Here is a 72,089-nt window from a genome sequence, read left to right as displayed (position 1 = left end):
ATCTTGGCCAAAAAGCAAAAGACTTCATTCCATAATTGTTAGCACTGGGGCACAGTTCATAGATAGAGTCTAGAAACCAAATGGGCACCCGTGTCAGAGGTAATAACGAGTGAGAGTCGGGCGCAGTCTGTCGCCTCTGCAATGGATGTTCACAGTGCGACTATTACTGAAGTGCGTGCTCTGAGTATCATAAATCTGCCCATGTAGGACACATTCCAGTCTTCTGCGAGATCCTGAACAGATCGCGTCTGAGCGTTTAGGAAAAGCTCTCCGAGCCTGAGAAGCCCACATCAAGTCAACGTTCTTTTAGTCAGGGTCTCCATAGTTGGAGTAAGCCATGGGTTGTCATGCAGTGGTATGTGGGGGAGTATAGAAGGTTAAACCTAAGGTAGCGGCATAGTTGTGTCCAGGCCCAGAATGTTGATTGAAGAGTATGTATTTCAGAGGGTGTTCTTGGCACTCCGCGCAGTATAAGTGCAGAGAGTGAATGTGGTCGGGTCTGAGTCCATTCGGGCTTCAAATATTGCAGTCGAGCATTTGGGTGGTACCAGTAGTAGGCATAGTGTGCCTGCTTAACTAGGAAGTACAGATAGAAGTCTGGGGCTCCAATGATGCTGTGTTGATATATACAAAAAAAACAATTGCCACTGGATTTAAGCTAGCTTGACTGATATGGGGTGATGCCCCGAAACCGGTCCCAGGATGCTTGTTTCTGGTCCATGGAGGACCTGGCTTTGCAGTTCGGTCTGGTCTGTTCCCATGAGGCACAGGGTCAAGACTGACTTGCATATGGCTGGGTCTAAACTGTCATACTGAGCAAAAGAACAATGGATTTAACCCAGATCTATTGAGTGGGGGAAACTGTTTGATTTTCTCTACATTCTGTCCATCATCTGTGTGTCTTTTGCTTTCTTGCCCTAAGTGTGCCAGGTATGCCCAGACGTGGGTCCCAGGCTCACGTGCCACTGGATTCAAGCTAGTCTGGCTGATGAGGGGTGATGCCCCGAAACGTGTTCCAGGATTCTTCTTTCTGGTCCAGGGAGGCCCTGGCTTGGCAGTTCAGTCTGGACTTTTCCCATGAGGCACAGGGTCAAGACTGATTTGAATATGGCTGGGTCTAAACTGGGGTAGCATGGTGAGCAAAAGAATGATGGATTTAACCCAGATCTATTGACTTGGGAAGAATGTTTGATTTGCTTTGCATTCCGTCCATCATCTGTGTGTCTTTTGCTTTCTTGCCCTAAGTGCCCCAGGTATGCCCAGCCGTAGGTCCTGGGTTCACTGTACCACTGGATTCAAGCTAGCCTGGCTGATGATGGGTGATGAGGGGTGATGCTGGGTGATGCCTATAACCCGTCCCAGGATGCTTGTTTCTGGTCCAGGGAAGACATGATTTGGCAGTTCAGTCTGGACTGTTCCCATGAGGCACAGGATCAAGACTGATTTGAATATGGCTGGGTTTAAACTGGGGTGGCATGGTGAGCAAAAGAATGATGGATTTAACTCAGATCTATTGACGAGGAGAGAATGTTTGATTTGCCCTGCATTCCATCCATCATCTGTGTGTCTTTTGCTTTCTCGCCCTAAGTGTGCCAGGTATTCCCAGACCTGGGTCCTGGGTTCATGTGCCACTGGATTCATGTTAGCCTGGCTGATGAGGGTGATGCCCCAAAACCAGTCCCAGGATTCTTCTTTCTGGTCCAGGGAGGACCTAGCTGGGCAGTTTAGTTTGGACTGTTCCCATGAGGCACAGGGTCAAGACTGATTTGAATATGGCTGGGTCTAAACTGGGGATGCATGGTGAGCAAAAGTATGACAGATTTAACCCAGATCTATGGAATAGGGGCGAATTGTTGATTTGCTCTGCATTTCGTCCATCATCTGTGTGTCTTTTGCCGTGTTGATATGGCATTGTTAAAGTCTGTTAGCTGGCGTGCAGGTGCCCACCCACCCATATCAGTCTAGTGAGCATGCTCCTCAGTGTATCAAAGACTTTAGAAGTTAGAGGGATGGGAATATTAAAAAAACAATACAGAAACTATGGGAGGACCATAGTCTTGATAATTCCAACTCTCCCAGCCATAGATAGGGAAAGTTTGATCTATCTATCCATCTATCAATTTGCGTTGCTAATCGTTCAACTACAGGTCCATAATTGAGTCGGTTCACTTCTGCCCTGTTGCGATGTATGTATATTTCCATATATTTAGGTGGGTCATCACACCATCGAAGGGGAAACTTGAGAGTAAACAGGGTTGTGGCCTCCGTCAATTGAAATATTTCAGACTCAATTAATAACATGGCCCAATTAATAACATGCCCTGAAAAAATCCCTGAATCGCACAACCTCTCATAGAAGGGAAGGGAGGTTAGTATTAGGGTGGCAAACAAATAGTATGACATCATTAGCATATAGTGACGCTAAAAGAGGGCCTCGATGGAAGCGGAGTCCACGCTGCAGGTGCCGCTCCTGTAGGTGGTGAGCCAGGGGATCCATTGCGATGATGAACAGCAGCCGCGACAATGAGCAGCCCTGTCTGGTCCCCCAAGACAATGTAAATGCATCAGAGAAGCCACCATTTATACGAAGTCAGGCAACAGGGTTTGTTTATAATAGACAAACAATGTTCAGAAAGTTTTGGGGCATGCCTAATTCCAGAACGTCGCATAAAGAAAGTACCACTCCAAGGAGGTGAATACTTTTTCGGCATCTAGTAATATTGCTGCAGCTGATAGTTTGGGCATAACCTGGTTAATTACTGTGAAGAGCATACTCAAATTAACAGAAGTGGAGCGATTCAGGATGAATCACGTTTGCTAAGGCAATATAATTTGATCCACTAACAGGGAGGTACGAGTCGCAAGACCCTTAGCTACGATCTTATCATCTTGATTCAGCAGAGAAAGGGGTCTATAAGAGTCACAGCATGTAGGAGGTCTCTCTGGTTTCAAGGAGATCGTCAATGGCCTGGGATATTTCGTCCACCGTGATAGGGGGGGCTAGAAATTGCTGTTGCCCATTTTCGAGCTAGACCATGGATATCTCGTCCATATAGTCAGTAAGTGCATTATCCACAGGAGGGGAGCAGGTAGAATACAAGTAAGAATAATAGGAGTAGTAGGCTGCAGTGACGGCATCACCGTGATCACTTAACGTTCCATCAGGCATGTGAACCTCTGTTATATAATAGGATTGATATTGAGGGTGTTGCAGCCTAGCCAGTGTCTGCCCAGGTCTCTCCCCTTTCCCATATATCCTGACCCGGGCGTATTTGCCCAAATAATTTGCCTCACGACCAGCGAGGTCTTGAAATTCTGTTATCAATTCTGCCCATTGGTGTAGCGGAGCTGGTTTTCACCCCTGGGTGAGGTTTGCATCGATGTCACTTAAGAGTTTCTCTACCCTCTCTAAGTCACGGCAAATGGTGCCTAGGACCCCAATTTGTTTAGTGATACAAATTTCTCAAAATGTAAACTTTAAGCACCTCCCAGAGTGTGACATGGCAGGGAAGTGAACCAGTGTTCAGCTGAAAATAATCCACTATGGTGTCACTAACCTCAGCACGAAATACGCTATCTTGAACTGCCTCTGCTGGGAAGCACTAGGGTGCACATGTGCGTATTGGGTCAGGCACAGAGAGGGTCAGTAGTACTGACGAGTGATCTGACACTGTGCGAGATAATCTCGGGAAAGTGCATTTAATGTGAGGCTTGGTGTCAGGTACCAATGATCAATGTGGGGCCAGGTCCAGTGATGGGTGAGTAAAAGGAAAATTCTTTGCATAGGGGTTTGCGTTGTGCCATGCATTCTTTAATAAAAAGGATTGTAATAGACTGTTCAGTGCCAGAATGGACTGGGGTTTGACGATTAGTCCAAATCCTGTTGTATTTAAAGCGGTTTTAGAGTGATGTTGAAGTCACTAACCATGAGTATAGTATCGGTGCCTAGCTGAAATATATGTGTAGCGATGTTCGGGAAGAAATTTGGTGAGTCTATATTGCGGGCATATGTATTTACGATTAATATACTTTGGGAACCCAGGGAACCGGTCACGAGCAAATATTGTACCTCGGGGTCTGCAATTATTTTGTGTGCTATAAACGGTACCACTCTGTGAATGAAGAGGTATACCACTCTTGAATATGAACTGTAATTCGCAAAGAAATGAATGTCTGCCAGGTTGGAGGTAAAACAGTTAGTAGCATTAGGGGCATAGTGCGTCTATTTTTAATAGTTCCGCCTGTATGTCCTGTCTGGTTAGGTAAGCCAGTATCTGCTGTCCTTTATCCAGATCATGCACCTCAGCCCCAATTCCCCAGGGCTCCTACCAAGGAGTGGCATGTGTACATTGTGGTTGTATATATACTGAGAACAGTGCTTGAAATGGCCTGGGGGAGGCCAGAGTACTCACCTATTCCCTGAAAAAACTGTCATCTAACATATAACAAATAGCATCCCATACCCCACACCCTCCCACCCACCTTGGATAACAACCCAACCTATATTTGGTGAATCCCAACATTTTTCCATCACAAACAGTAGGAGATCTCCACAGGGGAGGCAACACTCAGGGGAGAACGTTGACATACTCCACAAATTAACATCAGCGAACATTGCCGAAGTCTATGAGCATTATTTAATATATAGCAAAAAGGAAAGAATGTGAGGAAGAGGGTGCAAATTGCATAAGTCAGTTGTAAGGTGTTCAAGAGGGACAACAATCAGTTCAAACTTTTCATGTGTGCATAAAGGAAAGTTCATGAGTGCGGCAGACGGGCTAGGAGGGGGACAGCGGCCACAATCACAGGTTTCATAGGCTCAGTCTACCTAGCCGGTGGAGGTTTGACTTGCGGATTTGCTCCAGCTGTCTACCCTTGGAGAGGTGGTATCTGTCTGGTGTTGTTTCCAGAAGTCAGCAGCGGTGGCAGGAGAGTCGAATATGTTCCCTTTGCTGTTCCATTGGATCCTCAATCTTGCCGGATATAGCATTGCATAGAGTATTCCTGCTTTTTGTAAGGATTTTCTGATGTCTGCGTATTTTCGACTGGCTGCCTGCACGAAGGGAGTAAAGTCAGGGTAGAAAGCAAGTTTCATGCCATACCTTCCCTTTTCCCGAGCCAATCGATGGACAACATCTTGGTCATGATAGTTGAGGAGCCGGGCCATGATTAAGCGTGGGGGCACTAGGAGCTGCCCTAGGGGCCAGTGATCAGTGAGCCCGCTCCACTGCAAATGTGGATGAGAATGCATCATTCCCAAACAATTCTTTTAGTAGGTGTTAGACATTCATAGGGCCTGTGTTGGTAGACTCCGCCACCCCTGCTATGCGGATATTGTTCCGCCGCGATCGCGCCTCTTAATCTTCAGCTTTTGCAGTGACCGTCTTGAGTAGGCATTCTGTGTGTTCCAGGCGTTTAGCTATGGCTGGTTGTGCATTCTCCATGTCTGAACCGTATTGTTCCGCTACTTCAATGAGAGTGTCATGCAGGTCTATGTAGCCTTTCATGTCATTTGGTCGTGTGACTAGCTTGTCTAGAAGCATATCAATGACCTTGAACCTGGCCCGCAACTCGGCCAAAATTGCTGTAGCACACTCCAACGGCGGAGGTCCCTTGTTAGCCTGTTCCAGGTGGTCCCTGTCTGGAGGGCCCCCATCTTCCTTGCACCGAGGGATCCTGGCGATGGTAAAGGAGAGTTGGTGCTGTTTTGGGTCCCCTCTCCCCATGGTGGGTGCTGGACAGACACCGCATTTAGGCACAGTAGTCTTTGTTCTGTGTGCCCAGAAGGGGATGAGGTATTTGTTGGTCCCCAGGCAGGTGCACTGGTGGCTTGGGGGCGAAAAGTCTCAGATGTTTGCAACAGTACTTCTAGGGTAGAGGATTCCCTATGCACACATATATGGTAGACTCCATGCCCCTGTCTTGTGTATCTGGCATAATGCCCCAAACATCAGTGTCAGGAGTCCACTAATGGTATTCCATCTGGGTACTACAGCGCATCTATATGAGGGGGCCTCCGCTGCAGGGGTCAATGGATATGGGGGCAATCAAGGGGGGACAGATCACTCCATGAAGCAGGCCCAGCCTCATGGGAGCCAGCCGCACTGTATGCTTGACGTGAGGGAGAAAGTAAGGAGCTGTAAGGATCCAGGTCATGCGCCTACAATGCTGTGAGAACCAGTTCATATCACGTGCTGTGAAGGTGATACATGTCCGATAGACTACAACTCCCAGACTCCCCAGCAGTAGGGGAAGTTATAACTGTAAACCAGACACGCTTCCTGTTGCGTGTAATTCAGAGCATTCCTGTTCCTTGCCGGCTGGCAGAGGGGCACCCTTTCACGTCGCTCTCCTGATTTTCAGGCTTCAGAAATTGGAGGAGCTGTTTGTTTCGTTTCGCGTCCCGAGGTAGGAGCGGGAACTTGTTTGATTGATCTATCGTCTTCACGGAGCACGTTGCCTTCAGCCGCGCTGCCGTACGGAAAGGAACATTTCCCTAGTGAGTCTTTAGAAGCGGAGCGCAGTAGCTATCGGCTACGCGTTACCGTTTCAGTTCTCTGCTTTCAGAAGAGAACTCGTTCTTTTGGGTGTTTGGTGTTTTTGCTTTGCGGGACAAAATATGTACTGGCGGATTACCAGCGGAGCGCGGTAGTGGTCACAACTACGCGCTACCATGTGGTCTTTCTTTTAGTTACAAACCTGGAGACTTATAAGTACTAGTCGCCTGAGGTTCCTGTGTGCAATGGTTCCTCCGCTGGATTTCAATTACTGTGTTCCTCACGGGTACCCTTGCTTATACTCCTCAACAGAGCGGAGTGTTGTGGTTCTTGCTCCCTACTCACTACCGTATCTGTAAGACCTGGGCGTCATTTCAGTTACCTTTTTCTTTCCTTGCCTCACATAAGGAATATCTGGCTTGTGTGTTCGCTATTTGATTTCCATCATCAGAACCCATTATCCTCATGCTAATGTCATGGTAGGCGGAATGGTTGTTTAGGATATTACATATGTAAAGGCCACATGTTTTTTTCTGTGTGATATATGAGTATTGTTTATATTCCATTTAGACGCAACTCAGTCAAGGCTGGTGGTGAATGAGGAGGATTGCAACCGAAGTTTGTTTCTTTTATTGTGCAGGTACTATTGATCCTTTAGTGAGACCATTCGAGAGTAGCCTATTGAAGTTGGCCTGTTTCTAAGTGTATGTTTTTTGTCATTACAGGTTACTCCCTTTTCCTGCTGTCCTTTCCCTTTCCCTCCCTGTTCTTTTTTCCCTCGCCTAATGGCTCAAAAACTCTGTGGTTTACATCTAGAGTGTTTGTGACATTGGGAGGTGGGCCATTATATACTACAACCAGATCCTGTGGAGCAAAACCTGACAGGAGCAACTCACTGCCATGGGAGGGCCTGGGTCAGGGTATGTTTCACAGGCCGCACCAGCCCTAGACACGACCACCACCAGCAGGGCTCACCGACACGGCTCCAGGCCAGGAGCTGACAAGATGATATTTCTGTAGTGCGGCAGCGGGGAACCCACTGCATCCCAATGTGTCACAGCCAGTAATGCCTGCACCGGCAACCCCGCCCTCAGGCTCACCAGTGGCCCCTATCACCGCGGGGCTTCTGAGAGCTGCGGCAGGTTGCTGGCCCTCAATTCAATGCTGCAGGGGCCTGCATTCAGCCCATCTGTGGCTGTCCCGGGGCTCTAGGGGTCGGTGATCATCTTACTCCCCCTGGGGCATTCTGCAAGGCCAGGGCTTGGATGACATGCTCTTGGATGGAGCGGCATCTCTGGAGTTTCAAGGACGTATGGCCGTCTTGGTCACCATCCAGGCCACACACCCCTACTGATCCGCTCTTTAATAAAGAAAGTTACTTAGAAGAGAATGAATTAGTGTCTGCAGTTGAAACAACTGGCCGATGTTATGAAGTAAAAGCCAGTAATCCCATTGCAAAAGAGGAGCTAGTTCCTAGAAATGTAGAGGAGGAGATAGGTGAAGAGGTAGAAGGAAGGCATACACATGCTAGGAGTGCAAGTGTTATTTGTAGTATTTGCCAGGAATCAATTGATACAGTAAGAGCCCTCTCAAGTCCCCACCTATGTTCTTGCAGTACTACTTTCTATGTACTTTACCTCCGCAAATTTGGGATGAATGAGTCCTGGTTTTGTTGTCATGTTGAGATTAGGTGCATGTTGCAAAATTTAGGAACACCAACTTGTTTTCTAACCCTGAGTTATGTAGAATATCCATGGGATCACTTACATTTCTTTCTAAGAGAAGCAAACTCTGACATTAAAGGTGTCATCCACTGAGCTTCGGAAAGTGCTTATAGGTACAGTCCTGTATTTACCTTTAGATGTTAAATCCAATACTGAAACTGTGGGCGTAGAGAGAGATTTGGAAGACCAATTGCTATGCTAGTTAATGGTGTGTCCACAAAAAACTCTTAAAGACAACAATGTGTACTAGAAAGATGTAGGTGTAGAAATATTACCTTCAGGTGAACTATTTGGAAAAGTGGATGGATGTGGAACTGAAGAAATATTTGAGCATTACAGTATCCATCCCTTACATTCAAAAGAGCTTATGGGGGATGCCATTGAACTGTATTTGATGAAACAAACTAAAATAACTCCAGTGTGTTTCTGAAGAAATGATTAGAGGCTCAATGTTTTCCTCAACTAATTTGACTGGAGTTGGCAGACGGTATACTGACCGCGCCGTGCAAATACCTGCAGCAAGGTGAACAAGCTTATATTCTGAAGACCCTAGATTTCATATTCCATATGTATTCTATCTGTTGTTTGAAATAATTTGCTTCTTCTCAGTTCTCTTTTAAAACAAAGAAAAAGCATAAACCTGTTAGAAACTCCTTCTAAAAAGCAACAGTACTTTTAACAAATATTTCAAAAGTAACCCACAAAATCCGCCCAGCTGTGACATAGTTTGACTAACCCTCAATTTCAACCTGCATTCCTCTGGGGTTAATTCATACTTACTGACAAGGGCCTCCCTTATATTGGGATACCTCAAACTCTTCCCCTTTGCTAGAGCCAGTATGTTGCCCTTCACATCAACACGCATTTGACTCCTAAAGGCACCTGTGCAATCCTTCTCAGAGATCCTCTGTACCTCTATGGCTACTTCTTATGCCAGAAATAACCTGTCTCTGTCAACCCTCTCCTTAAAGTCAGGCACCAAGTCTCTGAATAAAGGAACTCTTTCTTCTGACAGGACACAGTAGTGGTGCTCTCACCATTTTTGCTAGAATTATGTGGCCTTCAACTGTATCTCCTTGAATTTCCAGCCAGCAAGACTCTTTTCTCCCCTAAGGGTCTCTTATCTGTGTTTTTTCTCTCCTCTCCGGGAACGCCACCTGCAGCCTTTAGTTACCCTCAGCCTGTCTGTCCTTGAGGTTCTCAGGGGACTGCATCATATCCAATACAGAAGCCTCTCTCTGAGTGATCACCTCTCTCCTCTTGAGACTTTACCCACTCATTTATCCACTCCTCCCCCTCCTTATGAAACCCACTACCCTTTGGGGCTCTAATTCTGAGGTCAATTACAATCAGGGTTTCTCTTTTTTAACACTGCTGAAGTAGTCCTCTTTAAACTCTTCTTGTGGTACATGTTGCAGTCTACGGGTGTCCCCCCTGGTCTAAGGGTGAACTAGTACTCAAACCTGGATGTACACATGAGTAATTGAGTATGTCAATGGTCTTATGGGTGAGTGAGTGAGTGACAGTCACTGTCTTGCTATATGAGTGATGGGTACATAACTGCTTTTGTGAGAGTGTAATTGGGTCTATAGGTGCCTCCCAGACAGTGAGCCTGTGCAAATTATATACTATTAAATTACATACTATAAGCACACACCCACCTCTAATTTCAAATACATTCATTCATTCTAGCATAATAAAATGTATGTATATTCGCATAGAAATTCCTCTTTCTCCTTTCCTGTCCACTGTATTTTTTGTTAATGTTCTCATTTAAGCACCCTTCGATGTTATCTTCCAGTTTAGTGTTTAAATTTGCACATCTTCATTCAGCTTGAATATGCTCACTATTTGTTTTATAAATATGCTTTTATATACTACGACCTAATTAACAAATCTGTAAAAGCTCTTTGCTGTTCTCTCAGTTTTAGTTCTATATCTGGTAACATCTGTTTTAATTCAAAATTTCAGGTCAGAACTCCTGCAAAACACCTCCTCTCTCAGTAGAAAAGCAGGTAAAATGGCAACCACTCACCATATGCTCTTACTTATGCTGCTATAGTTAGCAAATCACAGGCGTCCTTTCATGTTTCTTTTTTGTTATACCACTTCTAAATAGTCAGTATTTCTTTAACCAGTTCACGTTTCCTGCAAAGAAGCCCAATTTGTTTGGGTTTTTTCATGAATCTGTGGACCACAATGCTCAGCACAGTCCTCTGTGTAACTTTGCAACGAGATTTGCGCATTTACATGGGAACCACACTGGAGACTGTGACAGCTATGCAGATCTTGGAAGTGACCCCCCCCCCAAAATTCTGCCATTTTACTGCCCATTAAACATGCTTTCACCTCTTTAGTAAACACCCACAAGGGGTCAGAAAAGCTCTTACCTGCCCTCTTCAATTAGTATCCTGGCAACTTTTCAGCCCAGGACCGTTTTCTGAGGTATATAATGGCAGCTGCAACTTTTCTGTGAAGTTGCAGCCATCCAATCAGAACCCTGCTTTGGCGCGTGGAGTCACGGATTCCCCGGGGGTGGATCCGCTGAGAATCGCGCCCCTAGATTTACAAATTTGGTTTGCAGTAAATATCTCTAAAACTACTGAACAGATTTACACTAAATTATAAAAAAGCACCCTTTCTGGACCAAGAGCAAGCTTTCTGCCTAAATTGGTGTAATACGGTTCGGCAGCTCGGACTGTAGTTGTGTTCAAAACCCCTATGGAAAATAATATGGGACACATGCGTTTTGGGACCCCCCTTTTTTCTTAACCCTCCACTTGACTAAAACACAGCAGCTGAAATGAATGTCAAACTAGTTTTGAACATTATGTGAGGACTTGTCAAACGACATCAAAGTTATTGCCAAAACAAAAATGCCTAGGAAAACTAGGTCTTAACTATAACAACCTACAGCCTACTGGTGATCGTTATATATATATATATGTTGTAATCACTGATGTCATCAGTGATGTCATTTGAGATGTCATCAGTGATGTCATCAGTGATGTCACTAACCATGTCATGAATGATGTAATATGTGACATCATCAGCAGTGGATTGCGGGTGCGCGATATATAGTTAGCGCTTATAACTATATATGGAATTTCAATGGTTTTATGCGAGTAAAATAAGGTTTTGTAAATGCAAATCCCTAACTATATATGGCCTAAAACCAATGGTTTTTTCATTGAATTTTCAAGGTTTTGTAAATGCAAATTCCTAACTATATATCCACTATAACCTATGGTTTTTTTCTGTGAATTTCATTGGTTTTTTAATAGCAAATATTAAAAGCTTTAAAATGTCAAGTACGTGATAGATCAAAACATTTTCGTATTTATGCACGCTGATGTGCTTTGAACGCTGCACCCCCCCTCCCCTCTTTTCTCTTAGTAGTACTCTCTCTTTGCAGATAGTGAACGGTAGTTAACGCAGGCCTTTGCCCCCGTTGTAATCCGTCGTGCCTGCTTGTCTCTCCATTTGATTGATTGTTATCCAAGCATTTACTGTTTTAGAATTGGTTCTCTTTGGATCATTCTCTATTTACAAACAAGCACAAAGTCGCAATACTCTGTTTAGTCTTTGCAGATAGTGAAAAATCGTGTAAAAAAATAAAAGTAATCGAGCAAAATCAGTAGGCCACTAATTGGATCTCTTTTTGACCTCGCTAAAATAGAAATATTAGGAACAACCCTTCATGAGAAATACGAAAATAGTGAGATGAACTGAGCTCCACACCATGAGGGCTGCAAGACAGCTCGACTCCGTCACCCACCCCGCCCAAAATAACGACAAACCCTATGCAAATATTAAAAATATAGACAACACACCAGCAAAGAAACAGGGTAAAACATTTTATTAAATAACTATTTACATAACTATTTTATACTTTTTATTGCCCGATCCGGCTAGCTCAATCGATCGAGCATGAAACTCATGCACTCTGATAGCAAGCGTTGCTACTGATGCTATGCAGACCAAAACTGGTTTTCAGTTTGTACATTTTTCTAGATTTTTCAATCCAAGGTTGGTTGACTTTGTAGAACGATGGCTTCAGATTTTCAACATACGGTGTGGTGGCGCGGACTGGGAGGGGGCGCTTCGCTCCTGCCCCCTCCCCAAGTAAGATTTTCATACGTGAAAGTACGTTAATGGTTTTGGTCCCTGAGTTGCTTCAATGTCACTGCCATTCTCAAATGGCATAAGTTCTGGATGTTGGGTGCCATAGTTAAGAGTTCTGAGCAGTGCTTGTAACACTGTCTGAAGCTTATTTCCACCTACTGCAGCTTCACTATTCTCAAAGTAAGTGAGTGTCGTTTGTGGACCTGACTGCATTAGAAAACAATGTGATATGTTACCTTCCTAAACAGCTTGACGGAGGCCCCTGAGGGGCGGTGTGATGGCCATGGACTCGGAGAAGATGCTTGGCTCCGACACCCTCCCCAAGTCTTATAGCACTGGTGTAGCCTGAGATCGCCCCCGACATAGGCGGCCGGCTCCCGGGGTCCGGCGGAACTTTTTGCCTTTTGATGACTCTTCAATTCTGGACCTTGTCCCACAATCCGTTTGACCTGAAGACACGCTGTAGTGGGGCGCCCCTTTACCGTTTCAGTTGCCATTCCGCCCCCTTTTGCTACACTGTGCCTCTTCCGCCATTCAGCTGTTTACCGCCTGCTCTTGCGACTACAGCGTCTCGCTCATCATGTAGTTGAGTTGCTCCCGCTCTTGCGGTGCAGCGATAGGCGGCTGCCACAGGACTCTCAAAATGGCGGCCGGCTCTTCGGTTTTGGGCCTGGTCCACTAAAATGGCCCTGGGACACCTTTGAACTCGGACGCTTCCCTGATAGGGCTTGGGTCCCATTCTCGAAAGCGTCCCCTCAGCCGTGAAGATTCTACAAAAGTCTTGGGGGCCCCCGACTCCCGCAGGCTTCTGGTGGGGAGCGGCTGCCATGATTGCTCGTGGAATGGCCACGACGGAGCTACGAGATGGTAGTGCTCTCATGCTGACGCCAGCTTTAGTCTGAAACATCCAGAAACACTGTAGACTACCAATTTGATCAGTTCCGGTAGCGCCCCAACATGACCCGGAAGAGAAGAACTTGCCCTCCCCTCTTTGACTGATGGTTCTTGTTGCCTGTCCCCTCTGTTGTCATTTAACAGAACTTTTTGGACTGCTGAAAGGGGTTGTGTTCCGAACGCTGGTTGGTGGAGACATTTTGACTATATTCTTGACCTACGTTGTCGCGTAATGCGTTATATGACACGCCGCGTTAGCGCACCCGGAAGTGATCCGAGGCGCGGCGCGCAGCGCGTAACGTAAGCATAACAGGTCATGTGACTTGTTAATAAAACTTTTCATTGGTTCATTTTACTTTTGTTATTTTAATGATGAAAAGCTTGGTCATATGACCTAAAAATTACGCTTTTTATTGTTTTCGAACATTATTTTTTTTTAAACATATGTTATAATATTCCAGGCTAATGTACTTTCCCGGAAAATTTACAACTGTCCTGCAAGTAAAATATATTCCTTTTTCGAGAAAAAGGGCGTTTCTTCCTTCCATGACGGAGCCGTTGAGTAAAAGAGATTCGGCCTGCTGTCTTAGTCGCCGATACGCCTGATTATCAGATTCTTATCGATCACTTTATGTTGCAGGAATGAAAAACACAACTGCCCTTGACCATTTATCTTTACTGCGTTCCTACATATTATACCTTTTATCCGTCATGTAATTGGACTGCTTTATTTCACTTGCCTTTTACTGATTCGAAAACAGTGACTAAAAGTAAAAACTTTACCAATGTAAATACTACTACCGTGTTTTGTTTTAAAAACCTTTATTGTGAAAATGTCAGTATACAAATACGGGCCTATAACCACGTGGGCCGGCCACGGAGCAAACTGAAATCGTATATGATGAGGAGACATTTACACTGTAGAGGAACGTAACGAGCGGGCCATTAGGTTGCAAGAACAAAGGTGTCTAACAGTTGCGGAATCGGTGAACGTACATTTTGTAATTAAAATACGACAGGGCCACTTACAATAACATTTTCTAGATATACATTTGCGGGCAAAGAGTTACGAGTCCCATTTATACAGGCGCCATTTTGGGCGAGGCCGGGCAGGTCCAAGATATAGTCAAAATGTCTCCACCAACCATCGGCCAGACCAGAACCCCTTTCGGCCCTTTATGCTACAAGATGGTGTCTTCCATTCAGAAAATATTGTTGGCAGCATTTTGAAAGGAAACAGAAACAGCCGTTCTCCTAGTGAGTTTCACATTGTTACATTTAGGAAGAATGTTAAAGAGTAGTATGTGGAAAATCTGAAGCCATTTTTCTACAAACTCTCAATCAGACTTGGATGGAAAAAAAAATCCTGAAGAATGTACAAACTGAAAACCAATTTTTGTCTGTATAGCATCAACAGCAACGCTTGAGTCAGCTTTGTGTCAAGCCGCCATTTTCATTCAATCAATAGCGTCCCCCTGCACACATTCAGGGACCTGGTCGTGTCTTCAGATGAAACGGATTGTAGGAAAAGAAGCAGAAAGGAAAAGGAAAAAAGTTCCGCCGGACCTCGGGAGCCGGCCGCCTATGTCATGTGCGACCTTTGGCCACACCAGGGCAATAGTGAAGCTGCAGCAGGTGCAAATAAGCTTCAGACAGTCTTACAAGCACTGCTCAGAACTCTCAACTGAGGCACTCAACATCCAGGACTTGCCATTCAGATCTTGGCGCCTTGTGCTGGTTCCGACCTATTCACACATCGGTCCACTACTGACATCACCTCATAAGCCAACGGGGCACCCCACGCCGACTTTCGGCGCAGCATTGTAGGATGGCCACACCAGTGCGGCAACTTGCTGGACACAACCTCGGTGCCATCCGGATCTCGGCGCGTTCGAGTCACTGTACCGCAAGAGCGGGAGAAACTCAGCTGGACACGCCGTCTTTCGGCGCAGCATTGTAGGATGGCCACACCAGTGCGGCAATTTGCTGGACACCACCTCGGTGCCATCCGGATCTCGGCGCGTTCGAGTCACTGTACCGCAAGAGTGACCGCAACTCAGCTGGACACGCCGTCCTTCGGCGCAGCATTGTAGGATGGCCACACCAGTGCGGCAATTTGCTGGACACCACCTCGGTGCCATCCGGATCTCGGCGCGTTCGAGTCACTGTACCGCAAGAGTGACCGCAACTCAGCTGGACACGCCGTCTTTCGGCGCAGCATTGTAGGATGGCCACACCAGTGCGGCAATTTGCTGGACACCACCTCGGTGCCATCCGGATCTCGACGCGTTGTGCTGCCTTCGGCCTATTCGCACATCGGTCCGCTACTGACGCCGCCTCACGTGCCAACGGATTTTCTACGCTTTTTGTAGCCCTATGCCGCATAACAGGTCATGTGACTTGTTTATAAAACTTTTCATTGGATCATTTTACTTTTGGTTTCCTAAAGATGGAAGGCTTGGTCATATGACCTAAAAATAACACTTTTCATTGGTTTAGAACATTTTATTTTCCCAAACGATGAAAGCCCCACCTTGTTTCTGGATCATTCAGACTGAAGCTGGCGTCAGCATGAGAGCACCACCATCTCGTGGCTCCGTCGTGGTCATTCCGCGAGCAATCATGGCAGCCGCTCCCCACCGGAAGCCTGCGGGAGTCGGGGGCCCCCAAGACTTTTGTAGAATCTTCACGGCTGAGGAGACGCTTTTCGAGAATGGAGCCCAAGCCCTAGCAGGCAAGAGTCCGAGTTCCAAGGTGTCCCAGGGCCATTTCAGTGGACCAGGCCCAAAACCGAAGAGCCGTCCGCCATTTTAAGAGTCATGTGGCAGGCGCCTAACGCTGCACTGCAAGAGTGGGAGCAACTCAACAACATGGTGAGCGAGACGCTGTAGCCGCAAGAGCGGGCGCAACTCAGCTGGATGGCCGCCACCTGGGGAGGCCCCTTCACGCCGCCTCCCCCACGCCCCCCCTCCCCGGGCCGCCGCACGCAAATTTTCGGAGCAGCATTGTAGGATACCAAAACCAGTGCGGCAGTTTACTGGACATCACCTGGGTGCCATCAACATCTCAGCGCGTTCTGCTGCCTTGGGACTATTCGCACAACAGACCGCTACTGACGAGGCCTCCCCCCGCCCCACCCGGGACGCCCCACGCCAATTTTCGGAGCAGCATTGTAGGATCCCAAAACCAGTGCGGCACCCAGGCGACATCACCTGGGTGCCGTCCAGAACTCTGCACGTTGTGCTGCCTTGGGACTATTCGCACAAAAAACAGCTTCTGACCATTGTTGCTTTTTTGGGTGAAAAATGTTTAAATGTTTTTACAGTTTTTGTTCCGTTCATTATAGTTAAAAGTTAATAAAGTTTTAAAATCTAACTTTGTTGGAGTGCTATATATGTTTAAAAAATCGGGTGAATGGGGCCTTGAATCGGGTTATTGTCATGTGTGGGCTTTGCAAGTGTACTGCTACAAGATCGGACATTTCAAACTCAAATGCACGTTCTTTTTCTTACCTTTCCGAAGCATGGACCGCAATAGCAGGCAGAGAAAGGGTGATGCACGTGTTGAACACTGCCTGGCGTGGCAAGTTGCTGGCAGTGCCCCCCCCCGCCCGCTCCTGAAAGAGGGCACACACACACCGCCGCCCCGAGTACTTCACAGATCTTTAAAAGACCATGCGCTTGTTCATGAGGCTTAAATGGTTTATCACCCCTTCTAGAACCCCTGCATCGACCCTCTGACGTTTCCTGGAAGAATTAGCACGTAACACAATACCAAGCCCTGTCAGCTGAAACCCCCGAGAAATCATGGGGCATATTATCAAGGGGGTTTATTTCCGCTTTTTTGGCTTTAAAAGCCAAAAAAAAAAGAGATAACATTATCTCCCTATTACCAAGCTGTCGCTAACACCAGTTAGTGACAGCTAAAAGGAGATAGCGACCATCTTGGGCCCCGCTTTGCATATCAGTGATATTTATCACTAATGACATGCAAAGTGGGCGTGCCAAGATTTTAACGACTGGAAACAGTCCCTAACCATCGCTATCTCCTATTACCAACTTTTGGAGATATTCGCGCTAAGCGCGAATATCTCCAAAACCTAACACCTGCCCTGAGCAGTTTTAGCCATGTTATCCAATGGGAAGTGGATAACATGGCTAAGAGCATTTGCTGGATAATGCATGAATATCGCTGACTTTTCAACGATATTCATGCATTGCGGCCGTTTTTTATCGCATTTGCGATAAACCTTGCTAATAGCAAGGTTTATGTGCGATAAAATTCGCCGATGTGCGGCGATAATTTTTGTCTCTAAACAAGTTAGAGACAAAAATTATCACTAGTTGTTGGTAATATGCCCCCGGGTTTTTGCTTGCAGGAATCGGGAGGCGGGAGACTAGCACTGAAATCAGTAGTCTCACGCCTGAATCGGGAGGGTTGGCATGTCTGGATACTCTACAGCTGGGGCCATAAACTACATCCGCAGGGCTAGGTGATAGCCTAGGTCCGGCCTGGACAATCGGACACAGAGGAAGAGGAGTGTCAGAGGGTGCGGTAGTGAATAGGGTGAAAGGGAGGTGTCGGGCGGGCACAGGGTGTGATTCTCAGAGAAGAGCAGCGCAGATGGGGGGAAGTATATGGCCCATGCATGAGAGAAAGAGCGGGGGTGACCAGTGCGTGGGGGAGATGCTTGCGAGGGTGGGGAGCCATGCTGAGGATCGGCGGCGTGCAGAGAGTGGCCCTGGTCAAGGCATCTAAAATGGCTGCCGTGCACGACAAAATTGTGGCATTGGACAAAAACGCAAGATGGCGCAGACAATGTTTATCAATAAGGATTCATTTATAACAAAATATTTACTCGCAGTGACAAAATGGTGGTCAACACTTCCTGATTTCCATCGAATCGAACGTTAACAAACGTCACGCAGCAAAAAAAAAAAAAAAAAGCTCACGCACAGAACAGTTTTTAGCCATGTTATCCAATGGAAGGTGGATAACATGGCTAAGAGCATTTGCTGGATAATGCATGAATATCGCTGACTTTTCAGCGATATTCATGCATTGTGGCCGATGTGCGGCGATAATTTTTGTCTCTAAACAATTAAAACGAAGCACAAAATGGCGAATTCCCGTTTCGCTACCAGTTTGCGGCCCAGTTCGCGGCCCGTGAAGCGCTTCTACCGTGAAAAATCATTTTTTTTTTATTTTCCCCACGGGACCCTTTAATAACCCCAACAACATTCCTAGGGGGTCAAGAGGGGTATACCTTGCCCCCTTTCAATAAATTCCCCCTTCGTTTTTCACCTCTTCTTCTCTCTCGATCCTACCGAGAGATAAGATGGCGGCCGCTCCGGACTGTTTAGAATGTTGACAGACACCGGAGAGCCAATCAGCTTTCTGCGCGCAAAGTTCCGTTTCGCGAAAAGTAAGCGGACCGGATCGCTGCCCGGAGCGCTGTTACAGATATATATCTTGTTTTAAACGTTAATTTCTCAAAAACTACTGGAGCACATATATTGAGACCTAGCAAAGGCACATCGGGCTAACAGTCCCTACAATTTTGCCAAGTTTCGTGCAAATCCATTCAGCCGTTCGAGCTAAAAGTGAGTCCAACCGCCCTATGGAAATTAACATGGGGAAAACGCGTTTTGGGACCCCCCTTTTTTCTCGGCCCCCCCTTGATGAAACCCCCCCAAATTTTCAAGGTCTGCTCAGAAACAAAATGTGCCATTTTCCTGAAAATTTCAGCCGATTCCGTCCACAAACGCTCAAGTTATTAGACATAGAATTTTCAAAAATCCCATAGGGAAAAAATCCTAACTATATATACCTACTGGCGACCGCCAGTAGGTAATATATATATATATATATATATATATATATATATATATATATATATATATACCCAGTATTTTATGTAAGGCAAAAACAGACGCGTTTTGAGCTATCCAGCTCTTGGTCAAATGACCATAGTTCAAAGTTCAGAGTTTTTATACACTTCAATAAACATAAAGAAAAGACTCAGGATTCCAGTCATCCCAAACGAAAACGTGAGTAAACAAAAGCATTTCATACCGCATGAATATTGCAATGTATTTAGTCTAGCATACACAAACAAATAAGTGACAAATTATGTGATAGTGGTGAGCTTGCATGTTGTGTATGATTTCAAGAAAACGGTGACATAATTATAAGATAACACATGATTAGATTATTCCTAAATTTTATCGCTGGGTTACACAATAATGTATCAGATATAGGGTTAAAGGAGTTTTTATTTTTCTTACAAACTGGGTTATATGGGTAAAGTACCCTCTATTAGTAACGGGCAACCTTTTCTTTGTTGTGATTAATTGGGTATAGTACCCTAGATTTTATCAAATAGCCTGTAAATTTTCGTCAGCAGAATTCTGTATAGTGGTTAGTTAATGATCAAAAACTATTAACATATGTGGTCATTAAGCGTATAGTACCCATAGTGGAATAGAAACAAAACTTACAAGACAAGATTCTCCTAGAACGACCATATAGACTATCCTGTTGCCCCAAGTGTGTCTAGAAATAGAGAGCGTGCTCGTAGCTCGTAACGGTAGTAAAGGTGACCCACACAATCCATGTGTCAAATCTGTCTAGGAAAAACAAAGATATGTTAATCGTATGTTTGGTCAACTAGTTTGTTGAAACAGTCATAACTGATAACAGTACTGCCCTCACTTTATAGATATTTTACTCCGTAATATGATACGAATGTAAGGAAACTTCATGTACATAAAAAGGGATTCATGATTTAGTCAAAAAACACTTATAAACGAGATTCAGTATCCAGCACAATCATGCTATACAATTGTGAAAGGGTACAGAAAGAAAAATACACCAGGGATGGGGTAAGTGACAAAACAATTGCTATGTACATGTTTAATATGAATACAGAACTCTGGTTCTGCAAAGGTAAAGCGGGAGGCTCTATATTGTTCAAGTTATAGATGCAAATGCATCTCTTCATCATTATTCATCCCAAATGGAACAACACTACCAGCCTGTAAGATGAATGAATGAATAGAGCTTGAATTCTGTTTCCACCTCTAGGATTTTTGGGCATGGTGTCTAGAGCAAAGTATTTGGCTTTTGTTCAATCACTGTCATGTTCTTGGTTGGAGTGTCTTGCCATGCCATAGCTTAAATCTTTATTAGTGATGGCACACCAATGCTCCAGTATCCTTTTCTTGACTGGGAAGTTGGTTGAGCCTATGTACCACTTGCCACAAGGGCAGGCGATCACGTAATCTACAAAATCTGTACTACACTGTATGCTCTTCCGGATATACCACTTCCTGTATGTTCTCTGCAGTGTGACCTCCTTCACATTTTCACTGTGACTACAAGCATTACATTTTCCACACTTGTTGAATCCCCCAGTTTTGTCCAGCCATGTAAATTTTCGATGTTCCATGTGGCTCCTGACTATCTTATCTTTGATTGAGGGACCTTTCCTGAATGTTATCGCTGGGTATGGGCCCAGTTTCTCTTTGCGTAATCTGTCTTGTGTGAGGATGTCCCATCTCTTTCTGATTATCCGGCTGAACTGATTGGACTGAGAGTTCTTAGTCGTAATAAGTCTTATGGGGGACTCTGTCTCTGTTTGTTTGGTCTTAGGTGCTTTGTATAAGGCTTCACTTCTCTTGATTGCATCTGCTCTCTTTTCGCCCATCTTGAGCATTTTGAGGGGGTACCCTCTAGCTCGGAATCTTTGTGACATTTCCTTATTGTTTTTCCTGTAAGCTTCCTTAGAACTACAATTTGTCTTTGCCCAGAGGAACTCTCCAAATGGTATGCTCCACCTAAAGTTAGGAGGATGGCAACTTGCTGAGTGTAATACTGAGTTCCCTGTGGTGACTTTTCTGAATAGATCTGTCTCTAGTCTATTTCCCGTCACAGTGAGTCTAATGTCTAGAAAGTCTACCGTGTATTGACTGTGTTGCATAGTAAATTTCAGGTTCATGGAATTATCATTCACCTCTTTCACAAAATCAATGAGTTCTTCCTCTCTGCCTTCCCATACGAAGAAGACGTCATCAATAAATCTGAGCCAGATATTGACCTTGTTGGTCCAATGTTCCAGAGATTCACTCCAGAGCACCTGCTTCTCCCACCAGTCCACCAAGAGATTGGAATAGCTGGAAGCGAAGCAGGTGCTCATCGAAGTCCCATGTATTTGTTTGTATAGAACCCCATTGAATGTAAACACATTTTCCAAAAGACAGATTTCAATCATCTGGAGTAGCACCCTAGTGTGTGCTAGCAGGTGTATACTCCTGGTTCTCAGAAAATGTTTGCATGCCCTAAGTCCATCTCTATGTCTAATACTCGTATAAAGACTTTCTACATCAAAACCCACAAGCCAGTAGTTTTTTTCCAAGTGTATGTTTTCAATTTTTTGCAGAAAATCATTAGTGTATCTGATGTATGATGTTAAGCCTTTGACATAGTCTGCTAGAAAATGGTCCACATACATAGAAACATTCTCGAGCAGACTATTTTTTGATGACACTATAGGTCCACCAGGTGGCTGCAGTGGGTCTTTGTGTACCTTTGGGAGGGGGTAGGAAATAGTTATATTGGGTGTGACATTTCTAAGGAATTTCTGTTTGTCTCAATTCAGTAGGTTGTCGTCTGCCCATCCCTTTAGGAGGTCAAAGAATCTAGACTGTAATTTTGCAAGATAGGATTTTTCAAGCTTAGTGTAGCATGTCGTGTTGTTGAGCTGTCTCATGGCTTCCTGGATGTAACTGTTCTTGTCCCAAAGGGCGATGTTACCGCCTTTATCGGACAGTTTTATGATGGCACTTTCATCGTTCTGTAGACCCTTTATAGCCTCTCTTTGTGCTCTTGTTAAATTGGAACTAGTCATAGGTTTTTTGAGAAGCTGTAAGATGTCATGGTTGACCACCTCATGAAAGACATCAATATTGTCTGTCGGGATCTGTGGCATGTATTTAGATTTTGCTCTGAAAGGAGTGGCGACAGTTCTGGCTGTATCTAGTCCAAGATTTTCTACCATTGTAATTATGTTAGGATCAGACAAAACAGTTGTCTGTGTGCCATGTGCCTCTCATTCATATCCTAGACTCTCAAGTGTTCTGAGAATATTAATGTCATCAATGGAAAGGGATGTGGGGGGTACGTTTTTCTAATGGTATTATCTGATTCTGTTGTCTGAGCTTATGAACCTCAAAAAGTTTCAGTTTACTTACAAATAAATACATGCCAATGCATGTCTGGGTGTAATCAATAGGTAAATCTGGGCAGGAGGTTAAACCAAGTTTTAGGAGCTGTTCTTCAATAGGGGTTAAAACTCTATTAGATAGGTTCATTACCGTGAGTTCTTGTCCATCCATTACTTTCCTCTCTGGTTCTGGCCTTTGGTTTCCACACCAGTGTTGTTGTTCTTTGCTCCGCCGATCTCATCTTCTTTTGCTCTTATTTTTCCTCCTCTTCCTTTGTACCTCGTTCTTCCTCTTGTTGATTGTTTGCCTCTTGCATGAGGCACAGTTCCTCGGAAAAAGAGAAGTGATCTCTGGTGAAAATGAATTGCTACTATCTACCGATCCCACATCCAAGCTCAAATTTGTGCCTGACTCCCATCTTTCTCTGCCAGCGGCCCCCAGTGCCCGATCCTTGGTGAGATTGGTGCGAAATTTGTCAAATTTTCTGGCAAATGTTGCAATTCTTCCAGACCTATAGTCCCTCTCATCTTTTTCAAACTCCCTGTTTTCTTTCAATGATGTCTTTCTCGAAGTTCACAATGCGATCGTTAACTGCAGCTGTGGTTCTGAAATTCTGGACCCTGCTGTAATATGGTCCCGAGGCCCAATCTTCGTGTCACAAAATATTGTCGTACCATGACGAATTTGGTATCGGCAGACCGGTAATGATTAGGACATTATCCCTATGCATTTGCGTCATGATCGAGCAATGCTAACACCCTTAAATCATGGTTTCCGTTCTGAACCCTCGGACTCCATTTTGTGAACGGCATCCATCTTGTGGCTTGCCCTCATATAAGTCAATTGATTAAGGTCGAGCTTGATCTGAAAGGACACGTCCACCTTAGATGACTACCCCATGACCTGGCCAAACTGACTCCACTGCCCCCAGCCCAAACCTGTTTTGGCAGCTCCTCGCCCAGTGGCCGAATAAGATAGCATCAATGCATAACATGCCATAAACCATTCACTACATACAGACCATGTTTTCTACACACATACACCTGTCCATGCTCCTTGTTTATGGCCAGTTTTACGACGAGGAGGTGCCCTGTTTTATTGGGGTTTCATCGATATCTGATTGTAATTCCGGGCTGGGCTGGGCCATCTATCACAAACTGGACACCTAAAACATGGGTTGGGCTACATGACTGTGCATTTTGCTCTATTGTGAAAATATGTCTATGACCGTATTGTAAACTGAAGAATTCTTGCCTACAGCTGTTATTTCCGTATATAAGGAGCAGGCTGGTTCTGTAAAAACGAACAGTCTCCTGAGAACTTACGACCCGTGCTGTTGTAATTCTAGGACGCTTGTTACTTGGTTGCAGCCAATAAAACTCGATCTCTGACTTCACCTAGAAGACTCTTGGTTTCTGTGGTCCGGAACAGGGAGAACTCAGAGGTCTTCGGGTGTTATCCCCTGGCACCACCGGGTTCCTAAAAACCCGGCACCTCAGTTGGTGCCCAACGTGGGGCGGTATCAAGCGGTGACGGTCCAAGCCAGATGTTCGTGAGGATCTTTGTGTGAAAATTCCAGAGGACGGCCAGCCACTTCAGCGACCCCTGTATGTCGACGTGGTTCGGAAGGTCTTTGCTGCGAGGTTCCCCGCCTCCCGACGGCTACGAAGGACTGCTGCCCTGACTATCGCCCTGTTTTGGACCCAGTGATCCTTGGTAGAGCGAACCGATAGACGAGTCTTCTAGTGACGTCACCGATCTTCAATACTTCAGTTAAGTATAAGTGGAGCGTCTCCCAGTCCTTAGTTTGGTTCTTAGTTTTGGTATCCTTGAGATACGCCTTGTTTGGAACTTGCAGGCGCCAAAACCGAGGGTTTCGTGTATTCATGAGAATATCATAAATAGATAATCCCTTGAAGTTTGAAGCTAGACTAGTGAGCGAAGATGCCTGGTCTTAGCAGACTTGGAAACTTGTTTTGTCTTGGTTGTGGTAAGGACTCCCGATTAGAGGATTCGTGTCCGGTTCCTCCGATTGGAACTCCAACATATGAGTTATATATAAAGCACAGAGTAGGCCCTATCACGTATAATGAAGTGTGGATAAAATACACCCGCAAGGATGGTGTTTTAAAATGGCCCCAATATGGTAGCTTTGACTCAGAAATTTTAGATAACCTCGAGGTCAAACTGTTTAAGAAGAAAGTCCGGCCGGCGATGTTTGACTCTTTTCGCTTATGGCACAAAGAAGCCAAACAAAAAGAAATAAAATTAGCAAAGAAAAATAAAAGAGGTATGTCAATGGTGCAAGCTGCCATTGCATACAGGGATAATGAGGAAGAGCAGGAAAGCGAACAAATGCTCAGAAGTAAGAAACTAGCAGTAGATAAATGCTACCCGATGTTGCCCCATGAAGGACAAGATTCAAAGGGAACATCCGAGAAAGATCCATTAATGTCCCATTTATTGAATTCACCACCCCCATACACATCGAGTACCGTTGGACCCCCGAAGCGCTTTGTTATACCGCGCCCGGTGCTCGAAATGCAGCTCTTGCACAAGCACCAGCTCCTCTTCAGCTGGTTCCTACTTCTCCGGCGCAGCCTTCTCAAGGGCCGCCGCCTTTGCTACATACTCCATCTACTTCTTCTACAACTTTGCCTACTGCTCCAATTGTTTATCCTGACACTGCTAAGCCTACTGCTTCGACTTCCTCTGCTATTGCCTCGACTTCCTCTTTACATCAGCCTGTCTTTTCTGGCACATCTGCCTCTCCACAAGCTTCTCCTTCTGTTCGACAGAGAATGGCAAGTACTGGCACTGGTCTGTTCTCACCTTTCTTTGGGTCGCCTAAAACGACCCTTAAAACTGGACGTAGACAGTTGCGTAGTCAACTGCCTGATTACGAGGAAAGGGAAGTGCTGAATGAGTTAGCACGCAAATGGGTTACTGACACTGTAAAATATGATGTTCAGTCTGTTATGGAAGTCTTCCGACAATGGGATGCACCCACTCAGAGACACGTATTTGAAGAGATGTGTGTATACCTTTGCGAAGATTTTTAGACGAACGATCCAAAACGCAAAATGAAGGAATTATTCCGTATGCGTTTTAAGTTCTATGAAGGAATGATTGTAGGTGCCGATGTCGAAAAAGCAATAGATTTGTTGTTATCCTATAGGAGTAAGGGAAATGTCTCTAGATCACTGTATGAGGATGACGTGTTAGGTAGGAAAAAGCCGCGACAATACCCCATGAGAGAGGTTCCTCCAGTTTGGAGGGAAGGTGATGCGAATGCACATCCACCCGTTCCACCGCATTTCCAGCGTGTATGGGTACATGTCCCCTGGAAAAGATCCGAAGTTTGAGCACTCAAGCAGACATTACCTGATCCTCGTAAAAATCCTGCAGGGTATTATAAGGAGTTATCTCAGACTGCAAACTCATGTATAATGAATTTGGCAGACGTAGACATGTTATTTGGGAATGTTGTGCCACAGCCTTTATGGAGTAAGATTCGTCATGCAGATCATGATCAAGAACTAGGTGACACATGGGCTAATATTACTGCTGCAGATGCTAGACAAGTTGGTGGTTCTAAACCTGAGCCTTTATTAGCTGAACTTCCTGGTAGAACTATCACGTACATGAAGACCTTAATGCCTGAATTGCGTGTTAATTGGGACAAGTTGTCTGCGTGCAAGCAGAAGAAAGATGAGAATGTGTCTGACTTTTTCACAAGGTTTGAAGAGACTTTCGTCGATCATAGTGGTCAGAATATGGCTACCGAGGGTGGCCAAAGATTGTTTGTAGACAAATTTGTACATAATTTACTTCCTGAACTATGTAACAAATTGAAAGATTCAGAGAGTGCTTGGGCTGTTTCCACGTCAGCGCAGATTTTAGCCACAGCCCAGTACTACGAAAATAGGCGCAAAGACGAACTAGATAAGGCAGACAAAAAGACTAAAGATTTAAAAACTAAAGTTCTTCTCCAGCAAGCCTATCTGCCTCGCACTCCTAGCCAGCCCAATTATCAGCAACAACAGCAGTATTCGAGAAACCCACAGGGAAACGAGTTTTCCCATCAGCGTTTGCCATATGGCCCGAATCAGTGTGCCTATTGCAAAGAAGAGGGTCATTTCAAAAATAATTGTCCAGCTCTAGCGCGACGTCTAAATGGTGTTTCCGGTGCAAGAGGTAGAGGTGTTCAACAGGCTCCTAGGGGTAGGGGCTGTGGAAATTTCCCCCAGAATACGACTTCTTTTCCGCCTCAGAATTCCATGAATAGCTTTGACCAACAGAATAATGCGTCCTCTAGGTCAGCTCAGTACTATGCTGACGACTATTGCGCCGAAAACGAGAATGAGGGTAATAACTGCTAGGACAGCCATGGACAAAGAGAGGGAGTTGTTTCAGTTCCAGTAGATCAGAATGGACCTTATGTTGAGGTGATTACATCAGGAGTGTCAGAACCTTTTCTGCTGGATACTGGTGCTACAAAAAGTTCTATTATGCACTCCAAACTTCCTGGCGCACCTTTGTCTGGGAAATGAATGTTTCAGTAGGTTTTTCTGGCGCCCCGGTTAGAAACCCGATCTCTAGTCCTATCTCCCTTTCTGTTGGCCCATGTGAATTAGAATCACCCATCATTCTTACAACAGGTTGTGGTGAAAATTTGTTAGGTTTGGATTTGTTAAAAAGATTATATGCGACTTTGTACTGTTCTCCTTCGGGAGTACAACTTACCCTTGGTAAGAAAGTGATTTCCCCAATGTATTTGTCAAAGGAAAATATCCCAACAGAATTGTCATCTCTTCCAGATGTACTTTGGGCTACTGGTTCTAATGATGTAGGTCGTTTGGAGATAGCACTGTATGTCATAACGTTGAAAGCCAATGTTAGGTTGCCACGTATTCCCCAATACAAGATCTCTAGCGAATGTGAAAAGGCGTTATTAGCGATCGTTTACGATTTGATCGAGAAAGATGTCATTGAAGAGACAACAGGCAACATTTGTAACAGTCCTATTCTGCCAGTCCTAAAGCGTACTGATCCTTCACAGCCCCCTGTGTACTGATTTGTGATTGATCTCAGAGAAGTGAATAAGATTGTTGTACAACAGTTTCCCGTTGTCCCCGACATTATTGCCTTATTGACAATGGTTCCAGCTTCAGCCACTTGGTTTTCGGTGATTGACCTGAAGAACGCCTTCTTCAGCATCCCCATTGCTGAGGAGAGCAGAGATATTTTTGGCTTCAATTTAGGAGGACGAAGCTTCCGCTTCGAACGCGCTCCTCAGGGCTACTGTGAAAGTCCATCTATATTCAGTCAAGCTCTGAAAACACAACTTGACACGATTGTTCTACCTGATGGTGCGACTCTGATTCAGTATGTAGACGATCTACTGATCGCTGCGGATACTGAAGAGATTTGCAAGAAAACCACATTGTCGTTGTTGCGTCATTTATGTGACATGAAACACTCAAAACTGCAATTTTGTCAACAAGAAGTGACCTACTTAGGTCACATCTTATCGAAGGAGGGAAGGAGACTGACCCCAGAAAGAATACAGGCAATCGCAAGATTGAGTGCCCCAAGGACACAGAGAGAAGTTCGGGCCTTCTTGGGCATTACATCGTACTGTAGACAATGGATACCGAATTTTTCATTATTGGCTAAACCTTTGCTGGCACTAATCTGTAAAGATACACCCAATCCTATGCCTTGGTCTGAAGATTGTCAGACTAGTTTCCATGAGTTGCGTGATGCATTGTGTTCGGCTCCTGTGTTGGGCAACCCCGACTACAGTAAGCCTTTTACATTATATGTCCATGAGAAGGAAGGTTGCGCATTATCAGTCTTGACACAATATTTTGGGGACAAGCAACGCCCATGCGCGTATTTCTCAGCGACTCTAGATCCTGTAGCTAAGGCATTACCAAGTTGCTTGAGGGCCACTGCTGCAGCAGCTGTCTGTATTCAACAGTCTGCTGGGTTAGTCATGAATAATACTCTGATCGTTATGGTCCCACATGCGGTAGACATTTTACTGAACAGAACGAAAACACAGCATTTAACTAGTGCTCGACTGTCCAGCTATGAGCTGACACTATTAGCAAGCCACATACACATAAAGAGGTGTGATACACTCAACCCCGCTACGTTATTGCCTATTCCAGCAGAGACAGATGAGGTTGAAAAACATGACTGCTGCTTTAGGACGGAAGAAGAGACAAAAGGGAGAGTAGACTTACAAGACACTCCCCTTCCCGAATGTGATGATAATTTATGGGTTGATGGTTCATGCTTCAAGTTGCCAAATGGTGATACGACCGCAGCATATGCTGTAACAACATTGCACACGATTGTAGAGTCTGCACGTGTATCGCACAATTCTGCGCAAGCAGCAGAGTTGATTGCACTCACAAGAGCGTGTGTGTTGGCAAAAGGAAAGCGAGTGAATGTGTATACTGATAGCCAATACGCCTTCGGCGTGGCTCACAGTTTTGGAAGATTGTGGCGTGAACGTGGTTCCTGACGTCACACGGTGCAAGAATCCAACATGGTCAGTTAGTTAACGAGCTTCTCGAGTCTCTGACCTTGCCCCTACAAGTTGCGATCGTGAAATGCAGTGCACACAGAAAGATTCACGATGATGTTGGTCGTGGGAATGCATTTGCGGATGAAGTTGCGAAAGAGACTGCAAGGAACACAATGAGTCGGATGTACGTTGTAGGTCCTGCTAGATGGATTGCTGATGTGGGTATGTGTGAGGACACTATTGAAAGTGTGAAGTCCATACAATCTTATGCCAGGGAAAAAGAGGTGAATGAATGGAGAGAAAGCAAGGGTAGATTGGATGCGAATGGTTGTTGGGTCAAATTGTCCGAACACAAACGATGGTTGTTACCCGATGCCTATGTGCTTGCAGTGGTGACAATGGCCCATGGAATGGCGCACATCAGTGTGAAAGCAATCTGTAAACTATTGGCCCCAGTATGGCAGAATAGTGGTATCCCAAAATGCGCGGAGAATGTGGTCAAAAACTGTATGGTGTGTTCGAAGTACAATCCCGGTAGGGGAACCTCAACTCCAGCTGGTCATTTTGCGCCTCCGACGTATCCGTTCGAGGTTTTGCAGCTCGATTTCATCCACATGAAGAGGTGCAACAATCTGAAATACGTGCTTGTTGTTGTTTGCGCTTTCTCCAGGTGGGTGGAAGCGTATCCCCTTAAGGACAGCACTGCCCTGTCAACTGCCAAAGCCCTTGTCAAGGAATTCTTCCCTAGGTTTGGTATGCCTAGAATGGTCTGGAGTGATAACGGAAGTGAATTTGTGGGACGAGTGATGAAGAGAGTGTGCGAATGTCTAGGCATACACCAGAAGTTCCACGCTGCAAATCACCCCCAATCAGCTGGATTAGTAGAGTGCTATAACGGCACTCTCAAGTTGAAATTAGCCAAGATACAAGCCAGCACAGGTCTTAAATGGCCTGACGCCCTGCCTTTAGCACTCCTGTCTACCAGAATGATTGTCCATTCTAGATTAGGACTTAGCCCTTATGAAATTGTGTTTGGCCGCCCAGCCAACATCTGGGGCGTGCCAAGACCCAAGAAGATAAGCGAAGTAGAGCATCCTGTACTGCTTGACTATTTACACGAATTGACAACTAAATTGCGTGTTTTACACCAACAGGTTCACAGTTCCTCTCCGCCACCCTCTGATGATCCAGGTCACTCCATTGAACCCGGCACCTGGGTGCTGGTGCGGAATTTTCAGCGCACGAACAACGAACAGCCCAGGTGGACCGGACCGTACCTCGTCCTTCTTTCCACAAGATCAGTTGTTCGGGTGGAGGGAAAGAAGAATTGGATCCACGGGACCCATTGTAAACGGGTCCCTCTGCCTCTTCCATATGACCGGTGGGTCCAGGAGGGAATCGCTGACTCTGAGACCGAATCCGTACCTCCCTTTGCACCCTTCAGCGATGCACGACTGAAAGGAACTGGTACAGAAAAGGAGAGTGATCGTATTTTACAAGGATTTGTGCCACCGTCAATGCAGTTGGACACTACAGAACCTGAAACGTTGTTTGAAGACCACTCCGTACCTGGGAAACAACGATATAATCTGAGGTCGAGGAAAAGGGACTAATAAAAGCAAAATTAATGCGATTTTCCTTTCCCCAAGAACTATTTTTGATTTTACAGCTCTCTCGCCCAGGGAACTTGCTCATTTTTGATTTTGGAACCGCCATCCGGTTCTGCTGCTAGGGTCGCGGTTGATAGTCTGGGGAGTGCAGCTGGGGACGTTTAGGTCAACGGTTCTGATTGGTCTGAGGGAATTACCCCGGACTGAGCAGAAAGCACTCCTTGGCAGAATCAATCTCCCACCGCGGGCAGCAACTAGAGGATGGAGTTTTCGAGGGTAGAGAGACCTGCCAGATCTACGAACTTTGAAAAGAAAATATGCACTGTAATGGCAAGAAGACGATTTCTAGTAATATGCATTTTAATGTTGTGTAGCATAATAATGTTTTTAATTGGCTATGCTCTGTTCATTTTTTGAGTTCCGTTCATACACAACACTCAGCCCACACCTCCTCCTACTCTTTCCCCGCATTCTTTTCATCCCCTACCTGAACACGAATCTGCCAGAAGATTAGAATTTGTGAATAATTCGTTTGTCCAACTCCTACACCAGCACCAATCTGTAATGAACACTACGAACTGTTGGATATGCGGACTTATGCCACACACTACAGATAAGGGTATTCCGTATTTTGTCCTGCCATTTAGTTATGTCGGTTCTCTGTGGGCTTTCCAGACCATGTTCCTGTTTTCCCTTGAACCGTACGTTCCAGGGAAAAATTCAAACAACAAGGCACTAGTGGCAGGAATCAGAAATATGAGTAGAGATATTGACACGGTTAGAGCAACTCCCAAAGATGAGCTTATACCATACAGTCGATGGAATATAACATAGGGGTCGATTAGGATCGCGGACGGACTTGAGTCCGTCCGCGATCCCCGAGGAGGAGGGAACTCCCGCAGAGGCTGCGGAGTTCCCTCCATTGCAATTAGGATGTGACCGCCAGGGTGGCGGTCACATCCTGTATATTTAACATTGCGGCGGGTGCAGCTTCAAGCTGCACCCGCCGCAATGTTAAAAAAGCATGCACCGCATTTGCGTGCACAAAGCGGCAGGCACCGCGCGGTGCCTGCTGCTTTGTGCACGCAAATGCAGGGGGGTACCAAAGGTACCCCCCCATGTGCACCCCTCACCCCCCCTTCACCCAGGGGGCCCGCAACGGGCCCCCGAAGTGATTGTCCGTATGCTTTTCCACGGCGGAAAAGCCGCCGCGGAAAAGCATTACTTTTACACCATCCTAATATGGCTGGTGGTGTCTGATAGACACCACCAGCCATGTTAGTGCTTTTCCGCCGCGGTCGGAAGCCGACCGCGGCGGAAAAGCTGCGGACGGAATCCAAGACCCACCAGCCATCCTAATTTGGCGGTGGGTCTTTTGAGGCTCCGCAGAGGATTCTCCGCATCCTCCGGGCCGGCGGTGGCTTCCGCCGGCCCGGAGGATGCGGAGAATCCTCCATCCTAATCGGCCCCTAAGTATGGAATTTCCTTGGCTGAGAATCAGAAGGCGAAGAGATCCTCCCCAATCTGGATAGTACCCCACCGAGGTCATCTATGTCTGCAGGGAAATGGCAACAACCCTCGAGCCCAGATAGGGAAGAGTGTCTGTACTGAGACCTATGTTCTCTTATCCCAGACCTCCCCTTCATTCTTAGCGGCTAAGGGTACATACTTCGTCTGCCACGACAGAGCATATACGTGGTTGCCCCCTGACTTCTCGGGCACATGTTTTATCTCGTTTCTGCTGCCACCCACCTACACGGCCGAGGCAGATTGCCATCGGACAAGGACAGTTAGGGGTGTCGTGAGTCAAGACGACACTGCGGGTCAAGAGTTTGGGGACTTCGCAAAGGGTTTTCTGACGTTTTGGGGGCCAGTGGTGAACAGCAGGAACATTCGCCAATTGACGAGGGTAGTCGAATCCGCTGTGATCGAAACGGCCGGTGCCCTTAGTAACTTGACAGCTGAGCTTCAGTCGGACAGACTTATGACCCTTCAGAACAGGGTCGCCCTAGATATCATACTTGCAGACCATGGTGGTGTATGTAGGGTGATCCAATCCAGTTGCTGCATTTTCATCCCTGATAACGCCCCGACAGTGTACCAGGCCATCTCCAAACTGCACAACATTTCTGATTCCCTACACGTGGAGAAAGGGGATTGGTCCCTGCTAGGGTGGCTCTGGGAACTGATCTCTGCCTGGGGATGGAAAACTCTGATCTTCATTGGGATTATCTTAGCCATTCTGTTTATGTTCTGCCTGTTTGTGCAGTGCGCTCCTGCAATATGTGGCCTCTGTGCTACTTCCTGTGTAAGGAAGCCTGCGTCAAGGGACGAATTGAGCAACAGAATGATGCTACAGCAGCATCTCAGTGAATTCGTTAATACAGATTTGGACTCAGATTAGCGTGAGTTATTGCCTAATATGAGGGCAAAAGGAGGGTCTATGGTTCTGAAATTCTGAACCCTGCTGTAATATGGTCCCGAGGCCCAATCTTCGTGTCACAAAATATCGTCGTACCATGACGAATTTGGTATCGGCAGATTAGGACATTATCCCTATGCATTTGCGTCATGATCGAGCAATGCTAACACCCTTAAATCATGGTTTCCGTTCTGACCCCTCGGACTCCATTTTGTGAACGGCATCCATCTTGTGGCTTGCCCTCATATAAGTCAATCGATTAAGGTCGAGCTTGATCTGAAAGGACACGTCCACCTTAGCTGACTTCCCCATGACCTGGCCAAACTGACTCCACTGCCCCCAGCCCAAACCTGTTTTGGCAGCTCCTCGCCCAGTGGCCGAATAAGATAGCATCAATGCATAACATGCCATAAACCATTCACTACATACAGACCATATTTTCTACACACATACACCTGTCCATGCTCCTTGTTTATGGCCAGTTTTACGACGAGGAGGTGCCCTGTTTTATTGGGGTTTCATCGATATCTGATTGTAATTCCGGGCTGGGCTGGGCCATCTATCACAAACTGGACACCTAAAATATGGCTTGGGCGACATGACTGTGCGTTTTGCTCTATTGTGAAAATATGTCTATGACCGTTTTGTAAACTGAAGAATTCTTGCCTACAGCTGTTATTTCCGTATATAAGGAGCAGGCTGGTTCTGTAAAAACGAACAGTCTCCTGAGAACTTACGACCCGTGCTGTTGTAATTCTAGGACGTTTGTTACTTGGTTGCAGCCAATAAAACTCGATCTCTGACTTCACCTAGAAGACTCTTGGTTTCTGTGGTCCGGAACAGGGAGAACTCAGAGGTCTTCGGGTGTTATCCCCTGGCACCACCGGGTTCCTAAAAACCCGGCACCTCAGTGCGAGGGTCTTTTTCACTTTGTTCTGGTCCAGATCTTTGGCCATGTCATCCATTATTTTTTGTATTTGTTCAAGTAAGTCTTTATGTTCTTCCCATGCATTATTTATAAGGATCTGTAGCGGAAGGTGGTGTTACCCAGCCATGCCTTTAAGAATTCTTGTTTCGCATTGTTCAGTGTAGGCACAATGAAAATTCTTAGTCCTCTCTGTATCCAGTCCACCTCCAGGTAGTTCTGGAGAGATGTATCCTCCCACCAGTTGCTTAGCTCTTTTTTGCATAATTTTTCTAAAGGATTTCCCTTCTGTTTAATAGTTGATGCAGGCTGTGCCTTGTTAGTGCCTGTTTCTTCTCTGTTACTTTCATTGGATGTACATGGTGGGCTAGTTGGGCCCCAGGGGCCCTCAGGACTCAAGGGGAAGTAATCCCCCAATTTACAACGCACCAGGGGGCATGTTTGCACAGTGGAGAAGGGAGTGGGTGGGGCCTGGTGGGACAAGTGTGTACTTATGCAATCACTCCACCAAAACCCAAACACTTATAAAGTCACCATGCACTCTCCTTTCAACATTATAATCATCCAGTCACTACCCATGTACTCATGCAATGACCCATGCACTAACTCATACACTGCTATAATACCCCGAGCAGTACCCATACAGTCCAGCCATTGCCCTGTCACTACCCATGCACTCCTCCAATCACCCTGTGAGCACCATTTACTTATCCAATCACTCCGCCAAAACCCAGGCACCTGTAAATTCACTATGCAGGTGGTCGATCTACTTGCATACACTGATTTGATGCCAGTTGTGTGTTATTGTTTATGAGTATATACTGAAAATAAAGTTACAAAAAAATAAAATTCACTATGCACTCTCTTTGCAGTACTCTAATCTTCCAGTCAATACCTATGTATTCATGGAGTGACCCAAGTACTAACACATGCACTGCTACAACTCCCTGTGCACTACCCTTGCAGACCTCTAACCACCTACACAGTACAGATTCACTCCTCCAATTACACAGGTTGTACCCAAGCACTACATAAATCCCTTTGTCACTACCCATGCACTTCTCCAAAAACCCATCCAGCATCATATACTATCCAATCACTCTGCCAAAACCCAAGCAGTTATAAAATCACCATGCACTGTCCTTGCAGCACTCTAATCATCCAGTCACTACCCATGTACTCATGCAATGACCCAGGCACTAACTCATGGCAAATTCAGAGGAGGTCATGCTCATTACAGGGGTACCCCAACGCATTGTGTTCCCCAGTGTATGTGTGTGTTTTCACTGTATTCTAAGTGTCTTATAGCATAGCACTTGCTCCAGTCCTGGTTAGTCAGAGTCAGTTACCACCAGTATCCGTCACTAAAAAGTTGAGTGCACATGGGGAGTTTCTGCTCCCCTGTTTTTTTCTTTCTGCACATCTCTTGCTTCTTCTTGTACTTTTCTTTGTCTTTCTGGACTTCTGTTGCCTCCACCAGCTCCTCATGACTTCAGAAATGAAGAGAGGGGCCCGCTCCTGGATCCATTTATGGACCTGGGGACAGCCACCCACCAGGGCCAGCTCCTCCATTGTCCTAGGGTCCCCACTGAGACAGGTAAACCTGTTCTCTCGTCAATCAAGCAAAGCAGGATTGCTTTATCACAAGGGGAGCAGCATGTCTGCAGCTCCCCTTGTGCAAAAGCAATGCCGGCTCCCGCAGGAGACTGGGAGCCAGTGAGACTGTGGGGACATCAGGGCTCCCCCATGGTCCCCAATGGAGAGGCCACGCCCCGGGGGATGGGGTCCCAGGGGCCAGAAGTGCCCCCTCCCCTATAATAAAAAATGAATAAAAATTATAAAAACAGAAAGGCAGGCCCTGGGGAATGGGGCCCCGAGGCCATAATTAGCCTGAGGAGGGGTGGCCACACGGCCCCCTTCCTGTTTTTAAAAAATGTTGTTTTATAAATAGGGGCCAGGCCCTGGGGGATGGGGTCCCCAGGGCTCTAAAAATATAAAAGTAGGGGGGCCACACAGCTGTTGGGGTTCAAGGGGGCCTGGTGCCTTCTGTCTAGTTCCCCGTTTAGCGGATTTAGCTTAAAGTGCCAAGTGCATATGCAAATTTATGGATGCTCCCTAGGGCTCGCTTTAAAAGGGGGCTGTCAACAGGAAACAGGTGCTTGGTTTCTTCATTGGTCCCTTGCCCTGTGTTTCCTGTTCCTGTGGTTTTACCATGTTCCCTTTCCTTCGAGCCTTGTTCCAGCGGTCTTTTCTAGTGCTGGGTTTTGATCCCCTTCTTCCCTGTTACCCCGTTTCTTATTCCTTTGGGCATTACTGAACCCTTATTGGGGACCTGTTTTTGATATTTGGTGACGTTCTGGGATTCGCAGCTGCGTTTACTATGAGTTCTGGCGTCCCGTTATTTACCCTTTTTTGTATCCAAACCATCTTGTTGTACGTTGTGCTTGGGTTGTTTCACGAAGGAGCTGAATAACGGCCGTTTTTTGTGCTTCCTTCGAGTTCTTTTTTGGATTCCAGGTTTTTTTTTGGGTGTCTTTCGAATTCCCTCGATACCTTTTTTCCCCTGTCCCTTTTTTGTCTTATGATTGTGAATTCCACCCCCTTTGACATTCTCGGTGTTTCCCGAGGGGGCGTGGTTGGTCTGGGGTTATGCAAGAAACAACCAATACGATTGCAGTGGAGTGGAAGAAATCCTGTTTCGTATTAAGCCACTCCCGTTTGTTAACTGGGGTAAGCAGGGAGGTCGGTAGTTCGTGTGTGTACTTGGCACTGGTATTATTAGTAGGGGTGTGTTTAATCTTGTCCCTTTTTTCATTTATAGCGACTCGTCTGTGTCAAGCTGTCAGCTGCCAAGAAGCCAGAGGAGACGAGCTCTGTTCCCCAAGACCTTGGGTTCCCTTATTTTGTTACCCACCTTCTCCCGGTGTTGTGTTCTCCACCATCCGTTTTGGTCGCGGGTGTTGAGGGTCATGGTGAGGGGAGAGGATTGGGACGTTCTTCACTCCTGCGGTGTTGGGCTGGTCAGCATCGGAACAGAATACCAATCCCACGAATTAATACACCGCCCGAGTGAAGAATGGTTGAGGAGGCAGCGGGGTGGCTTCTACGATGCAGGAATTTATGCAGGCCTTAGCACAAATGCAGGGTGAAGTCCATTCCCTGCGTCAGGAGAATCAGGAGTTTCGGGTGACTCCTGAGGTGAAGGAAAGCACTAAGAGAAGAGGGAGGGATCCCTCAGTAAAGGCTAGGCCCCCCTTGATACAACCAGCCACATTTAAATATGAGAGGAGTGGGGGGCAGAGTGGGTCTTCTTCTCCTTTGTCAGTTACAGTGAATACTCCTGTGCCGGTGCCTCTCGCAGCTCCAGAGAGGTTTTCCGGAGACAGTAGCAGATATGCTATTTTTATGAACCAGTGCCATTTGCACTTCATGTGTCGACCAACCGCATTTCCTGACGATACTACTAAGGTAGTGTTTGTGATTTCATATCTCTCGGGTAATGCTGCTGGTTGGGCGGTCCCCTTAGTCGAAAGTAATGACGCTGTGTTAAGTAGTTTCCCGGCCTTTAAGATCCAGATGCATAGTCTGTTTGCTAAGCATGCGTTCATGCAGGCAAGCGATGTTGAATTGTTAAAGCTACGGCAGGGGAAGCAGGATCTTCTGGGTTATGTGGCTACTTTTAATCGCCTAGTAGCAGAGACACAATGGCCCATGGCAAAAAGAACCTCTTTATTTTATCAGGGCTTGTGCGAGGACTTAAAAGATATAGTTTCACAGGTTGTAGACCCCCCCGCAGATTGTGTGGAGTTCATCGATTTGGTGGTAAAACTCAACCATCGAATGAGTGAAAGAAAAGGGGAAAAGATCAGGTTTCAACCCCCTAAGACAGCTGTAACCAAGAGAGAAACATCTGAGAATGGGGGTGTAAAAACAGATCCCGAACCTATGCCTTTGGGTGGGGTGCGGGGTCCCTTATCCAAGGAGGAAAAGGAGCGGAGGCGCTTGTTGCAGTTGTGTTTGTATTGTGGGAGGGGTGGACACTACGCTCGAGAGTGTCCAGTGAAACCGTCCCGGATACCGGTGAATAAGGCAGTGGCTTTCGTGGGAAGGGGGTGTGAGAGACCTTCTGTCCTTGAGAGTGAATTTTGTAATCCATATGACGTACAAGGGGCGGTTCAAAGAGTCCCGCATCATTTCACGGTATCGGCTTGCTTCGCTTATTCATCAAGTGGTAGAGCTTCCTTGTCGGTGTTATTGGATTGTGGGGCCACAGGAAACTTTATGGACATCGGGTTGGCCGAGAAGTTGATGGTTCCCTGTTTGATGAAAAGACAACCTGAACCCGTGAGGGCTATTGACGGCACGGAGCTAACCTCTGGGTCGATTGTTCGACAAACCGAGCCCCTGTTGATGACATTCGATAATGGCCATTCTGAGACAGTCTGTTTTGATCTGATAGCCGTACCAGCTTTTGGGGTGGTTCTCTGGGTGCCCTGGTTACAGGCCCATAATCCCAGAATCGATTGGGCGCGGAGGTTGGTCACGCTTGATTCGGAGTATTGCCTTCTTCACTGTTATTGTGAGGCGACTGATTGGGTGTCTCCGTTGTCTTGTGCAGCGAGTGGTTGCGTTCAGAACAGTTTGCTTCCTTCATTTGTGGCATACAAGGAGGTGTTTGATAAGGATCAGGCGAGTGTATTGCCACCAAACAGGGCTTTTGATTGCCGTATTGATTTGGTTCCGGGGGCCATATTGCCCTGTAGTAGGGTCTACGCGTTGTCGGAGCTGGAGGAGAAACATCTACCGCAGTATTTGGATGAGATGTTAAAGAATGGGTTTATTCGACCTTCTTCTTCGCCTGTATCATCCTCCATATTTTTTATACCGAAGAAGGAGGGTGATCTTCGCGCTTGCGTGGATTACAGAGCGTTGAATAAAGTCACAATAAAGAACAAGTACCCATTACCTCTCATACCGGTGTTGTTAGATCAGCTGCGACATGCCAAGGTGTTCACAAAGCTTGATTTAGGAGGTGCCTACCATCTCGTTCGCGTCCGTGAGGGCGACGAATGGAAAACGGCGTTCCGTACCAAGTTTGGTTTGTTTGAATATTGTGTTATGCCTTTTGGTTTGTGTAACACCCCTGCCGCTTTTCAGTTTTTTATTAATGAGGTTTTGCGTGAGTTTTTGGACATCAGTGTGATTGTTTACATTAATGACATTTTTGTTTTTTCCCCGTCCTTTGAGGAACATGATGCTCATGTTTCACAGGTATTGTCTAAGTTGTTGGAACACCGTTTATTTGTCCAGCTGGATAAATGCACATTTGGTGCGACACATGTTGAGTTTTTGGGATTCTTGATTTCTGCGGATGGTATTAAGATGGATCCCCGGAAGATTGAAGCTATAGTCAACTGGCCTATACCCACATGTGTTAAGGATATACAGGTGCTACTTGGTTTTGCCAACTTCTACAGGCGTTTTATCAGTCATTTCTCTGATATTGTTTCGCCTATGACTTCGTTGTTGAAGAAGGGAGTGGTGTTTGATTGGACGCCTGCAGCACAGTTGGCTTTGGAAAGATTGATCAGGCTTTTTACATCTGCTCCTGTGTTGATGCATCCTGATCCTGCCATTCTGTTTTATGTAGAGGCGGATGCGTCCCAGCTAGCCGTTGGGGGCGTGTTGTCTCAGCGTGATAGTGAATCTGGGTTGATGCATCCAATTGCGTTTTTTTCAAAGAAACTACTACCGGCTGAGCAGAATTATACGGTAGCTGAGAGGGAGCTACTTGCCATAAAGCTGTCTTTTGAGGAATGGCACCATTATCTTTGGGGGGCTCGTCACCCCATTACTATCTATACGGATCATAAGAACGTGGAGTTTTTCTGGTCCGCTAGGGCTTTGACTCCCAGACAGATGAGATGGGTGCTATTTTTCAATGAATATGATTTTACCATCACGTATAGGCCAGCTGCTCAACAGGGAAAATCTGATGCATTATCTCAGATTTATGCGGATCGGTCACAGGGAAGCATGATGGAGGAGTCCTGTCTTATGATTCCCAGTGAAATGATCGTTGGTTGTGCCTCCATAGATGAATTTATGGTTAAAGTGCAGGATGAAATGAAACAGATGGATCTGGCTCCGTGGCTGTCGGAACCTGGGATCACGTTAAAGGATGGGTTATTGTATCAGGCAAAGAAGTTGTTTGTGCCCCCTGAGTTGCGTACACTGGTTCTTACATATTGTCATTCATCGTCCTTGGTTGGGCATCCAGGGGTCAATAAGATCAAAGAGCTGTGTATGCGTTGGTCTTGGTGGAAGTCTCTGGCCCATGATGTACAGGTATTTGTGGCTTCATGCCCGGTGTGTGCTGTTAGTAAGTCCTCGCACATGTCTCCTTCTGGGTTGTTGCACCCTTCGCCAGTGCCTCCCTTCCCCTGGCATATGGTCAGTATGGACTTTGTGACCGATTTGCCGCTTGATTCAGAGTTTACAGCCATTTTAGTTGTAGTGGATTTTTTCACTAAAACGGACCACTTTTTTCCCTTGCCAGGGTTACCTACGTCTAGAGAACTGGCTGATGTGTTTATGGCCCAATTGATCCGATTGCATGGGGTGCCTACTGCCATCGTTTCAGATAGAGGGGCACAGTTTGTTTCACATTTTTGGACTGCCCTGTGTCGGTCATTAAAGATGGAAGTACTCTTGTCGACAGCTTACCATCCACAAAGCGACGGGCAAATAGAACGCACCAATCAAACCATGGAGCAGTGTTCGCGCTGTTTGCTAACGTCACTGACGGGCAGTTGGGTACAAGCCCTTCCTGTGGCTGAGTTTGCATATAATAACAGCATGCACTCAGCTTTAGACATGTTACCGTTTTATTGTTTGATGGGGTTCCATCCCAAGACAATTCCTATTCAGCCATCTGAGAGGGTGCCAGCAGTGGATTCCCTGAGTAGGGGTTTGATTGAAACCTGGAAGAAAGCCCAACAGCAACTATTTGAGTCCAAGAAAGCCATGAAGGTACAGGCAGACAGGCATAGACGGCCAGCTCCTCTGTATGCAGTTGGGGATAGGGTTTGGCTAGCAACAAAGAATCTGAAGTTGCCGGGGCCAAGAAAATTACTACCTCGGTTTGTGGGTCCCTTTCCTGTCCAGAAGGTGGTGAATCCAGTTGCGATCAGGTTGACTTTACTGGCTGAGTATGGTATTCATCCTGTATTTCATACCTCTTTGTTGAAGCCGTATGTCACCACTTCTCAAGAATTGCCACCTCCTCCTCCTGTTTTGATTGATGATAACGTGGAGTATGAGGTTAAAACTGTTTTGAATTCCAAGCGGATGAAGGGAAGGCTGTATTACCTTATTGACTGGAAGGGTTATCCCCCAGAGAACCGTTCTTGGGTTCCGGCGAGTAGGGTGCATGCTGCCTGGTTGGTTCATCTGTTTCATCGCCTACACCCTGGGAAACCTAGGCCTGTAGGAAGGCTTTCGGGAGGGGGTACTGTTGGGGCTCAAGGGGGCCTGGTGCCTTCTGTCTAGTTCCCCGTTTAGCGGATTTAGCTTAAAGTGCCAAGTGCATATGCGAATTTATGGATGCTCCCTAGAGCTCGCTTTAAAAGGGGGCTGTCAACAGGAAACAGGTGCTTGGTTTCTTCATTGGTTTCTTGCCGTGTGTTTCCTGTTCCTGTGGATTTACCTTGTTCCCTTTCCTTCAAGCCTTGTTCCAGCGGTCTTTTCTAGTGCTGGGTTTTGATCCCCTTCTTCCCTGTTACCCTGTTTCTTATTCCTTTGGGCATTACTGAACCCTTATTGGGGACCTGTTTTTGATATTCGGTGACGTTCTTGGATTAGCGGCTGCGTTTCCTATGAGTTCTGGCGTCCCGTTATTTACCCTTTTTTGTATCCAAACCATCTTGTTGTACGTTGTGTTTGGGTTGTTTCATGAAGGAGCTGAATAACAGCCGTTTTTTGTGCTTCCTTCGTGTTCTTTTTTTGGATTCCAGGTTTTTTTGGGTGTCTTTCGAATTCCCTCGATGCCTTTTTTCCCCTGTCCCTTTTTTGTCTTATGATTGTGAATTCCACCCCCTTTAACATTCTCGGTGCTTCCCGAGGGGGCGTGGTTGTCCTGGGGATACGCAAGAAACAACCAATACGATTGCAGTGGAGTGGAAGAAATCCTGTTTCGTATTAAGCCACTCCCGTTTGTTAACTGGGGTAAGCAGGGAGGTTGGTAGTTCGTGTGTGTACTTGGCACTGCTATTATTAGTAGGGGTGTGTTTAATCTTGTCCCTTTTTTCATTTATAGCGGTCTCGTCTGTGTCAATCTGTCAGCTACCAAGAAGCCAGAGGAGACAAGCTGTGTTCCCCAAGACCTTGGGTTCCCTTGTTTTGTTACCCACCTTCTCCCGGTGTCGTGTTCTCCACCATCCGTTTTGGTCGCGGGTGTTGGGGGTAACGGTGAGGGTAGAGGATTGGGACGTTCTTCACTCCTGCGGTGTTGGGCTGGTCGGCATCGGAACAGAAGCCCCGTCAATTATTTTTTTTAGGCGGCATCTAGCGAGAGGCCATGCCCCCTTTCTTCATCACTCTGCAAATATGCCCTCTGGCATATTTTTAGTTGGGGAATTAATTCCCCCTGAATACTGAGGGTCTTACAGAGGAGGTAATGCCAATCACAGGTGTACCCCAACTCATAGTGTACCCTAGTGTATGTAGGTGTTTTTACTGTATTCTAAGTGTCTTTTAGCATAGCACTGACTCCTGGCCTGGTAAGTCAGAGTCACTTACCACCAGTACAAGTCAGCAAAAAGTTGGGGGCACAGGTTGACTTTGCAGCAAGGCCTCTTTCTGCACCTCTTTTGATTCTTTTTTGCATATCTCTTGCTTCTTTCTGCACCTTTCTTCCTCCATCTGCACATGTCCTACCTCTGAAGGCATAGTAAGAAATTAGCATTTAAAAAACCTTTGAAATTCACTAAAAAAAACATAAGTTTCAGGGATGTTATAGTTAGAAATTGGCATTTAAAAAAAAACTTTTAAATTCACTGAAAAAAACAGGTTTCAGGGACATTATAGTTAGTTGGACATTTTACTCATAAACAACCAGTGAAATTCGGCCGTTATAGTTAGTTCAGATAACCTTAACTCGCACCCCCTAATGCACTGCTGATGACATCACATATTACATAATTCATGACATTGTCGGTGGCATTACTGATGACATCACTGATGACATCTCAAATGACATCACTGATGACATCACAGATGACATCATCCACGTGAAAATCTGATGCACCTTCTCACACCCTAATATAATCTTTGATACACTCACTCTAAAATACAGTCTATAATTTTTGAAACATAGACACACACGTACCAGTCACTACATACCCACTCACTGATTCCTAGATCTATACACACATCCACTCATTCACCCATACAGTCACTCATCAATACAAGACTATCATATGCACTTTACACCTATACAGACACTCACACGCTGCCAGTCATCTAGAGTTAATCACACACCTTGTCAGTAATGCAAAGAATCAATAACACTTCCATTTACTCACCTATACAGTTATACACACACCATCTTACATATTCATACAGATACTAACACATACTTACTCTCTTATACAATCACTGATACAAGTACACACTCCTCCATACAGCCACTCTCATAATCACTCACCTGCACGTATAGTCATTTATATACTCCAACTCTCACTTACACTGCCTTTTACATATGTAGTTACTTGGACATGTACCACTGAGACATCCATTCACTCACCAACATACCCATACACACAATCACCCACCCATACAGATGTTTCCACATGCCCTCTTTAACCCATAACCCCAGTGAATCATCCACTCACATATCTATGCACAGAATCACACACCTCCCACCCATCCATACACTCAGGCATCCATACTGGTACTCAGGCAACCAATCAATATCCCTTATAGACACTCATGTAGCTACTGACCAACACATGCAGCAGCTTAAACAACAACAGACACTGATGCACACATTCAGACAGTTTAGGCACTAACCCGTGCATTCAGTAAGACCCATTTAATCACTCACTTATACCGTCAGTCACGCGCCTACTGAATCCTTCATCCAAACACTTATACACCCACTCATTCTTCAGTACACCCTGGCATATATATAAACATATTTAAACGGTACAGAAACACACAGTCACTGGATGATGTAATCAGTGATGTCATCAGGGATGTCATTTGAGATGTCATCAGTGATGTCATCAGTGATGTCCCTGACCATGTCATGAATGATGTAATATGTGACGTCATCAGCAATGCATTGCGGGGGCTAGAGTTATAGTTAGCTGAACTAAGTATTACGGGGGAATTTCTATGGTTTTGTACGAGTGAAATGTCCAACTAACCCTAACATCCCTGAAAGCTATAGTTTTTTCAGTGAATTTCTAAAGGTTTTTTAAATGCTAATTTATAACTATAACATGCCTGAAATCTATGTTTTTTTCAGTAAATTTCAATGACTTTTTTAAATGCTAATTCCAAACTATAATGTCCCTGTAACCTATGTTTTTTCACTGAATATATATATTGTTGGAAAATGTAACAAAGTATATTGACTTTTTTCTCCAGGAGTTTGTTACCTCATTACCATCTTATGTACAAGACTCTTGTGATTTTCTGCGAAAATTGGAAGCGGTAGAGTGGCAAACGGGGTACTGGCTAATTACCCTGGATGTATCATCACTCTACACCAGTATAAGACACTGTGATGGTTTGAGAGCTACCCAATTCTTCCTGGACAATAGGCCAATTCAATTTGTAGATCACAACAAAATGTTAATGATGATGATTTCTTTCTGCCTGAATAACAACTTCTTTCAATTTAACAGTCAGTGTTTCCAACAAATCAGGGGTGTGGCCATGGGGGCCTGTTTCTCCCCCAGTTATGCCTGTTTACATATGGGCTACTGGGAGAGACAGGTCCTCATGGGTACACACCACCTGATAATGGCAGAACATGTTATTCATTGGTATCGCTATATCGATGATATTTTTCTCATCTGGCGCTGTACCAAACAGGAAGCAATTGATTTCATCACGCAACTGAACGTAAATTCATTCAATCTAGAATTTACTCATCACATGAGTCAGGAGAGCGTTTGTTTTTTAGACGTTCGGGTTCTAGTCAGCAATAACAAATTGCAATCTACCCTATTTCGCAAACCTACTGCTGGCAACACTGTCCTTCATGTGAAAAGTCATCACCCTGCACATTTGATCCGCAGCATCCCCTTCGGGGAGATGCTGCGTGTCAAGCGTATTTGCAGCACAGAGGACCAGTGTATGCAGGCACAGGCGGATAGTAAGAAACGCTTTTTATTGAGAGGATATTCTACAAAAATCATTGACTGCGATTAACAGAGTCAATGCCATGCCTAGGGAGGTTGCTCCTCAACCTCGGAAGAGTTACACTAAAGAAGCTGATGAATTCAACCAACCTGTTAGACTAGTTCTAACCTTTAGTCAGCAAACTCAGGCATTGCGCAAGATCGTTTCTAACAACTGGAATCTTGTAAACAATGATCCAACTATAGGTCACCTCCTGCCAACAAAACCCAGTATATCATACAAAAGGGCCTTCTCATTGAGCGAAGCATTGGTGAAATCCAGCCCTGAGGTTTTAGTGGTCACCCCATGGTTCAAAGCAATCAAGGGGTTTAAAAAGTGTTCCTCCTGTAAGGCCTGCCAACATGGTATGAACAAAACTCAATACCTGACTCCATTTTCTGACAGTCCCCGCCTGATCTCCAAACAACTTACTTGTAAGACGGAGTATGTGCTCAAGTGTCCGTGTGCCCTGCAATATGTGGTTAGTTCCAAGTTGCAGGTGCACAAAAGTATACTCCAGCACATAAGGGCTATTAACACCGAGGATCAATCTTACCCGGTGGCGTGTCACTTTAGAGAATATCATGGCAAATAAAGTCATCTTTTGAAATATTTTGTCATTGATGCAATTCCACCTTTGCATAGGGGTGGCAACAGAGAAGCTAAATTGAGGGCATTAGAAACTAAATATATCCTGGATTTAGATACCAGGGCCCCAAAGGGTCTCAACACTAGCATTGATTTTTATACACATCTTTAAATCATAGCACAACCCCATTCCTCTTGCCCACTCCTCCCTTGCCCTTATGACAATGAACTATTGATCATTGTACCTGCATCCCGCTTTCCGCATTGGTTGTATATCTCTTGGAGATCATTTAATCTGGTCCAGATTGTAAATCCCAGAGGCGACATTGATAAATTATCTGTAAATCCAACTCATGCTCTGTTGCCCTTGACCCGTACATGATTTTTTCAGAAAGAAATTAAGAAAATGTAAGCTTTATTTTTTTAAAGAAAATTCATAAAAAAACAGGAAAAAAAGAAAAAAATTAAATTTGAAAAAAATAAAACCTGTACTCCAGGTTACACATTAGGGTAGTTTGTCATACCCGTATCACCTCTTGCACTACCTTTTACCTGCACTCTCTCACTTTACACATTTTATATTTGACATGTATTGGTGAAAACAGATGGGAATTTTAAATCCCTGGAATGTAATTATATTATATGAATTTTAGGACGTAACGTATGAACTCAATATGACATGATTTGTTGATTTACCCACTTGGGTTTTATTATAACAGTGTTTACATGGTTACCATCGGAGGATACATCTTTAGTAAACATATGATGACGTTTTTTAGAAGACAACAATTATTTTACATAGCATTGTGTAATCTTTTTGCTTAGATGTATCATCTTATCAAAATGTAATTTTCAAAGGTTTTGCAATTCAGGTTTTTATTTAAAAAATATTGCATATTTCCTTTTGAAATAAGAATGTCGATGGATATTTACCCGCTGTAAATATTTCTTTCGATCTTCTTTTTAAAAAAACCTAAAGCTGTTTTTCATGTCTATTTTGGGTGTGCCTTGAATCTATCCACCAATCATGTTGTACGATTAATTGCACTAGCACTTTAAATGTTCTGTGTCCCTCCCTTAACGTCATGTGATCAAGGCCTCTGTGAAACCCGAAACGTTATGCTTGTGGCAATATTTAGATTTAATAAAACATCTCATCACCTGAGCCTGGGTCGACTTTCGTTTCTGGACCAGTGTGCCTGTTCAACTGCGATGGTACGCTGATTTGTGCGGGGACGAGCGCGAGTAGCATATATATATATATATATATATATATATATATATTCACTGAAAAAACCATAGGTTTCACACCAGTTATAGTTAGGAATTAGCATTTAAAAAACCTATTAAATTCACTGACAAAACCATAGATTTCACACCATTTATAGTTAGCTGGAAATTTTACTGACATAAAACCATTGAAATTCCCACGTTATAGTTAGTTGGACTCACTATAACTTGCGCGCCTGTAATGCACTGCTGATGACGTCACATATTACATCACTCATGACATGGTCAGTGACATCACTCATGACATCACTGATGACACCATCCAGTGAATGTGTGTCTTTCTGAAAAATAAATTTGTTTTATATTATGTATTTGTAAAGGTCGATGGAAGAATAAATGTTTAAATAAGTGTGTAAATGGATGTTTTTTTAACAAAAAATTGGTTGGGTAACTGGCTTATTACGTGTATCTTAGTAAATACATATATTAGCGAGTATTGTTTAAATATTTAAATGTTTGTATCAGTGTTTCTCTTTGTGTATAAGTGGCTGCAGGGGTTGGTGACTGACTCACTATTTGTATGTGTTTTGAAGACAGCATATGTGCAGGACTGTATGGGTGGATGAGTGTGTATATGTGTGTGTTAGTGAGTGAATGACTGTCTCACTAGTGTCTTCATTAGTAACGACATATGTTTTAATCTAGTATATGTGAGTATTGATGTATATAAGTGAGTATAGTATATATAGTGAGAGATTGTAGAAGTTCCTGTTTAAATAAGTATGTGTTTCTATAAGTGATTGTTTAAGAGAGTAAGTATGGGTAAGTTTCCTTAGAAGTAAGGTGGTAGTGTGTGTATAAATGTATATGCAAATAAATGGATGTTCAATAGTTTATTTGCATGTGTGAGTATGTGTGTGAGTAACTTTTGGATGACTGCTGATGTGTAACAGGATGTATAGGTGTATCACTACATATGATGAGTGAGTATATATATGAGTGACTATATAGAACTGTTGGTGAATGAGTGGATGTGTATATAGATGGTGGAATTACTGAATTGGTTGTTGTTACTGGTTTGGGTATCTCCATTTTTTTGAAAATGTTTGTTTCTATTTTTGAATATGTGTTTCAAGCGTTACATTACACTGAAATTAGGTCTGTCACTCTGTCACAAGGATGGTGTCATCAGTGATGTCATGAGTGATGTCACTGACCATGTCATGAGTGATGTAATATGTGACATCATCAGCAGTGCATTACAGGCGCGCAAGTTATAGTGAGTCCAACTAACTATAACGTGGGAATTTCAATGGTTTTATGTCAGTAAAATTTCCAGCTAACTATAAATGGTGTGAAATCTATGGTTTTGTCAGTGAATTTAATAGGTTTTTTAAATGCTAATTCCTAACTATAACTGGTGTGAAACCTATGGTTTTTTCAGTGAATTTCAAAGGTTTTTTAAATGCTAATTCCTAACTATAACTGGTGTGAAACCTATGGTTTTTTCAGTGAATTTCAAAGGTTTTTTTAATGCTAATTCCTAACTATATAAGACCTGAAAGCCCACCAGGAATCTCCAGTATGCGCCAGGGGACTGCATTGCAGAGAGGTGTAATGAAGCCACAACCCTTTTTACACCTCTCTGCAACGCAGCCCCCGTGCATGTTTGAAGAGGGGGAACTAATTCCCCTTGCATACTGGGGGCCCCTGGGGGCCAATTAGCCCACCTGGAACCTCCAGTATGCGCCAGGGGCTGCATTGCAGAGGTGTAATGAGACTATGCCCCTTGTTACACCTCTCTGCAACGCAGCCCACTGCCGCGTTTGCAGAGGGGGAACTAATTCCCCTTGCATACTGGGGGTCCCTGGGGTAAACTGGTCCACCAGGAGCCTGCAGTATGCGCGAGGGAGCTGCATTGCAGAGAAGTGTAATGAGGCCACACCCTTGTTACACCTCTCTGCAATGCAGGCCACTGGCGCGTTTGTAGAGGGGGGACTAATTCCCCTTGCATACTGGGGGTCCCTGGATCATATCTGCCCAAACACCGATATTCCGAACGATTGTAAATTACTTTTACTACTCTCTACTACTCACTCTACTATTCACTCTACTACTCTCTACTACTCACTCTCTGCTACTCTCTCTACTGCTCTCTACTACTCTCTACTACTCACTCTCTACTCTCTATTACTCACTCTCTACTCTCTACCTCTCTACCTCTCTCTTCTTCTCTCTCTACTAATCTCTAACTCTCTACCGCTACCTCTCTACCTCTCTACCTCTACACCTCTACCTCTCTACCTCTCTCTACACGCACACATATACACATATATGCATATATATATATATGCATATGCATTTATATATATGTATGTGTATGTATAAAAAAAACAACAAAACATTTTTTTTTAAACAGCTACTTTTAAAACTGTCATTCTTTTTCCCCATGGTACACTCCCCGGTACGCTTACCGGTGCGCGTACCGGGCGCTCACCCCGCGAAAATCAAAAATTTTTTAAATTTTTTTTTTGCTCCGCGGGGCCCTTTTATGGCCCCCACATCAAACCTAGGGGGTCAAGGGGGGTCTACTCTGCCCCCTTATGGTCATTTCCCTCTTTGTTTTGGCCACCTCTCGTGTCTCGATCCTACCGAGACACAAGATGGCGGCCGCTCCGGACTGTTTAGAATGTTTACAGACACCCCAGAGCCAATCAGCTTTCTGCGCGCAAGTCGCGGTAAGCGCCCGGTGCGCGTACCGGTGCGCGTACCGGAGCGCTGCTATAGATATATATATTGTTTTGAACCTTAATTACTCAAAATCCACTGGAGCACATATCTTGAGACATAGCAAAGGCACATCGGGCTACCAGTCCCTACAATTATGCCAAGTTTGGTGGAAATCCATTCAGCCGTTCGGGCTAAAAGTGAAATCGACCGCCCTATGGAAATTAACATGGGTAAAACGCGTTTTGGGACCCCCCTTTTATCTCGGCCCCCGCTTGACGAATCCCCCCCAAACTTTCAGGGAAGGACCGGAACGCCGCGAGGCCATTTTGAGGAAATTTTGAGGCAGATTCGTCAACCGGCGCCAAAGTTATTCCAAATAGAATTTTGAGATTTAACATTGAAAAAAATCCTAACTATAACTACCTACTGGCGACCGCCAGTAGGTAATATATATATATATATATATATATATATATATGTATATATATATATATATATACATATATATTATGTATGGCAGTCACCATTAGGTAGTAATAGTTAGGACTAAAGCATTTTTCAACTTACCTATAAATATGTCAAAGTAGGTCTTGTGTGTGGGGACTGAGAAGTAGGGGCACAAAAAAGGGTGCTTTTAAAATGGTAATTCATTGCCAAACCTACAGCCCGAACCGCTGGACTTAATTACACTAAATTTGGCAGAAAGGTATATGTTGTTACGCAGCTTGTGCTTTTTGTTATTTGGTTCAAATCTATTCCGTAATTTTTGAGAAATTACTGCTGAACAACTCTGGCTGCGGATATTTCACAGCTGTTTCCCGATGGTGATGGATTTTTCAAGGCAATTCCACGATAAATCGTGAATGTGCACCCAAACGTGAATGCTGTGACACAACCTGAGTTGAAAGTTGCAGCCACCATTTTATCAATCGGAAATGGTTCCTGGGGCTGAAAATTTGTGTTAAAGCTAGCATAATATGGCTGAGATACCCGCCACCCCCTCTCAACACAATCCCCAAGGATGGGAAACTGGAAACGGTTCTGAACTTTTGGAAGACGGGAGGGAGTGACCCTCCCGGCCGTATTTATTAAAATATGAAACAAAAATTAACACATTAAAATAACAGTTTCATATTATGTACAATTTCTTTACCACATTGCGATGTTTGGCTAACCTTAACATATTCTCTAATACAAAGGTTCTCCTAGCCAAACTAACATCCTACAAAACATTTAACTTGAAATTTTGAAATTGTACATCCTAACGTTTAAGGGCCAACGGCAAGGTCGTAACCGGTGTCAAGATCCCTAACCTTAAATATCCCCCTCACTTGTGAGGGGCGACCGCACAGAGGCGTACCTCGAGTGCAACTACCAATTTCCCTTGACTTGACGGGGGCCCCAATAAACTCGACGCCACTTAGAGGTCGTCCGAGGACTCGTGTGAGGAATCTAGAAGGTAGCGTAGACCCCCCCCCAAACCCCACACAACTTACCGCATCTGCCGTCGCAGATGTCCTGGCCCCGGGAAATTCTCCGGGAGGGGCTGTAGCCCCTCCTACCCAGGAAGGGGCCTTGACCGCCTTTCCTTTCCTTTCGGCGGCCCATCCTTAGAAGGGACCGCCTTCCCCGTTGAGGGGCCAATGGCCACCTCTCTCGAGCGCTCCCAACCGTAATGGGTGACGCCCACTCATAGGGATCTTCCAATTAGTGCTCACCGATCATGACCTTACCGCCACAGGCCGGATAGTTGACCGGCTATCCGGACCCCCCACAACACTCCTACCTAAAGGTCATGTCTTAAAGTCTTCAGCCAAGCTATAAAGTCTCCTATGAGTAACTCGTTCCCCACCCGGGACAAATGAACACCATCCCCCAAATACATGCTGTCACCAGTAATACAACCATGCGAAATAGAATGCAGTGTATTGGAACGGAACAATCTACTCACTTTGTTATTAATCTTTCTTACTGAATGATTCAGAGCAGACACAGACATCGCCCCCCGCCATACTTTCCGTGGGATCATATGGGACCATGCAATCGTGCACCCTGGAACTCTCCTCGCCAACCAACTTACAGTGGAAAGCATCGCCTCAAGAAGAAGTCGTCTACCAGTGGTGACCAAATCATTGCCCCCAAGATGTACTATGACTATACACGGCGGTGACCTCGTCCGCCTTAGCAAACCCTCAAAAAATGGTTGAAACTGGTCAATACAGAGCCCGCCCCTTCCGTAGAAGGACACACTGTACCCGTATTCCCCAGCCACGTGAATCATGTCACCTGCTTTGAATACGTCCGCGGCACGCCTCACGTATGAGTGGCCCACGACCCACACCTCCTTTTTCACAGCCGGTGATGTCTGACCGCTGGCCCGGTGTAGGGTCGACTGCATAATCCGCCCCGCCTCGTAGGCTTGCGCAACTGTAACCAAACAAAAACAAGAAGCGTGAGTACATCATTACAGCTTCACAACATGTGCAACCGCACATACCTTTTATAACAATTGGAGGACCAACGCCCCACACGTTTAACTTGTTCTACATTCAGACCCCTGGCTGTAGCCTCTGTAGCAGCCCCTATCCGAAAGGAATGGGTCCCAAACTCGCCCGGGTTCAAGCCCGCAGCGGCAATCGACATCGCAAGCACCCGCTGAAACTGAAACCTCGTCAGTGGGGTGGCGTCAGCGTGTCTCAACAAGGTCCCCCCCCATGATGCCACCCTTTGTGCTAAATATTCTTCTACACAACTCACCGGGCACATGGAGGACCCGGGAATCTTTTGTATGATTATACAATCACCCATCGCAGCCTGATCGGTCTTGGACCTGACAAACGAGACAGTCATTGTCCCCCCTCTGACCTGAACGTGCTCTCGGCACAGTCCCCCCACCACATCCCGCTTGTTCCTTGCCACTAGTTCGCTTACCCGCATAGCCCCATGGAATGCCAGCGTAAAGGCGGCTCGGAATAACACTGTTTCATACTGGGATGAACATGTTGCAGGGAGTATGGATAATAACAGGGCCAACCTATCCAAACCTATCGGGCGCCTTTCATCTACTCTGCGACCCTCAAGGCGTTGCCACCCACGTAGCGCTTTTTGCACAACGAAAGACGCTGTCGGGTCCTGGATCCCATGAGCCCTAGCCACAAAGGAAATGGCGGCCCGATGCCTCTGGGCCGTAGCCACCGACTTGCCTGCCTGATGTAAAGACAGCAGAAATCCTACTACAGACTCTTCCTGACCCCAAAGCTCCCCCTAGCAGCCCCCAAAAAGGCCCAATAGGAACGCAACGCCCCTTCATATGCCTTCCTCGTCCTGGGTGCTAAACTCTCTCCCACGAGGTTTTGTAGTTCGGGGCACCGAGAGACCAGAGAGCTTTGGGGAAGGGTGCCCCCACCGGGTCCGCTGTGGGCAGGAAACCCCAGAAGGCCTGCATACGAAAACGAGAAAGTGCATCAGCCGCATGGTTCAGCACCCCCGGCACATGTCTTGCCTTAAATAACACATTCAATTGCATACACAGTAATACAATTTCCTTGAGCAATCTCAGAATCCATTTGCATCGTGCTGCCTGGCTATTGATGCATTCAACCACGGTCATGTTATCAGACCAGAATACCACAGAGTGGTCTCTGAACCCGTCAGGCCAAGTTCTCAGGGCCACCAGAATGGGGAAAAGTTCCAGAAAGGCAATGTTACTTGTCAGTCCACTATCATGCCACCAAGACGGCCATTTTTGTGCCGACCACTGAGTGCCGAATATGGCACCAAAACCAACGCTCCCTGCCGAATCTGTCCACAGCCCCAGCTCCTCAGAGGACACCGCCGGTTTATTCCAGACGATTCGACCATTGAAATCCGCCAGAAATGCCAACCAAATGCGCATGTCCTGGCGAACCTCTGCCGAAAGCCTTGTGCGATGATGACCCTCCTTCAGGCCGACCATGGCTTGAGCGATCGAGCGGGAAAACGGGCGGGCCATTGGTATAACTCTTAGGGCAAAATTCAACTGTCCCACCAATTGCTGCAATTGATGTAGCTTAACCTTAGACTCCCTTATACACATTTGCAGGGATGCCCTGAACACTTTGTCACCTGGTAACCGAAAACAACCTTCCTTGGAGTCGAGCTCGATCCCCAGAAACTCGAGGCAAGTCGATGGACGCACAGTCTTACCTGGTGCCAATGGCACGCCAAACTGATTCATCAAGACACAAAATTCAGTCAAAGCCTGTCCACATTCCGGATCCCCGGCTGCCCCCAGAAACAAAAAATCATCGAGATAATGCATAACATGTTGAAACCCCGTCTTCTTTGTGAAGACCCATTGCAGGAAGCAACTGAACTTTTCGAAATAGGCACAAGATATAGAGCACCCCATCGGCATACACCTATCCATGTAATAGTGACCCTGAAACATGAAACCAAGGAGACGCTGATCGTCTGGGTGTACCGGGAGCAACCGGAACGCTGACTCGATATCGGATTTTGCCATCAGCGCACCGGGCCCCAGGCGATTCAATATGGCTACGGCCTCATCGAAGGATGCGTACTGCACCGAACAAACTTCCGGGTCTATCGCATCGTTTACGGAAAGACCACGTGGGGCTGATAAATTATGTATCAGCCGAAACTCACCCGGGTCCTTCTTGGGGACCACCCCTAAAGGGGAACAAACAAAGTTAACAACTGGTTGCACCTTAAATGGACCGGCGACTCGACCTCGAGCCACCTCCTTCCCGATCTTTTCCTGTACCACAGTGGTATGCTGTAAGACTGATATCTGGTTTTTACATTTTGGTATACCCTGAAACTCCCCCACTGGGATGCGGAAACCATCTGAAAATCCGTTACGCAACACCCCAGCGGAAGCGTGATCCGGGTATTCGTTGAGCCAAGGAATCATTGCCATGGTATCAATCGGAGTAGGTAAAGGCGCCCCTCGGCCTATGTCAGACCTGTTTGGCGCCTCCTCTACCCCCGTTATCACCCGTTTTGGCTCTGCACATGGACTCAGGATGGGATGATTGCCCACACCCCCCACATTCGTGCCTAAATTTGCATGACCCCTGGGGCCTCGTACATTTCCCCCTGTTAAAGTTCCAACAAACCCCCCTTTTACCTGCGTTGCCGGTTGGCCTCGCGTGATTGTCGTTACTCGTACTTGATCGAAAGGGAGTCCCCGCATATTGGCGGGAAGATTCACCAATGTTACTCCCTACCAAAGGCACTTTCAACATACCAGAATCCTCCATTTTTGACCAGGACACAGAATCATAACAATCCCAAGTTAAATATTTATCATGCTCTTTCGCTTTTCTGAAAACATTGTCGTAACAAAACCAATGATTACCTTCGTGAGACACCGAATACCCCATGATCCGTGACTGATAGATCGGCAATTCGGGCAGCAATTCGGGCCTACGTTCACCCAAGATGGATGTAAAAACCCCCCAAGCTTTGCCCCAATTACCAATGTTTTCGTTTACCTTAAAGGTGGCCATCTTTGCGCGCCAAACACTCGGATGCATGAGCTCTTTCTGGCTCTTAACATGCTCCATCTCATAATGGTCAGTAAGCAACGAGAAGATGTTTATATACTCCCCCGCCCAAATCTTCTCTTTGATAGCCAGAGGGACGTGTTGACCCAACTTTTCCCTTCGAGAGGGTGCCGACTCATCCCTCGCAATCGGCAATGGCCGCTTACCTGAACCAGAAGCTGTATCTGCGACTGGACCTGAGCCAGGTGGTTTCTCTACTGCCGCAGCCGGCGATGTTGCCTTCGTCGCTTCCCTTGTTTCCCGCAGCTGTTTCATCAACACCTGCGCGTCGTCAGCCGTGGCGCCCTCGCTACCTTTACCCAACCACGCTGCAAGTTGCGCCGCCAACTCGGGCGGCATATCCTCCCCGGACACGGGGGTGACCACCACGGGAATCGGATTCCCTTCCTCAGGCCCCGGAATGGGTGCTTCGAGTGGGGTAGAGGGTACTGGGACGTCTCCCCCAGTAGCCCCCCTTCTGGGCCTCTTGCCTTTTCCTCCCGGAACTACTCCTGCCAGAGGACGTTTAGGCCCCCTTCCTCGTCTTTCTCCGCCATTCGTTTCTTTAGGTCGGTCACCTCCTTCATGAGAACACGCAGCATCTGGTCGGTAGTCATTCGCTTTCCCGCTTTCTTAGGCATTCTCCGACAGAGTATCTGTAAAATAAACAAGAAAGATTACAACGCTCAAAATTGGCTCTTCGTTCCGTCTCGAGCTCACGTGCAGCGAGGTGGTGCAGCTTCAGAGCACTGGAACAAGAGGATGCTTTCTTGGCTTGTTGCTCCTTTTATCCGTCTTCAGGGCGGGCGTAAACCCGCCCCGGCCTGCCCCGAGGGCGTGGCCCGGCCGCGTCAGTGTCTAGGCCAGCCCACTCCAGGGCGGGAAAAAGGCGCGCCCCGGCTACGCCGCTTCGGGCATACCAGCCGAGACTCGCCTCCGGCCCAAGATGGCTTCCCGGGGGGATCGTGGTACTCCGCCATACGTTCGGGGGGACCGAATGGTCGCCCCTTTCCAGGAGTCAGGGTGGAAGTACTTTGACACCATGTTTGAGAAATGGGGAAGTTAGTGACAGAAGTTATGTATCCAAAATATATTTTTTAATCACGCACAATATTCGCGATGACACAGCAACAGTCAGTGCAGCACCACATGTACTGCCTTGACTATCGTGACAACATTGTGTATATTGGTAAAAATATAAAACAAAAAAATCTATATCTATATACACACCCTTGCTGGTCACAGTCACATACTCATGTAATTACTCACATATCCACTCAGACACTAATGCACCCACTCACGCACTCACTCAGTGACTGAGAGGCTCATGCACCTACTTACAGATGCAATTAGAGACTCATGGGCCTATTCACATACATAGTCAGAGAATTATATACCCACTCACAGACCCACTTAGAGATTCATGCACTCAGTCACAGACCCACTCAGACACTCACACACAAACTCACAGATGAACTTAGACACTTATGCTTCCACTCACACACCCACTGATAGACCCACTCAAACAGTTAGGCACCCACTGGTAGATCCACTCACAGAATCATGTACCCATTCACATACCCACTCAAACACACACACACACACACACACCACTCACATACGATATCAGAATCAATTATATAGTTATACATTTTGAATATAGTGGAGGCTATTGAATTCCTGCTTTTGCTTTGCATTTCTGAGACATTTTCACGGTGATCGCTGGTTCCGTCATCCTTGCGACTCCCGGCGTCCCAGCAAACACGTAAAATAGGTTTTAGAGATGTTTTTTATAGAAACTCACCTGAGAAACATGACAGATAATACAGTAATAGACCCCTAGTGTATAAAATACAGTACAATGTGTGTGATTTACACTCTATAGAAAAGCCATGATCGTCATGGTTAACAACATCGTCGTAATGCCCTGCAGAGCCACAACAATGGAAAATAGGTTTTAAAGATGGTTTTTGAAGAAACTTAGTACAAAAATGTGAGTTTAAAAATGTTTTTTAAAGAAGCTTGTATATAGTAATATGTGTAGTGCAATGTTTAGAATAGATATTTTTTTGTTAGTATTGTTTAATGTGCTGGTTGCCGTTAAATGTCTGCAATTTCGCAACTTGTACGTAGCCATCGCAATGTTGTTGTGAAGTTTCTCAAAAACATTTAAAAAAGATCTTTAGAAAATAAATAATGATATTTCTGGTATTAGAGTGTCTCTGACAAGAACTGTTTTGTTGATTGTGTATGACAGCTACACATGAGACTTGATGCAGAGTTTGAGGTTACCTAGAAACACCCTATTGCCTTTGTCTGTGAAGTACACTCCATCATTTCTATAAATTCCATGCCTGCCAAAATGCAGGTTGTTGTTATAGATTGAGCCCATATTATGAAATGCAGAAACAGTTTCATTAACATGTTTCTTGGCTTTGTCAATCTGTGGACAGAATTGATTTGACCACTTCCTTTTCTGTCTGTGGCATATATTAGAGTTCACCAAGGCAGTGTAAGGGAAAAGCGACATCAGTTCTGCAAAGGTATCTTTTATTAGGATTTCCAGCCCTACCCCAGTCAATGCCACCACAGTGCACAATTATGAGGTGAGGAGCTCAGCAATCCACAATGTTTTAACCAAAGCCAGCAACTCATGAATCTTTAACCCTCCCTTGCCAAACCAAGTAATCTACACATTTGGCAAACCCAAGTCCCTGTCGAAAGCTCTCTTTTTTGTAGCCTCTTTAGCCCAATAAATATAGCTGTGGCCCACAATCTATACTCTAAGCATTTTGAAGTGAATGTGTTATAGCAGTCAGGAGAAGGCTGGAGCTGAATGAGGTAGTTTTCCAAATAAAAAGCAGTTAAAATGGAGGTGTTTTAAAAAAACGTATATTTAATTGGTTGCTGTCAGCATGTAAGTGAATAAAATTTGTGCGCTGGATGCATTAGCAAGAAGTCCTATTATTGGAAATGTAATACAGACATGGAAATACTTTTGAATCTGTGGAGTAATCCACACCTGCTGTATCTCATTTGAAAGTAGCATGTTCCTCCTAGAATGTGCTGTGAACTTGTGACCTACCGGTTCACCTGGGTTGCGAGATACACTGAGCTAAGAGTGTAATGGGGTTGAGGGGTTATGACACAATTTTAGTAATGGTAAACTTTAATTTCCAATTCAGGACTATGTAATAAACTGTTGTGCATTATTTACATTTTAAAAAACTGAAGCAAAATATAGGTTTGGACTTCCATTTTTTTCATGATTACTCTGTAATGATCGTGAAAACATTGCGAAAACGTATCGTCAAGAATATTGTTTTGAAAGAGAAGGAAAGGGTTAACAGATGCTAACCATTTACAAGTGGAGATGCAGTAGTCTAAACTGAAAGACCTTATTTCATTTGCTCCCTTTCTCATGAGCATAGAGAGGAAACTTGAAGAAGCTGCCATTTTATATTTGCTTTGTACGAGAGTGGTGTACCATTCTTGTGCTTAATTTTTACAAATTTTAACAGTGTCAAAACTATTCAAAAAGAGCTAAAACAACAATTTTTTTTCAAGTTACATGCCAGTACCGGGACATTTTAACAGCAGCAATGAAGGTTGCGAGATCCCATAAGTGAATTTTCCAGTTACACAGCCATTCAGCCCACATCCCGGAGGCTGGGCGGCGCATGCAGTGGTCTCATACAGGATAACCTGTCAATCTCTCGGATACGGCCAGGATGAATGTGAGGCCTACATCTGCTTTTCTAAACAACCATAAAAACTTTTAACCCCACCCAACTAATCCCACCCCCCCAAAAGACCCAGAGCGGGAGAGAAATATGTTAATAACTGCAACCGTGGTAAAGATTACCTCTATTTCCCTGTCTCTATTCGCCACCCACCCCCCCTCCCCGCCATTGGTGTGCTGGTGCGTATATCAAGAGCTTGCGGTAGGAAACCCATCTCCTCAACAAGGAGAGGCGTGGTGAAACAAAGTTATTGGGTTGGAAGTTGAACATCCTCATCGCTATCTGAGTTACTGGAAGTGTTGTAATCGCGCAAGGCCTGCACCAACGTCTCCCATTCCTGCGCCGCTTCTAACGCCTTCTCATTCTGTTGACGCCTCGCCAATTGATACCTCAGGGTGCTCTCCCCAGTAGCCCATTTCAGAAGTTCATTGCGCCATTTCGCGCCCGTAGGACCAACTCGTGCTTTCCAATGCCTGGTTATCTCCCTCTTTGCTAATAGAAGCCCCAGGTCTATACATTTGCTGGAAAGTTTGTTTTTGGGAGTGTGGGGGAACCAATGTAGGATCCCGACCGCAGCATCGAATACTAGGTCTCTTCCTGTAACCTCCTTGAGTGAGAGACAAGACCACAACATGTGTATGAGATTAGCTGCAGGCGCCCAACATCTGGGACAAGCCGCCGAGTCCGAGGCAAAGTACTTCTGTAGTTTCTCCGGGGTCAAATAGGCCCGATGCAGTATGTAAAAATGTACCAGTTGGAACCGGGCATGGCGAGTGCCCTTCCAGGTGCGGCGCAACAACTGGACCCATGTAGTCTCCGGTATGTCCTTCTTTATGTCAACCTCCCATCTGGTTCTGAGTACCTCCAGCGGGGGTTGCCCTTCAGTAATCAGCCTGGAATATAAGCATGTCACCACTTTGATCGTCCCCGACGACATCATTACATATTGGCACACCGCTGACGTCGGAGATTCCTCCAGGCCGTTCCGCCAATACGCTTGAATCGCCCGCACCACCGCCGCGTGTAGGAGGAAATCACCACGGGGAATATCAAAGCGGTCCAAGAGCGCTTGGAACGGTAGCAGCACTCCGTCTTCATAGAGGTCGCCCATCAGTTGTAGCCCTGCCTCTTCCCAATACCCCAACCGAGACCAGTCACCTCCATGGGGCAAGGCGGTGAGCATCCCCAATGGGATCTCCGGAGCATATGGGCGCTTCAGCTCCGCACGGTTGTGTATTCAGTTCCAGCACGACCTTATGGTGCGTTCCTCGTGTGTGAGGTCCCGCAGGTGCAACCGTGTCGTAATGCAATGTAGGATATGACATGCCTGGGCATACCACGCCCCCTCCCCTCCTCCGGGCCTTGAAATTACCGCGCCACCTTCTGGGTGTAAGTCTGCAGTTGGGCAGCTAGATAGTATTTCTCAAAATCCGGCACCGCTAGCCCCCCGTCCGATTTCGGCCTCATCAGGGTCTTGAGCGCCACCCTCCGGCGGCCCGATCCCCAGAGGAACTCCACCAGCATGGAATTCAAGGTCCGGAAGGTGGTCGGAGGGATCCAAACCAGGAGCGTCCTAAAGTAGTACAACAACCGTGGGAGTGCCACCGTCTTCAGCAGCGCAATGCGGCCAGCCACCGAAAGTGGCAGGGTGGCCCAAAAGCCCATAGTCCCCCTCAATGCTCGGATGCAGCGGGCAATGTTGCCATCCAGGATATCCGCCTGATCATGATACACGTACACTCCTAGGTATTTGAGGCAGCTGGGCACCCATCTGATCTCTCTAATGATAGTAGGCTGGGGCTCTCCCCGACGGACCGGGAACAGGCAGGTTTTCGCCCAGTTCACCTTTAGGCCCGAGAGCTCCCCAAAGGACGTGAGCGCCGCGTCGGCCCCAGTCAAGGCCTCTCTGGCATCCTCCAGAAATAACAATAGGTCATCGGCATAGAGGGAGATAAATTGCTGCCCTAACAATGTCCCTGGAAGTAGGCCCCAGTCCGAATTGTTAACGCCAATGGTTCCACCGCAAGTGCAAAGAGCAGGGGGGACAGAGAGCACCCCGGTCTAGTGCCCCGTTCCACCGGGTATTGTCGGGAGATTAAAGGGCCCGACCGCACCCTGGCCACTGCTGAGGCGTACAACACCGCCGTCCACCGTAGAAACCCCTCCCCCAGGCCAAAATGCACCAGGACCCTGTGAAGGTATGTCCACTCCAGGCTATCAAAAGCCTTTTCCTGGTCTAACGATAGAATCATGGGACAAGGGGCTTCAGTGTGGATCTCCCCTAATAGCCGAAGTAAGCGACGGATGTTCATTGTCGTGTTACGTTTGGGTATGAATCCCGCCTGATCGACATGGACCAGGGAGCTCATGTGGCCCAGCAGTCTCGAGGCTAGTATGCTACTCAGTATTTTGTAATCAACCGTAAGCATTGAAAGCGGTCGATAAGACGCCGGGTCGTTGCCCTCCTTGTCCGGTTTGAGAAGGGGAACCACCAAGGCCTCGCACATCGACCCGGGAAGGCGCCCCAAGCGTTTCGCCTCTCTATATACCACCAGCAACCTAGGGGCCAGAAGGTCAGCGTAGGTGGAGTAGAATTCCACCGGGAGGCCATCCAAGCCTTGAGTTTTATTTCTCGCCATCCTTTTTACGGCGCTACGGATTTCTCCCAGCTCTATTTCCCTCCCTAGCTCTTTCGCCTGTGCAGGCTCCAGAGTGGGGATCGGCAGTGACTGTAAGTATTCGTCCACCGGGGCAGTGTCCTGTGCCACCCTGCTATGGTATAATTCCTCATAGTAGTGTAAAAAACAATCAAGAATTTCGGGCTGGGTACATACCTCGTCACCCGCCGCAGTGCGCATGGACATCGTGGGGGTGGTGCGTCTTATGGGATTGGCCAGCCATGCTAGGAGCGCTCCCGACCTGTCCCCCTCTACTAATGATCTCGTTAAGTAAGCCTTGTGGTCGAAACAACGGAGTCGTTCAACTTCCACGGCTACCGCTTCCCTTGCTGCCAGGGTCTGCCCCTGCAGTTCTGGTTTGCCGGGTCGAGCAAGCTCCATCTCTCAAAGTTTCCGATCAGCCTTATCCAGGTCATCCAGAATAACCCTGTGCATTCCCACCTTCTTTGTGATACAGTACCCCCGAATCACCACCTTAAATGCATCCCACTCCGTAGCCCTCGACCCAGCCGTACCCTCGTTTTCTACAAAGTACTCAGTGATTTTGCTCTCTAGTTCTGTCCTAAACACCAGGTCTTCCAAAATCTCGGGACGTAGCTTCCAAGTGGGCACACAGGGGGTGCCGGGGAACCACCAGAAGTCTGCCAATAGAGGATTGTGGTCGGAAATGGTCCTGGTCAGGTATTCAGTTCTCATTGCTGCGACCACAAGTTCCTCCGAACCTATCAGCCCATCCAGCCGCACATGTAGCTCGTGCATGCCGGAGAAGTGAGAATAATCACGGGTACCTGGATGTTGCGCTCGCCAAATGTCTGTCAGTCCACATTGGGCCTGCCATTCCCGCCTGCCTTTGGCTACTCGACGAACTGGAGAATCCGGGAGGGGAGGGTGGGATCGGTCGAGATCAACGTCCAGCACCGAGTTAAAGTCCCCCCCTAGTAAGATGGGTCCTGATAAACAGTGGGCCAAGGAGCCCGACAACGCAGAGAGGAAAGAGAGTTGGTCCACGTTAGGCGCGTAAATGCAGCATATGTTCAAGGTTCTGCCCCCCAGGCTGCCGGTAACTGCTACGAATCGCCCCTCTGGATCTATCACAGTTTTAGCTACCTGCAAGGGCACTCCAGCTCTCACCCAAATCAGCGCACCTCTCGCATAAGCTGAATATGACATGTAGTACACTTGCCCTCTCCATCTACGCTGTAGCGCTAACCCCTCTGACTTAGTGAGATGCGTCTCCTGCAGCAGCGCTATTTGTACCCCCCTGCGCACTAGGTATGCATGGACCTTGTGTCATCTGGACATGGTGTGCAGGCCCCGCACGTTCCAAGTGATGCATTTTAGGTTAGATATATCAGCCATTGTTCCATAACGTCTTGTTCCGTTTCCCCCGATAGTGCTCAAGCATGATCAAGTTTTCAATGAAATCCACACCAATGGCAGTTGTCCCCCACAACATGAACAGAACTCTCCCCAATCCCCTACTCCTGCCCCACCCCCCAAGAACAGGTCCCAAATAGTACCATCCAGTTCCCATCCAAACCTTACCCTTCAAAATCCATTCCCTCCCAACTAACCTGACGGTAGCCACCGCAGGCATGCCTTAAGGGCTGAGTGGGGGCTGAGCGTCAATAGGGGGGACCCCACGCCTCTGTACTACCGAGACATAATCGAGCCCACCCTCGTTTTAGACCTGGGAAAAGGTGCAACCCCAATTCACTCCCTTCATCAATAACCGATTCCACCCTCGACGGACCCCCCGCACCCACCATCCCCACTCGCAACTGGAATCAGCTCACCCGGAATCATTCCTGAGCATCCAGCAGGCCCACCGCCGATTCCGGGGTTATCACAGGCAGAGTCACACTGTCAGTTTCTGAGTCCTCCATGTCCCATAAAGGCCCACCACCACCTGTTTCCGAGTCCTCTACAGTCGGCCCACGTTGGGGGCCAGATATGTTGGAGACCAGTTCCAGCACCCCTCGCCTCTCCGTCGCCGTCTCCACTGTCGAGGGCCTGCCCGACCTGCCGCGACGATTCCGGATCCTCTTCGATCTTCGTTGACGACCTTCTTCCGATGTAGATTGGAAAGATGACCCAAAGCCATCCTTGCCCACCCGATACAGTTCAAGCCAGCTGCAGACATCGTCCGGATTGTCAAAGAATTTGGTCGTGTCGTCCAGGATGATACGGAGTTTCGCCGGGAACAACAGAGAATATTGGATGCCCTCACTCCGCAATTCCCGCTTGACCGCCAGGAAGGAGGTGCGCTTCCGTTGTGTTTCATAAGTGTAGTCCGGGAAAATGTTTACTTGGCTATTCTCCACCTGATATGGTCCGTTTTGCCGGGCGGCATTTAGGAGATGGTCCCTGTCCCGAAAGTGTAGCAGTCGCGTCACCACCGGACGCGGGGAACGGCCCTGCTGCGGTGGCCTGGCCGGCACCCTGTGGGCTCGCTCCAAGGTGTAAAAGGGGGAGAGCCCTTCAGGCGCCACCACAGTCCGGAGCCAATCCTCTAGGTAGGCCATCATGTCGCCCTTTTCGATTTTCTCTGGGAGGCCCACCACGCGGATGTTGTTTCTCCTATTGCGCCCTTCCGCGTCCTCCGCCTGTCTCTCCAGGTCACCGATGCGGGTCAAGGCGTCTTTCATAGTGGTGGCCAAGGTCTTTTGCGCGGGTTCTAAGGCTCCAATCGAGCATTCCACGTCCTTAACCCTGTCTGAAAGCTTTCCGTGATCTGCTCGAAGAAGGCCCAGACTTGTCGCCACCTGAGCGATGTCTTGCTGGAGGGCTGATCGTGTGTCCGCAATTGCTTCTAGGATTCTATCGAATTGCTGTTGCAGTTGGGGACCCCCCTTCTTCTCTGGATCCATCTTGTCCTCTTTATCGGTGGCCTCCGTGTCCGAGGCCTGGGCACTACCTTTAGGGCCTCTTGGTTTCCCCATAGTCGCCGTGTCTGCCAGCTGGGGCCCAGGAGATGCCGAGCCGGGGAAGGGGAAGAGAGGCCCCTCCACGAGCCTCAGATAACGATCTCGCTGCCAGCCGGGTCCCGGTGGGGCCGCACGGGGGGCCCAGAGATTTCGTCCGTCCAGCGGATGCCTCTTATCACTCCCGGAACCAACCAGCAGGAAGGGGAAGGTGAAGAGCAGTTGCCGTCGATGGGCAGCATTCCCCTCCCGGTTAGCTAGTTTCCCTAGACGGCGCTGGTTCCTGACAGTTCCTCCGGACCTGGCCGCCACCCGGGGGGCCGTCCGGGTTTGAAGTTGCTGCTCCCGGTGTCCCTTAAAGCCTTGGGAGGGGGGCCCACCCGTTTCTGCGCTCAAGGGCTCCGGGTATGTCCTATTGCGGGTGCGGGCACCACCCACTGCCTCGTAGCCCCTCTCTTAACCTCTTCCGCCTCCCAGGGCCCTCGTGGTGAAGGCAGTGAGATATCCATCCCGGCGGGCGTCTCTACGCCGGTCTCGCAGCGTTCTCGGCCGATCCGGCCCACGGCCGCAGCTCCGCTTTCCCAGCGGGCGGAGTAGGGGGTTGGATTGGTCCGGAGTCGGCTGCCTCTTCGGGTCGTGATCCGACCCGGGGCTACGGAGACGGAGCGGGCGCCATCTTGTGCTCCGCTCCGCTCTCCTCACGGACCCCGTAACTCTAGCACCAGCTGTTCTCGGGGTCCGCCGATATCAGCCCCGGGTCGGGTGTGCCGGCCCCGCTGGCGCCCTCCGATTCAGGGAGGCTGGGGCGCCCGGAACCCTCCTTAATCAGGATAAAATTAGGCTCTGTCTCGGAGCCGAGCGTTTAGGCGACCACTGCCATCGACGCTCAAGCCACGCCCCCTAAAAGAGCTAAAACAACAATATAATCTATGAACTCAATTCACTGGTATGTACATAAATTTTAAATTATTTAAAAAATTCACATTAGAAATGAAGATGCATATGGGAGTTTGATAAAAAAAAGAGTAAAAAGTATCACAGTGATATAAAAAAATATATGTTGGATGAATTGTATCTAGCAGAGGGTATGTGTTTAAGATGTTAGTACTGTTGAAAGTTACAATGAGCAATCCCTTTAAAAATGACAATGTTTTTAAAATGTCTAAGCATCATGTGTAGAACAGACAGATCTATGTTATTTGCATTCTGAGAATTGTAGTACTTTGCCACATTATTAAACAGGAGAAGTGTAGTCATGAATAAAAGATAAGAAAATGTGATGTGCTTGTATGTGAATTATGAAGTAGTAATACTTGTTAAGTATATATTAGGAAGTCTTTGTCAATGTGGTTTTTAACTTATATGACTGGTTTGCATATGTTTAGATGGTGAGATATGGATTATCTGGTTGCAGCTAGTTATATGCACTATGAGACTCTTGAGTTTACTTAAAGATGTAGAGAACTATATTTTTGGAAAAGATGGCCTGAAGGTGTATAGATTTTATGAAATCACATATATTTTTACATAGTGATCTATATTCTTTAAATGTCATGTCTATGCTGAGGGTGGTGTTTCTTTAAACATGCTGTGTTTAAAATTGAGTAGAGTTAATAGTGCAGATTGTCTGTTGAGAGTTCTTATTCTAGCTTCATTTGGTGTGTAACATTTCTTTGAGAAAAACTAAATATAAGTTTTAAAGACACAAGAATATTTGAGAAATGATGCAGGTATGCCATTAAGAAATAGTTTTGTACTTTTAAAAAGTGAGAATTGTTGTTGTCAGTTTTAGAAGCTTACTGATGCATCTGCACGCTGAGTAATAAAGCAATGTATGCTCTTAGAGAGCCATGTATCCAATTATACATCAGGTGTGATGTTTAGACTTCACTCACACATAGCTCAGTAGAAACGGATAGATACACTAAAACTGGTAGTTTGAGGCTGACAGAAGACCTTAAACAATGAGTCACAGATATAGTCATAACTGTTATGTATCTAACAGCAATGGAGGTATTTTCACATTAAGCCAGGCACTACTCAGGCACTCATCTAATCACCCAGCCACTGCTCAGACAGTCATCGAATCACTTATGTACTATCCACACACTTATTCAATTAGCCAGGCACTACACATGCACTCTTGCAATCATGCAGGCACTAATTATGTAGTCATTGAACTATGCAGACACTACTCATGCATTCATTCAATCACCCAGACACTAACCATTCACTTATACAATCACCAAGGCTGTACCTATGCAATCATTCAAACACCCAGGCACAACCTGTGCACTCATCCAAACACCCACTTACAAACCATGCACCCATCAAATATTAAGGCACAACCCATGCACTCATCCAAACACTCAGGCACTGCTCATACACTCATCTAATTATGCAGGGAATACCATTGCAGTGAAGCTCTCATCCATCCAGTACCTATGCACTCATTCAATTATGGAGGCAATACTCTTGCAATAATACAATCACCCCAACAGTGCACGTGCCTTCATCCAATCACTCAAGCTTTAACAATGGACTCATGCATTCACTCAGACACTAGTCATGTACCCAGCTAATCAGCCAGACACTACTAATGCACTCACTCAATTATACAGGCACCACCTATGTACTTCTCTAAACACCTAATCATTACCTGGTACTCAACCAAAAACACATAGGCAGCAGCCATGTACTCATCCAATCTGCTAGGTGCTATGCATGCACTTTAACAATCATGTAAGCACTAGCCATGCACTCTATAAATCACTCCTATAATCATCCAGGCACTAGAATTGCACTCATTTAATTATCCAACTATTATCAATGCATGTATTAAATTATTGAAGCATTAGTCATGTACTTATCTAATCATTCAGGCACCAATGATGCACTCATCTAAACATCCAGATAGGAGCGATATACTCAAGGAAACACGCATGCAGATACAGAACGACCCATGGAGTTCTCACAGACTCAGGTAATCATCCAGGCACTACCTGTTTCCTCAGGGAATAACCTATACACTATATATGCACTCATTCAATCATCCAAGGAGTATTGATGCACTCAAATACATGTATTTACACGTTTTAGCGAGGAATATGTGAAATGAAATGAAAATTAGGTTTATAAAGCGCTGCAGTTGCCCTGAGGCGTCCAGGCGCTGAAGCTAACCTAACAAACCTGACCGCTAAGGCTGTTAATTGTTGAACAGGAGAGTTTTGAGCTGTTTCCTAAAGCTGGTGAGATTTGTATTGTTTCGCATCTGCAGCGGGAGAGTATTCCACAGTTTGGCAATGTTGTATGAAAATGAGCGTCCTCCTGCTCTGGATCTAATGTAATCTTGTAGAACCATCTGGTGAATTATATATGGAACATGTCACCCACTCTTTGCATGTACTCAGAAGAATTGGTGAGCTATATGGTCTGAGATCAATGTGCACATTTTTATGTGCACCGTTTACCAAAATTTCAATCTGATGCATCTAAGTAGAAAAGTACTTAGACACTAACTCCGCCAGTGGCACAGTGATAGAGAGGCACATAAATAGCTCTTATGTTGTGTTTTGGGATTTACAGTAGTGAGACACTGTATGTACTTCTACACTTTGGCTGATGTTCATTTTAAAATGTACTACTGAAATAAAAAATGGAACTATTATAGCGAAAGAGGTGATGGTATTTAGAAATGTAGAACAAGTTATTGCAGAAGACGTACAGGGAAGGCATAGTCAGGCCCTGTATACAAATGGAATTGTGGTAGTGTTTGTACTATTCGGCAGCAATCCATTGATGTACTAAGAAGATTTCTACACATCTTTCCAAAGCGAAGTTTAAAACACAAAATAAGTACTTTACAAGGATTAGCTCCTTTCACGGTTAGAAAGCATACAAATTTGGAGGGACACTCACTACCTTGTTTTTCAAAGAAAGTGTGCCAAAGCACCTTTCATTGTTTCAGGATGTAAGCCGTACTACTCTCTCCAATGTAAACTTTAGCTAGGAGGCTGTGCTATGTGAAAACTTCTGCTTTATGTTTAGGTGAAATGAATAGAGCACTTTTGCATGGAACTGGGCAGAGGTAGAAAAAGAATGTGACAATGTGCAGTTTCATTTCTTTAGTCCAGAATATGACTCTAAGGAAAATGAATATTTGATAAATAGGAAACAGCTATTATAGATGCTAGCTTTGAAGAAGAGATTACAAAATTTAACACAGTGTCCTATTAAAAATCCAGAGTAGAGTATGTTTGTAGATGTTGTTGACACACTCACTACAAAATTGAAAAACTGACTGTTGGCTTGTATTTAAAAAGTGAAAAAGAAAATAATGATAACTAAGAAAAGATATTTGTAGAGTAACACTTTGTCTTGTCCATAAAGCAAGTTATATGTAAGTACTGTTACAATAAATTGGAGGATATTAAAATGTCTGCTAGACTTTTGCATCACAAGTTAGTACTGGTTCCCATTCCAGAGCCACTTCAAGGTTTAATTCAATTCTTGTCAATATTATGCTTTTATTTCAGGCTATAGTCTGTATTGAGCCAAAGACAGGCAATATATCACCAACAGAGCTGCAGAAAGGGCTAAAAGGTAGAGTAGTGTACTGGATTACTAGTGTTTTCTCAAAATGTTCAGCAGGATACTCAAGAATATTTAACGGTAATGCTAGGACTATCAGATGAAGAGGATGTGAATATCAATGAATTATTTGGTTTAACTTACAAATGGAACTATAACTGTGAACATTGTGAATGCACCAAAATTCCTCTACCTGACGATACCAGATTGTAAAGCTCTGGCCTTTGAAAATTTTACCCAAAACGCCCATCAAGATATGACCTGTAGAAACTGCAGATCAGACCTTAGGTGTTCATTGTTACTGCAAAGGTTTGGGAAAATATGCCATACTCAAAAACAATGTGGACGACCCACTGGTGAATCCTTAAACAAGGAGAAGGAAGACTCTGCTATAAATATTGGAGTGCCAGGAACCAATAGGGTCTTGGGTTTGTCCCAACCCCAGGCCTTGATGTCTTTAGACTACGTTGTGAATTAACTGCTTTTTAAAAAAAATTAAGACTTAAGAGCTTTTTTGAGAGACAAACGACAGACTCCATGCAGAGGACACAGGGGGATGCAAATTTTAGACTAAAATCTACCTTCAACCCCCCCCCCACACAGTGTTCCACCAGAAATATTGGCTTTTGAACAAGCCGTGGTCAAAGAAATTGAATCCATGGCACCCCCAAATCCTTACAAAAATCTAACAATCGGGTGAATTTAAGGCCATACAAACATTGCAGAGAAATACTGACATCGTAATAAAAAGTGCAGATAAAGGGGGAGGTGTTGTCATTCAACACAAGAATGCCTATGACCAAGAATGTAGACGTTTGTTGAGTAATGAGACCAACTACGTCCTACTAAGAGAGGATCCGTCTGAGAGTTTAGAATCTGAAATAGTGGAACTTGTAATGTCAGCTGAGCATGAAGGCTTGATTACCAAACAGGAAGCTGACTTTCTAACAACATCTGAGGGTAAAATTTCCCTCAGATGTTCTAACAACATCTGAGGGAAAAAATTGTACACTCTCCAAAAAACACATAAAGGGATTCTACCACCACCAGGGAGACCAATTGTCTCCGGGTTGGGCTCTTTGCTTGAGCCCCTGTCTAAATACTGTGATTTCTTCTTAAGACCCATAGTTGAAACCACTAGTACTTATATCAAGGACACCAAAAGCTTACTAGCTAAGTTGGAATCTGTTACTTTGCCTGATGGACAATGTTTTTTGGCTACACTAGATATTGAAAGCCTTTATACTTGCATTCCGCAAGATGCGACCATTGAGGTAATTGCCCGCACATTAGAAACCAGCGTGTGGGATTATAACACATCAAAATCCTTTGTGGTTGAATGTGCCTCTTTGGCCCTTAAAAGAAATTTCTTTCAATATGAAGACCGGTTATATTTACAAGCTACTGGTACTTTTATGGGCAGCACTTTTGCCAAAAGGTGTAGCGGGTTTGTATGTATTTAATTTTGAAAAGCTACACATTTTACCCCCTGATAAACCGCTCTGTGAAAACATCATTCTATGGCAAAGGTACATAGATGATGTGCTTTTGATTTGGAGAGGAAATGAAGAAACTTTGGTTTCTTTTTTCACATGGATCAATAATTGTGATTCAAACCGTAAATTCACACACGAGTACAATGAGTCCATGGTAGTGTTTCTGGATGTTACCATTACAAGGGTTGCCAATGAGTTAAAAACTAAAACCCACTACAAACCCACCAATAAAAATAATCTGTTACATTACACAAGTTTTCATCCCCGACCACTGAGGGAGAATCTGCCATTTGGGCAGTACCTCCGCATTTGGAGAAACTGCTCTGATATTCAAGACTACAAGGCACAAGCCAAAGACCTCACTCGGAAGATGCAACTTCGGGGGTACCCTAAACATCTCTTGACAAAAAGCTACAAAAGGGCTCGAAATCAGAATCGAGATTCCCTTTTGGAAGATAGGCCCCCAGCTGAGAATAGTGAAGCACGACTTACTTGCGTAACGACATTCAATACAGCCTCGAATATGGTAGCTCGTAGTATTAACAAACATTGGAGGATTCTCACATCCAACACCTGCAATTGGGACAAACCTATGTTCTCGTACAAAAGAGCAAAGAGCCTCAAAGGCGCTTTGGTACATACACGCCCCTGTAAAACACCAGAACCGATTAGAAGTGTTCTAAATTTGTGGGGTCTACCACCGGTAGTGGGCCACTACCCGTGTGGCAGCTGTAGTGTTTGTCCTTTTACAAGCAGCTCAAAAACACTGACCTTGGATCCCAATAAGATCTGGGAACAAAGAAGCCACACTAACTGTAATACAATGAATGTTGTTTATTTAATAACCTACCCATGTGGTTTAAAATATGTGGGGATGACAAAGAGAATGGTCAAACTCCGTATATGCGAACATAGGAGCAATATACGATGTGGCAAGAGTAACACCAAGATGACCACACACTTTCTAGACCATAAACATTCCCCTGATAATTTCCACTGGACAGTGATTGAACATTTACAGAGTGGTAACGAGCAAAGACTATTTGAACAGGAACAGAGATGGGTTCATCGTTTAGCATCTCACCAGGTGGGACTAAATGATGATATCCCGTGGGGAAGTGTACTCAAATAACTCCTCTGATTCTTCTGATCATAATATTTCTTTATCTCAAGAAATTAAATAATTT

The sequence above is a fragment of the Lissotriton vulgaris genome, chromosome 7 (genome assembly GCF_964263255.1).
Source record: "Lissotriton vulgaris chromosome 7, aLisVul1.2, whole genome shotgun sequence".
Lineage (NCBI taxonomy): Eukaryota > Metazoa > Chordata > Amphibia > Caudata > Salamandridae > Lissotriton > Lissotriton vulgaris.
The sequence above is the reverse complement of the archived record's forward strand: the minus strand, read 5'-3'. Positions refer to the sequence as shown.